General features: G+C 40.6%; 1 long non-coding RNA gene across 1 annotated transcript; it reads left to right on the top strand.

Annotated features, from left to right (window-relative positions):
• Positions 1-27,859: 27,859 nt before the first annotated feature.
• On the top strand, positions 27,860-50,460 carry LOC120370833. The gene is made up of 4 exons (XR_005583980.1): positions 27,860-27,895; positions 47,042-47,106; positions 47,670-47,823; positions 49,096-50,460. It is a non-coding gene; the product is annotated as an uncharacterized LOC120370833 (long non-coding RNA).
• The last annotated feature ends 21,629 nt before the right edge of the window (positions 50,461-72,089 follow it).

Here is a 72,089-nt window from a genome sequence, read left to right as displayed (position 1 = left end):
GGATGAGTCAGGGTGAAAACTCAGGACCCTCTTTACTCCCAAATGAAAAGGATCTGGGGGTTATAGTGGTTCACAAATTGAATTTGAGTCAACAATCTGATGCAGTTGCAAAAAAGCTATCATCATTCTGGGTTGTAATAACAGGAATATCATATGTAAGACTTGAGATAATTGTCCCACTTGACACTGGTGAGTACTCAGCTGAACTACTTTGTCCAGTTCTGCATGCCACGTTTTAGGAAAGATTTGCAGAAATTGGAGAGAATCCAGAAGAGAGCAACAACAAGATAATAGGTTTAGAAAACCTGATCTATGAAAAATGGTTACAAAACTGGGCATATTTAGTCTTGAGGGAAAAAAACAAACAACAGCTAAAAGGTAGACCTAAAGATTTCCAGATATGTTAAGGGCTGTTATAAAGTTGACAGTGATCAATTGTTCTCCATGTCCACCGAAGGTAGGACAAGAAGTATTTGGCTTACTCTGCAGCATGGCAGATTTAGGTTAGATATTAGGGAACACTTTCTAACTATAAGCATAGTTAACATGGGAACAGACTTCCAAGGAGGTTGTGGAATCCCCATCACTGGCGGTTTTTAAGGACAGGTAGGACAAACACCCTGCCAGATATGGTCTACGTTTACTTGGTCCTGTCTCAGTGCAGGAGGTTGGACCGGATGACCTCTCAAGGTCCCTTCCAGACTTACATTTCTATGGGGTAGATATGGACATTCACACACACAGCTTTTGATCTCTCTCTTTTTCATCTTAGTTGGCAATCAACAATTTCAAATCACTTTTTAGTTCATATCCCGTCAGGTTACATATAATGCAGATTCTCTTCTATATTCCTTGTTGCTTGTGTTACTTATTGGATCACTTTTTTCCTTGACTGAGAGTCCTGGTTTTCCTTTTCAGTAAGGACTTAGGGAAGTAAAAAGGTTAAACTGGATTTCACTAATTGAGTCTCACCACCTTTTTTTCCTCCCTCACTCACTGTTCTTTTGGTCTTTGACAGTTCACTTTGTTCAGTCTGTATTTATACCTCCAACTCTTAGTTCTACAGGTTTAGAATTAAAATATGTTCATTTCTGTGTATATTTATGAAGCTATTTGCAATGTAATTATTGATCAGTATGGATCAGCTTTAATATGCATTTCCCATTAATCTTACTAGGTTTAAATTACATAATTTCATGTTTGGGGAAATATTTTAGCTGCCAAAAAGTTGCCTTACTTATTCCATTAATGACCTTTCCTTGAGGGGACTAATGGCAAACAAGGAAGAAAAGGGAACTGCCTAGTTCGGCTGGCAGACAAGAGAGGTTCAGAACTCAGAGGGGGAGATGATTAAGCAGGTATTTACTTGTAAAATTAAATAGTGGTTCAAGGTGGAGAGAGATTGGACCAGAACAAATGAAGAGTGAATGTGACCTAGTACCTCCACTGGAGTATTAGCTTAAAGAGTTCTCTCATGGAAGAGAGCAGAAAGCTGGATCTGAGAGTACAACCACCACACCTGCTCTGAGTCACTCCTCAAAATCCAGCAGATGCTTTTGTTGACTCATGTGAACTGACTGAATTGCAGTTACATTTGTTTGTTGAGTAGGATAGGAAATAGTCTTGGAAGCGGGTGGAGGAGTAAAGCTGGCTGGTGGTGGGCTATTTGATTAGCTCCAGTGATTCTGCATGAGGAAAGGAACAGCAGGAAGACGACTGCCAATAAAAAGAGCCTGGGGTAGCCCTATCATTATTGTGCTGTTTGGCCATCCTCCACAGCTCAGCCTGCCTTCCCTGCACCACTGGCCTTGGCTGTTCCAGCTTGGTAGTCATTGAGCACTACAGCTGGTCTTAGTGGTTAATTATTTAACAGATTTTCATCTCTAACACTTCCATCATGCCATTTAAAGCAGTAGCCACAGCCACATTCTTGTAGCTGTCAGAGGAGTCTGTCTCGGCACAAACATCAGCTAGCAAAACAGGAGAAAACAAATCTGCTGGTGTCTTTAGCCATTTACCTACTTCTATTGAGTCCCCTTTCATCCCTAAGGTGCAAGAGACCAGAGAGAATCAAATGAATTGTGACAAAGCTTTGGAGTCAACTTTTAACCTCAACTGCATTTGCTCAGCAGCATCCCCTTTGTCCATTCTGCATGATCAACAATGCAGTAGCTAGAAAGTAACTGGCTTGTTAATGAAGACTTTCTGCAAGGCAGGTGAAGTGGAAGATAAGATAGTCAAGAAAGGAGAACTAAGATGTGCAAACTAAGTCTGTCTGTTGTAAGCTGACATGTAGACAATCAGATACTATTGTGAGGTACCTGGTATAAATGTCTAGACAGAGATAGATGTGCAGTACAGTGTGTGTAAGAGGGAAATACAGTAGGATAGCTGTTTCTTCCTTTTCATACAGTCCCAGACAAAGTCTGAGAATTTTATGTTTAAAAAGTCTACAGTATAGATTCCTATTTCTTTCTTATCTCCTGTTAATTGTTTATGTTCCATCCTATGGAAAAGTTACTGATATACCTGTAAGAAACACCCAAAAAGACAATCTGTTGTATTTTTTTGTAATTTTTGTCCTATGGAAATTTTTTTAGTTTCTTTCTTCCACTTGTGGCATAACCTTAATTTCATACCATACATTTATTTAGGTAGGTAGCTTACGTTTTCTTGCAAAAATCGCTACATCACTGTATACAAATTATTCTATTGCTAATGTAACTATAGACAAATTGAGTATCTCAAGATTGGCCAATATCTGACCTAACAGTTACTTTTGTCTGTACCTGCTCTATGTCAAACCTGTTCTGCCAGTCTCTAGCTATCACTATTGAGTGAGAAAACTGGTGAAGTTCGCTATAAAAATAACGACAGCAGTACTCTGACCTATGCTCAAATTGTTCTTACTCCATGGATTCAGTCAGTGAACTGGAACAGTTTGAGAGCTGGAAGTCCTGATTCTTCTGACAAGCTTTTCAGCTTGATATTCCGAAGACTCAGTATTTACCAAGTTTATCATTTTATAGATGACTGCCCTGCTGGACAAAAAATATTTAACTCTTCTAATAAAAGTGTGCAACTTTTACAAGTAGTAAATGGTACATCTGAGTGAAATTTACAATAGGACAGACAAGTAAATTGTTCATTCATGAATACTTTATTTCATTTTGAAGTCAGATTAATAAAATCCCTGTATTCTTCTTAGTTTAAAGTCCTGGAGCAATATAGTCACATTAAAGTTAAAAAATAATCAAGAATTGTCAAATGGCATTTAACTTGTATTCATGAGGGATATTTCCAATCATAATATAACCAGTTTCCTCTCTTTGATACATTTTCAGGTCTACCATAAGGTTTTTATATGCAAAAATATGTACTATTAGAAACATTGCAGAAAATGCATAGGCTTAATGAAGATTCTAGCAGTTCGCCCCCTGCAGCAAGCAGTGGTGACAAGCTATTGCCTGAATTATTCCATTGCAGAGTGAGAATGTTTTTTGTTAGAATTCAGTAAGCCTCAGCATAGTATGTAGTTCATTAAGGCTGGTCATTGACTGTGTGGTGTTTTGTTTCAACTATTAACATATGTCCATTTTCATATACTGTAGTTCCCAGAAAGAATGGGAATTATTTACACAATAAGATGTTGTACAGCCATTTATCCCAGTCAAAGGGAAAAACACAAGTAAACTTAGAGTTAATATAAACCTGATATTACTGCCTGCATGAGTTAGCAGGGTATGAACCTGGGACCTTCAGCATCACACCTCTGATCTCTACTGTTTTAACTAATGGAGTAACTCTGTTAGCTGGTGCAGTAGAAGACTAATCTATTGGAACCTGATGTGGCTCACCCTCGATTTTGAGGAAAACATTGACAATCCTTTTGTACTAGTGGGTCTTTGTGTGATTCCATAGATCAATTTGATAAGAATGTTTAACACGCTGGCCACAGAGCCATTTGCCTACTTGTGTCGATTGAGCTGCACATTTTTTTTCCCATGGCTGAAACTGTGGTTCCAGCTGCTCCACACAATTCTTCTCAAAGTTGTGGACACCGACCCTATAAAGTGTGGCATGCAATACAATCAATTGCCAGTTGCTCAAAGGTTTCATCAAATATTCGTTTTGCACAGATTTTGTTTCAGAGTGTCTTTGAAGCATCTCACGTGCTTTCCACACTTAATTTGATGGATCTTAATTCAAAATATAAAGCTTGCTTTGATAGATGGATCTCAGGCATTCAAATTACATGGCCAGAAAAAAATAAAACATACACTTTACTGAGAGTTTCATCTTAGAACTGGATCATTTGCATGATCTTTGGTATTTCAACAGCAGCCACAAATACAACATAGTTAGCTTGGAAACAATTGGCTACCTACAGCATCAACAGAATAAAGCTATCATCTGAAACCGCATCACATGACCCTGTGACTTAAAATATAGAAGTCTCAAAGCAATGTTAAAATCTATTCCAAAAGTAAATTAAATCCAGAATCTTATCATCATAGCAGACAGCATACTCAAAGACATCACACTAAAACAGATCTAAAAAGTAAATCACTTTGCAGTGGTTATTAAGACGATGGAACCTAAAGTAATCTTTAATTGCAGTAAGTGCAAGGAAGATGATCAAAATAAGTCACCTTAATGGTTCTGGATTACATTTATTAAAATGAACTTGTCTGAGGTTCATTTTATCCTTATGACTACATCTGCCATAGGAAAAAAAAATTGTATTTCTTTGTAAACACATGGAGCATATCCTGCCAACAAGAGTTTGTCTGAGTAAATATTTGTCCTATTTCAAGTAGAATGTTCACCTTGAGGGAGATTTTCAAAGGCATAAACAGTTGTTAGGCGACTAAGTCATCAACAATTCCCAGAATAGAATTAAATTAGGAACCACTGTAGTGTATTTCTTTATACTTCTGTGAATTAACTGACTTCTTTGCTCGCTTGCTGCTGGAGGATCCAGATTTAATTGCCTTAGCCAAATATTTCAAACTTAGTGCCAGAAGTTAAGCTCCCAAATCCACACAGACAGGGCTGATTTCAAGATCATCCATACTCCCATTTGTTGCTCTCTTTCCTTATATACAAGAGTAGAAACTGAGCTCAGGTGGGTACTTCACTGAACAGTCCCTAGATTGAACTCAAGAGCAATGGCAGTAGGGTGGGATTCTGAATGGTGGGATTCCGGTTATGGTACTTACCCTCACTGCTGATCCAGTAAAACACATTATGTATTGACCTTCAGAGTCAAGCGTAAGACTCACTTACAAAGATTTGTTCTTTCAAGAGGGTAACAATGTTTTGTTTGGTGGCTGTTTGAACTAATATTAGTCAATACATTTAGTGGATGTTTCTTCACTCTGCCCAGAAATGTAATTGGGGTAATTTTAAAAAGGCTTTAAAAATAATCAGTTTGAAAAGAGATGATTTATGAAGAGAACCATAGCAAAATGTAAATTATAATAAATTTATGCTTACATATATGTAGTTTATGTACACACAGGTAAGTGTGTTTTACTTATTTTTATGCAGCTGAAGGTCCACTGTGCTTCAGTTGCAACAGTGGGGACTATAGATTACAAACTGCTGCATGTTGGGAGAACTTCCTGGTGTCTGCCAAGTAGTATCCTCTACCCTCCTAGCAGAGAGCATGGACAGCATGAGGCAAGCAGAAAAGAGGCTGCTGGACTGTAACCTTGCTATGTGTTTCCTTACAGAATACATCTTTGTTCCTGGTGTCTTGTCTGACTGGGTCTGGTGTGAGGTGACCACACTGAGGAACCTCAGTCCCAGTCCCCAAAGTTGAGTAAAAAGCCACAAGACAGACTTACCCTATCTTGAATAAACCTCATATGGGCATAAACAGGGAATGGGTGGTGGCGGTGGTGGGTAAATTTAGAAAAATCTTTTTCAACTGTTCCATAAATATACAATTAAATGTATAGAAAAGTAGTGTCTAAAAATCAATACTCCTCTGTACTGCAGCATTTCTATGCCATGTCTATGATATTATCAATACACTAATGCCATTGGGTGTATATAGGCTTTGATACATTCTCATTCAAGTGCAATATCCACTCAGCTGTGAACTTTACCTTACAACAACTAGTCCTATGCTATAAGGTAGCACATCACATTACTGTCCACGTGGTAGGATTTCAGAGACAACCCTGAGATCCTTTGGACAGGGCTGGGTGGAACCTGGCCATTTTGTGGTTGCCTGCTATGGAAAATGATGTGTGGAATTTTTGTGATACATATTTAAAGTAAAGACCAGTTTCCTCTCTAGTACTTTTGAGTACTACATGCTGAGTTCAATCACAGCTCTCTCATGTGATTGCACCCTAACCCACACTTTTCAGGCAACCGCGGTCATGAGCTTTTGCACTACACAAAGCAGTAGTCACACTGCTTTTCAGTCAAGAAAAAAAAAAGTACTTTGCAATGGAGGATGAATGTCAGAGTTCAATTTCATTTTGCAAAATCTTAATCTTCCCCACATGATTAGTATTTGCTATCACAATGAAGAGACATTGCAAAGGAGAGGTTACAGAAGCCTCATACAAGCACTAACCTAAACAAAGTCATCTTCAAAATTCCCTAAAATTATATTTTATTACATTTCTGTATTCCTGATACGTGTAAGGAGGACATCAGGTAAAGTTGGAAGAATGGGAGGGGGAATTATATTTTAAAAAAGCAAAAAGAAAAAATGCTCCAAGGTTCCAAAGGTTTCATTCCCTCTTTGTTCCCATCAGAGGAGAAACAGCTTTGTAGCAGATTCTCTCCACTCTCAAAATACATTGTATTCATTCATCTCCTAACATGGAGGATTTAACAACCTTATTTTTGTTGAGAACCGCCTCTTACCCATCAATCTGTGGGCAAAACTCCAATTGAGGAGAATGTTAGCGAGGCTCAGAGATCCATGGCTAGATATTGTACTATAAATCATCAAAGAAACAAACAAAAATGTAAAAGTGCAACATCACAGTGCATTCTCTCACTCCTCAAACTCCTCCCATTGTGGGAGCGTAAGTAAGTATGATTAGCCTTCAACCACCAAGCTCCGACCCTTTTGGTATGATGTGATTTTTTATTGTTTTCTCTGTGTACAAAGTAGTGCTATTGGTGAAAACAGCTGTTACAATATGGAAATTACTGATATAAAGCAAAGCTACTCCTTCAGCTACTACTTTGTGTGGGAAACTTTTCACTAAACTTTTGCATGGTATGTTAGGCTCCTCTAATATGAATGTTATGTTTGTATGTGGATTTGCTTTTTATTTATTTACTTGAGGAGTTGGGGAGACAGCCAAAGAAGGGCAATTAGTTGTGTGACTTTGGTGGAGTGAAGGGCAAAAGTTACCTCATGGTTCAAGGAAGCTCAGAAGACCCTCCTCTATTGATTAGCAATACAAAACTTTGGGGATGTAGTTGGGGATTGAGATGTAGTGCCATTTACAACCCGAGGTTCTGGAACAATTTCGATAGTGGGGATGATGAAGGTGGAAACCATGTATTTGAGTTATTACTACTTCAAGCCAGAAGGTGCTTTGGCGCCCCCAGTTCCAGCACCTATGTTTATAACTGAGACACAGATCCACATTAGTGGACGTTTGCCCTGTGTGCATCCTTAATGACTTTAGTTGAATTCCTTGCAATCTGACTGCGCACCAAGACCCAAATGAGTAATTAATGTCTCCATTAGTCAAGTATGGACCTGAAATATTGTCATGGGGAGAAAAAAGTTTGTAGAAGAACTGGCAACCTATCTGGGAGTTATATAGGACATACTGATAGAAAAGTAGAAATCTTGGTTTAGCTGCATTTATAGTATGCAGTTTCAAGTATATTTCTACCCTTAGAATCTTCATAACGTTTCATATTTCCTTAAGAAAATCTCCTTTAATATTTGAGAGAGAGAAAAAAAATCACTCTATAGTAATGCAGTAGGATTTTATAGAACATTACTTCAGACCACCCTTACTGAAAGGTTCTACAGAACACCATAGAAAATGGAAACTTATTTACAGGTTTTCTGAACCATATTTTAAATATAGAATGGTTCAAAAAACCTGTAGATAACATCTCTTTCTATAATTTTAGAGTAATCTTGCTGTGACTGTGTTCTTAAAAAAATGAAGTCAACTGGGAGATATCATAGGAGTGCTCTCCAGAGCTGTGCCAAAAATTTCAGGTACAATCCTGAACCCATTCAAAGGTAGGGTAAGTTTGAAATCTAGTCAAATTCACAAACATCAGCCCAGGTTCATGACGTTTCAGAAAACCTGGGTTTATTCTAATCATATTTCTCACCTAATCACATGTGCCACTATTTTGTACTAGGCTCTGCGCATCTCTGGCTTATCATTACTGCCTTCTGGCAGACCCTATAGGTTTACCATTCCAGCTATCTGCCAGGTCCCAATTTCTGTTTTATATTTACAGAAGCTTAAACATTATCTTTAATAAAACAAGATACTTTTAATACAAAGCTAACAAGTGGTAGAAACTCTTTCTTACACAATACCCCAGAGAGTGAAGTGTGAAAGATTAATAATGAGAATTTCTAACAGTAGATATTTACTCAATTATTTTAGTTCCCTTATGTGGATACAAAGAAAGTTGTTTAGACACCTGAAGGAAGTTAATAAAGTAGCATTTGACTTGCAAAGAGACCTAGAATTTGACAGTAACAGGAGAGTGTACGCAATTTTTGAGCAATGTAATGACAACTCCAAGCCTACATTCACCTTCATCAGGATTTCTATGAGAAAGTGAGAAACAAGTATTCTTTGTAGGTAATTCTTCACTTATGAGCTTACAGTAGAGTACACCCTATTTTCCTGGAACCAGAGTAGTGTCATTATTGCACACCCCTGAGCTATTTTGCTTGGAAATAACAAAAAAGAAAGATCTGCTCTTTCTCTGTGGTTCATAAGATTTGGAAACAATTGACTGAAGCCCACATTTTCTGTATTCTTTATGCTTAGTGAATTACCTCAAAACAATACTTAGCCTGTAAATGTGGGCTGGCATTTTCAAAGCACTGGACAATTGTTAAATCAATTCTTACAATTACAAATGGGAAATAGACAGATGTTTAAGTTCTTTGCCAAAAGTCACACAATAAATCAGTGGTAGATGCCCACATTTTCAGAAGTGGCCACCAAATTTTGGTGCCTACTTGAGACATCTAGGAATTTATTTTCAGAAATATCAAGCAGCCATATCTCCAATTCGAGGTCGTAAGAGTTTTGAGCAGAGCTGCCTGGGAAAAAAGATTTTTCTCCTGCAGACAGACAATGGTGAATTTTTAGGTGAAATATCAAAAATTAAAGTATTTTGGCCAAAGCCCAAAATATTTAGATTCAAAATAGCACCACTGTGCCTCATGAGAGGTATAGTTCAGGTGCCTGATACACGTATTCTCTATGGGCTAAGCTCTCTGTCTTGGCTATATTTCCCCTGATGCACCACTTTCCCTCATCATGGTGAGATGAATGGTGAATCACAGGAGTCCCTGACCATGCATCATGGGAGATGTTGCCTGGCAACATAGACAAAGAATAAGAGCATGAGATATTTGAACTACAACTCCTCCCATGAGGCACAGTGGTACCATTTTGAATTGAAATATTTTGCTCTGGCCAAAATCATTGAGTGATTTTTCAGTTAAATATTGACATTTTCTACAGAAAGACACTTCTCAAAGTGTTGTTTTGTTGAAAACCCATATTTCTGTCAAACACCAGTTTTGACCCGTCCTAGTTACAATTGCTCAGCACCTTTGAAAATCAACCTTCACACTCCCCGATACTGAGCCGGCCTTGCACCTGCCAAGCTGGTCCTTGTATGTTAGTTTACAGTATCTTTCAGGCTCACCTATGTCAGCTGCCAGTAACTCCATTGCATTCTTATGGCAGTGGGTGATTACTAGGACACAGGAAAGCCTTGATCAGCTTCTGTTTCCCATGCCCCCTACATGAGCTGCAAGGAGGGTGCTGGAACAGGAACTGTTACATTAGTTCTATGTCACTAAAGGATGTTGCTACACTAACTCTCTTGTGACTGGCTATGCTGGGTTCAGGGCCTCATTGCATTGGCTAAGTAATGGAAATCAGCCCAAATGCAGGAGAATATACTGGCCATTATGAGGGGCAGGACAAAGCAAAGTTTTCAGAATGCATGCTCATTTCATTTCTGATTGTCAGGCAGTTTAACATTAATTTATCTTTTCTTCATGTGTGTGTTTAATACATTAAAAAAAAAAACCTCTACTTGGTCTGACTGCTCATAGTATTATAGTCTACATCAATTTGCAGAACACTGACATCCTAAAATTAACTGTCTAATATTGTGAAAATAAAAAGATGCCCCATAACACCTTTAAAATCCTATGTTAATTTATATAACAATTTAGTTCTCCCCATTTGCTCACATCTATGTTTAAATAACAATTTATAACACATGTATTTTTTAAAATGTGACAGCAATGTTATGACAGGAACTGTGCTAGGGAGAAAATTTCATTTAATTTTGTAAAAATGCCCAAACTGTCCAACACAAACTCGGAAGATGAATCTCTAGCTGGGCTAATTTTGTAGTTGGGTTTCCAACAGCCTTTTGGGTGGAATTGGAAAGCATTCAAACCAAACCCTACTGATTCTGGAAATTCACATACTCTCTTGCAATAGTAGATACCATTGACTGCAGTGTTAATTATTGGTGAACTAAGGCTGATAGTAACTAGTTCATTTGCTTAACATAACCAACACACCCTTTGAGATTCCAGTTAATGTTTCTATTTCTTCGCCAAATGATCAATTCATCGTTGATCTTTCCTTTCATTTCCAGCAGCTCAGGTGTCTTAATCTGGGGTGAGGCCAAAGGAATTGAACTAAAACCGGCAACAACTTTAATGAAGAGGTTCTGTTCTGCCAATAACATTGGTTTAAATGCTGTGTGCAATATCATACCTTCATATCAATTGAATTTTAGGATCAAACATCCATACTTCATACTTATGTACCTCTGTTTGCTTAAAAAGTTAATGAGCACTCAGACTCTAATAAGATTTAAATAAAGAGATTAAAAAATACACTACCTAACTGAAATATCAAGTTGTTACTAGCCATCCTATTTTTCAAGTATATTCTTTAGTAGCAGAAGCCTTAGGACTACATTTGATAGTATACATTGAAGGAAAAAGGAAAAGAAGCTATACATCTGGCAACAATTGCAGTCTCTTTTGGAACGTATATACATTAAGACAATGAGTAAAATAATCTTGAGAGTGGTTGTGTTTAGGTTTCAGTCTTAGCAGCCTGTTTCTAAACTGAAGACTTCTAATTTCCCTTTCACATTTTCTGGAATAACCATTTTATCTTGCTTGCTCTCTCCCCTTTTTAGTTATTGTGAAGAACACACAATGGATTCCCAGCAATCCCAGGTAATTTGTGGTTAATAAAGGTTATTTATACAGAAAATAAGGGAAAGAGTATGTTTCATTTCATTCTTCCCATTACACAATACATCTCAAAAAGGGCAAATTAAGAATTAAAAGACAATACATAGGATGCTTACTTCAGTGAAATCATTCAAAGAAATGATGCAAATAACTTTCTGTTATCCTAATTCCTAGCAGATATCTGTTGATAAGGAATCTCCACAGGAGAAGTTTGAACTTTCTTCACCATAAATATTGAGGTAACATCATAATCCCAACATAACCCACGTATGAGTTTTCTGGGATCAATGTGATTGGCTGCTTCAAACAAGGTGAATCATGGGATTTCCCATTTTCTGCAGTTAGAATAGTCAACTGTGCAGTGTGTATACATCAAAGAGTCTCAGCCTTTTCAGTCTGAACCACTTTGAAACATTATTTTATTTCCAATCCTAGCATCCTTCACACAGTTCTCAAAATATTTCCTTTTTTGGACCCCTAAAGAGAACTTCATGGACCACAGATTAATAATTACTGAGGCCTTGTCTACACTACAGGACTATTTCGAATCTACTTAAGTCGAATTTGTGTATCCATACTAAATACACAAATTCGAACTTCTGAGTCCACATTCACGGGGCCAGCGTCGACTTTGGAAGCGGTGCACTGTGGGAAGCTATCCCACAGTTCCCGCACTCCCCGCTGCCCATTGGAATTCTGGGATTTCCCCCCAATGCATGCTGGGGGGAAAAATGTGTCGAGGGTGGTTTTGGGTTAGTGTCGTCATTGAACCGTCAATCACGCCCTCCCTCTCTTCCTTGAAAGCGCCGGCGGGAAATCTGTTCGCGCCCTTGTCTGGTCGGTTACAGCGCGGACGCCACAGCACTGCGAGCATGGAGCCCGCTGCGATCATCGCTGCACTTATGGCCGTTGTCAACTCCTCGCACCTTATCGTCCACCTCTTCCACAGTCAGCTGCTGAGAAACTGGGCGAGGAGGCTCCGGCAGCGCGGTGAGGAGAGTGGCACAGACCTCTCAGAAACCAGGGTACGCTGGGCAGTGGAGATCATGGTGGCAATGGGTCACGTTCATGGTGTGGAACGGCGATTCTGGGCCCGGGAAACAAGCACAGACTGGTGGGACCACATAGTGCTGCAGGTCTGGGATGACACAGAGTGGCTGCGAAACTTCAGGATGTGTAAGGGCACTTTCCTTGAACTGTGTGACTTGCTGTCCCCTGCCCTGAAGCGCCAGGACACAAGGATGCGAGCAGCCCTGAGTGTGCAGAAGCGAGTGGCCATAGCCCTCTGGAAACTTGCCACGCCAGACAGCTACCGGTCAGTAGCGAACCACTTTGGCGTGGGCAAATCTACCGTGGGGATTGCTGTCATTCAAGTAGCCCAAGCAATCGTTGAGCAACTGCTCTCAAAGGTAGTGACTCTCGGAAATGTCCAGGTCATCATAGATGGCTTCGCCGCGATGGGATTCCCAAACTGCGGTGAGGCTATAGATGGGACTCACATCCCTATCCTGGCACCAGCCCACCAGGCCAGCGAGTACATTAACCGAAAGGGCTACTTTTCAATGGTGCTGCAAGCTGTGGTGGACCATAGGGGACGTTTTACCAACATCAACGTCGGGTGGGCGGGCAAGGTTCATGACGCACGTGTGTTCAGGAACTCTGGTCTGTTTAGACGCCTCCAGGCAGGTACTTTCTTCCCGGACCACAAAATAACGGTTGGGGATGTGCAGATGCCTACAGTGATCCTCGGGGACCCGGCCTACCCGCTAATGCCCTGGCTCATGAAGCCCTATACAGGCGCCTTGGACAGTGAGAAGGAACTCTTTAACTACCGGCTGAGCAAGTGCAGAATGGTGGTGGAGTGTGCTTTCGGACGTCTCAAGGGAGATGGCAGAGCTTACTGACTCGCTCGGACATCAGCGAAAGAATATCCCGTAGTTATTGCTGCTTGCTGTGTGCTCCACAATCTCTGTGAGAGCAAGGGCGAGACCTTTTTGGTCGCTTGGGAGGTTGAGGCAAATCGCCTGGCTGCTGTTTACGATCAGCCAGACACCCGTGCTGAGAGAATATCCCAGCGGGAAGCGATGTGCATCAGGGAGGCTTTGAAAGCGAGTTTCCTCGCAGAGCAGGGTAACCTGTGACTGTCCACTTGATTTTAAGAGAGCCTGATCACAAACCAAGTTTCCCCCACTTCCAAAGGACGTTTTAAAACTAAGGACATGTTTCAGTAATTAATAATAAATCTTTCGTTGACTTTGCATTTCTGTTTCTTGGTTGAAACATGGAATCATTCTGTGCTGGGTAAGGTGTGCACTGATGTACAGACCGCTTGTCCAAAAGAGGACGGACAGCCTCCTGCTCCTACATAGGTCTGTGGGGTGGGGGACGGTTTACGGTGGTTGTCCATGTAGGGGGAGGGTTGCAGGAATGGGTGGGTTTGCAGGAAGGGGCGAGGGGTGCCGTCTTTGGATAGGGGTTAACATGACGGCTGTGGGTTTGGGCGTTGGAAGGGGTGAGGGGTGTGGGGGAAGGGTGAGTATCTGCCCCTGGATGAGGGCTCTTTTTGGGGCTCAGGGCACCGGGGAGGATCGTGGCTATGGTCCAAGTGCATGTGAAGGGAAGCCTGCCTTTACATTCGGGGATGGCAGGCACCAGGACCCTGGACAAGCATACACATCAAGGAAAGACCCGGGGCAGCATACACCACACAGACTGTCCCTGGTGCCTAGTGTCTGCAGTCTGTGTGTGCCCTGCAGTTGACCCTGCACCCAAGTCTGTACCATGGCACTGTGGGCTATGCACTGAAATTACAATTCCCCCCCCCACACACACACACCCACAGAAAGTCTTCTGACACCAGAAACGTGACGGAAACAGTGAGTAACACCAAACCGCTTTTAATAATGTAGTACACAGTGGGGGGTTTAAACTTGGAGTTGGGACTGATTGATGCTGTAAGGAAAGAGCTTGTACAAATTTACAGCGCGAGAGTTGTCTCGAACATTATCGGTCTGCTGCGGTGCTGGGACAGTTCTCACGGCCCCTACCGCCCCTCCTTCTTGTAACTTTGGGTGAGGGGGGGACAGGACTTCTTGGCGTTGGAGGGCGGTTGCAGATGCACTGCAGGGGGGCTCTCTCCTCCTGCCTGCGGTCTTGCAGAACATCTACAAGGCGCCGGAGCGTGTCCGTTTGCTCCCTCATTAGACCAAGCAGCGTTTGAGTCGCCTGCTGGTCTTCCTGCCGCCACCTATCCTCCCGTTCCATGTGTGTGCGATGCTGCTGACACAGGGTCTCCCTCCACTGTCTCTGCTCTGCCGCCTCCGCTCTGGAGCAGGCCATCAGTTCCTGGAACATGTCGTCCCTAGTCTTTTTCTTTCGGCGTCTAATCTGAGCCAGCCTCTGCGAGGGGGATGCCGGGGCAGTCCAGGAAGGAGCCGAAGCTGTGTGATGCGAAGAAGTAGGTGATTTCCTTGAACACATACATGTTTGCCAACAGTAAACACAGTCTAGTCAGTTTCAGTTAACAAGACCAAAGAGGGAACCAAGTCTCAGGAGATCTCAGAACTAGTCCGAGATTTCGGAATACACTCTCATTGGCGGCGCCATTGCACTGGATAGCGCACAAGCGAGGAGAGACAGCTGCATCCCTCTTGCACAAAGTCCTGGTAAGCCTTACAGTACATACTGCTTATCAGTTAGTGGTTAGCTGTGCTCTCCTGCTAAAGGCAATGTGCAAAGCAGAAAAGATGAGCCTTTTGCAGCCCCTCCCGCCAGTGCACGGGAAAGATCACTGTATGCTTTTCCTCTGTGGCCTCCAACACGTGGCTGTTAAGCGAGGGTCATTCTTATGCAAAGTAAAAGTCTGTTAAGCGAGGGTCATTCTTATGCAAAGTAAAAGTCTACCATTCACAATAGTAACAGTACACTAATTCCCCTAATTAGATGCAGCACTTCCAGAACGACATTACCCTGAGGCGTGTCAGTCGGACTCAGAGAGAGCGGATGCTAACAGAAGCCCTGCACAGACCAGGACCATACGCTGCCATGCTTGTCGAGGCGATGCTTCCCCTTTACCTTAGGATGGCCTGGCGCGGAAGAGTGTGCTTCCACGGAGCACCCAATAAGGCACCTCTCCCAAGGAACCTCCTGCTGAGGCTTTTCCAGCTGCTCTCTGAGAGCTTTTTTGAACTGTCCCCAGAGGATTATTGCTCGATTCCTATATGTGTAGACCTACTTTTTGTATAGTTTGATATTTAAAAATTTTTATCTAGTATTTCTATTTTTTATATACCTGTTTCTTAAAAAATAAATGTTTCCCTGTTTGTAGCACTTACCGCCTGATCCTTCCCCTGATTCTGAGTCCGGGTTAACGGGCGGGGACGGTTGGTAGGGGATCTCTGTGAGGGTGATGAAGAGATCCTGGCTGTCAGGGAAAGCGGGAGTGGGTTCGCTGTCGCCTGCGCCGTCCTCAAAAGACCCTTCCTCATCTTCCCCATTGGCGAACATCGAGGAGGAACTGTCCCGGTACACTATTCCGTCCTCGGAGTCCACCGTCACTGGTGGGGCAGTGGTGGCAGACCCACCTAGAATGGCATGCAGTGCCTCGTAGAAGCGGCATGTCTGGAGCTGGGCTCCGGAGCGTCCGTTTGCCGCTCTGACTTTTTGATACCCTTGTCTTAGGTCCTTCACTTTCACGCGGCACTGCATCGCATCCCGGCTGTATCCTTTCTCTTTCATGGCTTTCGAGACCTTCTCGAAGGTCTTCGCGTTCCGCTTGCTGGAGCGCAGCTCCGAGAGCACAGACTCCTCGCCCCACACAGCGATCAGATCCATGACTTCCCTGTCAGTCCATGCTGGGGACCTCTTTCTATTCTGGGATTGCCCGGACTCCTCTGCTGGAGAGCTCTGCATCGTTGCAGGTGCTGCGGAGCTCGCCCCGATGTGCAACCAGACCGTCAGATTCAAACCGCCCAGACAGGAAAATGAATTCAAATTTTCGCGGGTCATTTCCTGTGTGGCTGGCCAGAGAATCCAAGCTCGGACTGCTGTCCAGAGTGTCAACAGAGTGGTGCAGTGTGGGATTGCTCCCGGAGCTACTAAGTTCGATTAGCATCCACACCAAGCCTAATTCGAGCTAGCCATGTCGAATTTAGCGTTACTCCACCTGCCGGGGTGGAGTACCAAATTCGAACTAAAGAGCCCTCTAGTTCGAATTAAATGGCTTCCTGGTGTGGGCGGTTGAGCGGTTAGTTCGAATTAACGCTGATAAATTCGAATTAAAGTCCTAGTGTAGACCAGGAGACAAAAGACTGGACAATGAAAGTCAGGGTGCTCTAGTGGAGTAGTCATGGAAGACAGTGAGTTCTCACATCTAATCCACTTTGACTCACGGTATGGCCTTTGACAAATCTCAAATTCTGATTTCATTTTCCCATATGTAAAATGGTACTCATACATACTTCATGTAAACTTCTAGCAACACTCAAACTCCAAACTTTTTATGTTTAAAAATATTTAACTTTTAAGTGCTAAAACAAAACACCAAGCCACAAAACAGAATATTTCACACCTCTCTGCACTTCTTGTTTTAGCAGAGACCAGAAGAGAAAACACCAAAATGGCTCACCAGGCTAATTTTACAATATTTCTGGTTTGGTCAATCCAGCAAGTATTTATTATTTACTTAATATTGTTACGGTGCTGATCATCTTAGTATTGAAGACCCTAGAATGGAAAACTCAATAGAATGCCCTACATAATGAAATTAAATTACCCAGTTGATTTCCACAGAAAGGCTTTTGGTATCATCTGAACACATGGATTATTGTCCAAACCAAATCACTTGAAGTCCAGAGGTTACCCCATTATGTATGTCTATTATGTCATTGTAATATAGAGGTGGGTGAAGTTTTTCAGATGAGATTATTTTTGCCAAAAAGAAAATGCAGATTCAGGTTGATCAAAACATTTGAGAGAATGTGTGTTCAATCTGCCAATTTATTTTGGTCTGAAAAACAAAATCTGGAAAAAAATCCCCAAAGTGTTTTGTTTTGACAATTTCAGCAGGAAGACTTGTGATTTTTTTTTCTTTTATTCTAAAGAACTTCTCTTTTTTAATTTTACTTCTATTTTATTTTTAAAAAGTGGTTTTAGTATTAGACAAAACCTTGCATTTCAGGTTAAATTAAGTGTTTTGTTTGATCTGAATTGAAATATTTTTCACTTGTTCAGTTCACTGAAAAATTTTCATTCCAAGTTGACCTGAGATGCTTTTTTATTGTTTGATTCAGTTAGTGAACCAAAAAAAAAAGTTTTTCAGTTCTAATAATATTCTCTTTAAAAAAATAATGATGTTTGTAGAAGCCACTGAATACGTATGTTACAGTGACTGAAGATTGCTTGCAGCAAAACATTCCCCAGTCACCCTAGATTGGCTCCCTGGTGCTGGGAGACACCATCTAAGTACAGTCTGCTCACATCTCAGTTCCTTCTCTCAAAGTCTGTTGTAAATTCAGTGACACTGTTTTCATGTTGGCCAAGGGAGGGCAGTATATCATTAAAAATTAATGGTCCAGTTGTTGTCTTCCATTATATCTCCAGGGTAGCTCCATTCACGTGTTGACAATTCTTCATACTACATTTATGCCAACCTAGACATGTCTATGTGACTCACATCCAGACACATTACTGCTTATTCCATCCAAGTAAAAAAAATTAATCCCTTCATATCTAGTGGGTTACAAGGAAAAGTGAGTGGGGAAACTGAATCACACATACTTTTCATAAAAATCTAGAGCAATTTCCTCATCCTCCACAAAGACCTTTATTACTTTAACAGTTCAATAGTGGAACTACCATGACCGGAGATGTCAAGACTGGACTTGACACCCATCTATACGGACGTTCTAAGGATAATGAAATCATTCCTGTCATGATGAAGGCGGCCAGACTGGAATATCTACCCTGTATCCTCTCCAGTAAAAGGACTATAAATTCCTAAAACTTTCCAACACGCATCTTCTCAGTGAAGAGCTGTGCATTCCTTCTTCCTTTTAAACTGATATTGTTATGGTATTTTACATCTGTCCCTGAGTTACACAGTACTGTAGGCCCTCTCCCTTTTACGTGCTTGTCAATATATGTGGGACTGAGTATGTTTAAAGTTTTTATAAACTACTTATATGTAACCCTATTAAAAAAAATTGGAAAATAATTTAAAATGGGTGGTTAATAAAATGCAAGAAAAAGTGAAAAGCACAGAGTGAAATCTTTGTTAGAAGAACAATTAGGGTAAAGGAAATGGAAGTAAATAATTGAAATCAGAGTAAAAATCAAAATAAAATTAGGGGAAAAGTAAATAATTCATTGTATTAAAAGCAAATAAAATAAAACCAGATATAAGTGAAAGTAAAAACGAGGGTGTTTTTTTTTTTTTTTGGTAAGTTGTACTTATGAGGACAAATCAGAAGACCCGGTCAATCTGTATAATGTACTAAAAATGTACATCTATACCAATTTATATTTCTAACAAGCACAAATTCCGCACATTAAAAAAAAGTGTTCTAAGATGTATGGTATAACATTTTGCACATATTCTTAAACTTATAAATTTTACAGTAGCATTTCAAACCTGAAAGACTTCCCTTCCTGTATTCTGTGTCATCCATTGCTTAAATTCCATACAGCACTGTGTAACATACATTGATGTTAATTGTTCATTTTTTATTATAAACATTATTTTTTCATATGACACAATGTACACCCAATGGACAAGATTTTCCATTGCCCTGCACCTTGTATAGTTATTTACTCCAGGGCAAACTGAGTATAATTAGAATGGTAATGTTTTACAGCCACTTTGTACTGAAGTAAACTATTACACAAGACAATGCAGAATCAGGCCCAGTGCTAGGTTTCATTATTTTTATTTGCTTTAGCAGAATGTCATGTATCTGCAGCTAGCTAATGGCTGGTAGAAATACATACTGAAGCAGGACATCCTTGCAATTTGAAACAAGAATAAACTATAAATAAGAAAGGCTTTTAAAAAAACCAAGGGGTGAAAGACTCCCACTGATTTCACTAGAGCAAGGATTTCACCCAAGAAATGTAAAACCTCATGCTGTGTCACTGAAGCCTGTCACAAATTACCCATTGACTTCAATGGTGCAAGGATCAGGGCCTTAATGAGACAAATTCCCATTTTTGTAAAGGTACTGGAGTACTCTAGCAGATGTATAAACTCTGGGCAGTGACTGGCAGAGTAAATTAGCATTCCTTCTATGGAGGTAAGGAAGTTAACTTTTTACCTTCGTACGACATTGCTCTCTCCCAAGAATGGAGGTAAGTTATTCCTAGGGAGAAAGTAGATTGATTTGAGGAGAGCCAAGGCTAATCAGGGCCCAAATTTAGCAACATTTGGGCCCTCTCACCAAGGCTTTTTGTTTTGGTATTTGGCAAGTTTAAAATCCTAAACTTTTACATACAGAGATGGCAAAGTTTTGCCTTCCCTTGATGGAGGGCTCCTCAGCTGCTCACACAACCATTATTTTGATTACAAAGTACTCAGATTAGATGCTATAGTATAATGGCATCAGATTTGCAACATGTTGTTAACAACAAATACCAGCTTCTTTCATTTTTTGTTTAAAATGGTGAAGCAGCACATACCAAAGGCACAAGAAATACAAAAAGTGAATGTTACTCCAGTTATCTGAATGCCACTGAGCAGATCTAACAGTTTGGTTGCCCCTTTTCGATCTAATTGGGAAGATTGAAAAAAATAATAAGTAATCTTTAAGACAGTTACCAGAATATAGCAGGTTACTTGTTATAAGTATATAATAATTCTGAACTTAATTTTAATCACAGTTGTATCATGCTGATTATGAACAAACCTTTGGATCTTGTAAAAATATTGTATGTCATTTCAAAGAAAAAACATGATCTACATTCTTGTAGTGCAGTCAACTGTTCCCTTCAACTCCAAGCTCTGACAAGAGGTCTAATTCTGCCATTTGCTGCATAAGGACACTAGCCTAAAGTAGACATGGAAATATGAATTTTTGCAGCAGCTAGATGCACTGGGCCCTGAGCAAGGAGCAGAAACAAGGGCTTGGATTCTTAAGGCTGCATAGGGCAGTGGTTCTCAAGCTTTTGTACTGGTGACTCCTTTCACATTGTAAGCCCCTGAGTGCAACCCACCTTATAAATTAAAAACACTTAAAACACTTTTTAAATATATATTTAACACCATTATAAATGCTAGAGGCAGTGAGGTTTGGGGTGGAGGCTGACAGCTCAAGACCTCCCATGTAATAACCTCAGTGACCCACTGAGGGGTCCTGACCCCCAGTTTGGGAACACCTGGCATAGGGGATTTCAGTGGGAAATGGGTGTTTAGATCTGATAGACCTCTTTGAAAGTTTCAGCCTAATCTCTTCTGAGGGTACTTCTGCAGCCAAGTCCCTCCATTTTCCTCCAAGAGGGCTCATTTTACCTCCCACACCTTGGGGCTTTTCTTCTTTCCCTTCTCTGTTCCCCACTTTTGTTTCTGCCCTTACTGACTATTTGACTTCCCTCATTTGCTCCCCCCACCTCTGCACATTTCTCACTTTTTCTTTCATGAACCTCTTCTCAGTTCCTTCCCAGATGTGTCTGTACTGCACTTAAGAGTTCTTTGTGCTAGTGAAGGCTCTGTGTAATGAATTCATATTGCAATGTCTCCTGGCTGCCCTCAGGAGAAAAGCACAGGCCTGAGCTACTTTCTGAAAGGAGAGATTTTGCCTCTTATTCATAGCAACACAGCACAGACCCAGAATCTGAGAGAACTACCTATGCTGTCTCCCAGACAGCCCTGTTTTGGACAGGTGATAAATGCAAAGTTTTGCTCCTGTGGAATCACATAATGTTGTCAAAATGAAGCATCTGCTGCTGAATGCGATCCTGCATCATAACATTATCTTGAACATGTTTCTAAGGGAGGAAACAGATAAGATAAAGAATATTGACAGAGAGAATAGAACAGAGAAGAGAAGCAAAGATTTTTGTGAGAAGTAAACTGCTATTTTTAGATGCTCTCTCCTCTGACTAAATCTCTCTGGCATACATGTATGAAGCTCCCAATGAAGTCAATGAAAGCACTGTATATGTATTACAAGACTAAATTTGTCCAGAATATGTAAAAGAAAATTAAGAGTTGATGGATATAAAGAGTACATGGATTTGATTTAAGACCCCAAAGAAAGCACCATTTCCCCTCCTCCAAATGAGGTGGCACGTGCCAAGGAAAAAAGAGAAAGAGAAAATAATGAAATAATGATTTTCTTTGCATTAAATGATCAATACAAAAATCAAGATCTGATTGAATATGAGAATAACTGTTCACTCATACAAATTTGAATTTAAAAATGAATGTTCACATTCCTTTTTTGGGTCACTGTTTTGGAACGTTAGTGAGCCAGATTAATCAGGGATATTTGCAAATAATGAATTGTAAAATAAGTTTAAATTTTATCAGGGAATATTACTCAAAAGTATTAACTTTGATTATCAGCTCTTTGGGGCCAGAACCATCTTTTTTGTCTGTGTTTTTACAGTGCCTAGCACAGTGGGCTCCTGGTCCACTACAGGTGCTCCTACAGACTACCATTTTGCACATGTTTATGAATTTCAAATCCACCCATTTCCACTTTAGAACCCCAATTCTGAAAGTCACATTCACCTCCCAGGACAAAAATGTAACAAATGACCAATGCTTCCAATAGAAATATTGCAAATTTTGAATGAACAGTAGCAAATACTTACTGTAAACTTATCCAAACCAAGTTGCAAGTAAAAAACAAAACAAAACAAAAAAACCTTTTGCACCATCCACTAAAGCAGTTGGCATTCACCACTGGCAGACATGATACCAAACTAGATGAACCACTGATCAATGCTGATATGACAATTATAATATATTTATAAATTACTGCTTTGTCCACTGAAAGGTATCACTTCATTAGTCTCATCTACATATTTAATTTTATAGTTTAGACAATTTTACATAAGAATTAACTTCATCAACATCTAATGATTATTTCCACTCTTTTCCTCAGTTCCATATTAGATCACACTGATCTGAATTGTTTTTTTTCAGTTGTAATAATACCATTCAATGAAGTTCCCATGAACATAATAAGCACTAACTTTCCGAAGATGAGTTCCATGGAGGGTGAACACCTCAAAGGTCATTCCATTTGTCACAATATAGAGAGAGTGCTCATCCTGGCTACAACATTAGCTTTCTGGTGCTATCATTCACCAGAACTAAGAACAGGAAGAAATAGAGCAAATGTGAAAAAGAGTATTAGGGTTACTCTGAAAAGAGTCTCAGTTAAGCCACTGTGACTCTTTAATCCACATGAAAGATTAGGTTGCTGTAACTGCTGGAATACAAAACATAATGTGCAGTGTGTCTTTTCATGGGGTCTAAAGGGAAAAAATATTAAAACTCCACAGGTAGCAAAGAGGTGAGACATATGGAGTCCCGGAGCTTTGAAATAAATCTTTTCAGAGGTTCAATTATTACTTTTGGAAGGACCTAAATCAGAGGTATTATCCAAGTCAATAATGGAAGACATACAAGACTAAGGTTTTGCCAAGCTGATGAGTTGAGAGACCGACTTATTTTTCAGCTTTATTACTGTTATCTTGCATGGAGTACAGAGCCCATAGTCAGTCAGTAATTAACCTCAGGGATCTGGCAGGCTTAGAGTAGAGAGTGAAGTCTGCCCTGTGCCACCTTTAAGCCTTCAGATATAATCATCAAATTCCAGAAGTGTTAACTCTTAAAAGTAACTTAGCTTCAACTGTCTGGATTCTAAGTCAGGTACATTGAAACATATGGGAGCATCTATGTGAATCTCACCCTCAGTCATTACATTGGGAAGAGTCCATTTTACATCCTGAGAAAGATTAAGATTTAAAAGAAAATATAGGAATTGATGCATACCCCGATGGCAGATGTGGAAAATTTCCACAGGGCTCTTATATGGAGGCATAAATTGGCCTGAGGAGAAGTCACTTTCTGTTTTGTTTTCATTTGTTATATTTTATTAGTTAAAACTCCTCTTTAAATTTGCAATGTGCAAGATGATGTTGCTAAATGGTATCAGATACTTGGGACTACATCTTCAGCTAGTATAAATCAGAATATCTCCACTGAAATCAATGGAGCTATGTTGATTTTATACCAGCTGATGATCTTTTCCTTGGGATGAGTTTTTCCTCTACTTTTTTTAGCATTTTAACAATATAAAACATAAGTGATTCTGGTAATCTATATTTCCATTAAATACATAGATATTTCAATATAAACACACTACTATGATGTGTGTTTAATACAAGTTTTTTAATCATAATACAGACCTGTATTGCTAACTATGGTAGGAAAACCTGCAGATGACGACTCTGGAGAAGGAAGGAAGTCTCTAAATAGAGAAGCATTTGCTTCTCACAGCCCTTGCCCTCTGAGGACTGGTCTTCACCAGAAAATGTAACCATTTTTTAAACAACTGAGTTAAGTGGTACAATGTTGACCACAACAGTCAGCGTAGATGAGGAGAAGTCACATTCAGCATTATGTCAGTTCTCCAGGGGTAAACACCAGGTTTACACATGACTGGCTGACATGATACTGTACACTGGTCCTTATCTATATGGCCAGTCACCTCTGTGTTAGCCAACTTGACCATTAAAGGAGAGTTTAAAATCACAATAAAATTTCCTAGTGAAGATAAGGCCAGAAAGTGAAATTTAAAATACCAGTGATAGTTCAAGAAGACAGGTAAGTAAGTTATAAATTAAAAGGTTCTAATGTAAGAGATGTATGGAATTGTTAGCCAGTATTGTTTAAGTATAAATATTTATTATATATTGATAGGTATTTAGTTTTGCCTTAGAATTAAAGAGGAATAGAGTGTACCTAAAAGATGGGAGAAGTTTACTGTAGGAGCTTCACTGTTTGAGGCTGTTCCCTTTTGTTAGATTAAGAATACAATAAAGATTGTGTACGCAGCACATTCTTACAGGAATTGCTGCTAGCATCATAATTGCAGTCTAATAAAAAGGAGAGAAGAGTACAACATTAAACCTAATGACTATTTGTATCGCCACATTTGTTTGGTACTTGAACTAAATATTGTAGAACATTTTACTATAAAGGAAATTTACCTTTCCTGAATGATAATTTGCAGGCATATTCTTCAACCCTGACACTTCCATCCCACAGGGCAAAAATATCTTGAAACTTTCTGTACTTTCATCTTCCTGGTATTTATTTTAAGATGCAACTTTTCTATCCCGTACAGCATTAACACTCGGTCACCACAGTAGGGGCATGCCTAAATACATTCACAAGTAAAAAGGCCACACATACTAACCCACTAAGGCCAAAATTTTCAAAAGTGGCCTTAGATTTTGGCTGTCTATCTTGAATCCTGTTGGGGCTGATTTTCAAGAAGTTTGAGAATCAACAGATCTAATTGGTAGTCAGCAAGTTTAAAAATCAGGCCCCTTTAAAGGGTTTCATTTTGGGGACCCAAAATGCATGCCACTTTTGCAAAATTTGGCCAAAAATTGTTGCCTCATCTACCACTTGTTCAACTATTGTTGCCATACAACAGTTTAAATGTGTCAATTTAGCAGAATATGAAAAGCAATTTACCAAAACTCCCAGGATTTAAAAAACCCATCAACATTTCAAGACTGTCCTTCCTACAGTAGTTGAAGTTGCAGATAAGTTATTTCCTTAAAAATTATATGCTTGGTTATACAAAGTTCTTTTGGAGAGGGGAAGGGAAAATGGTAAAAAAATAAGCAACCTTAAAGATGAAACTTGGAACATTATAACATTTGCCTTTGAAGTTTCAGTCTTGTTCTGTGGTTACTGTGTAAATGAAGATAAACTCAGTTTAGGAAAGAAAAGAAACAAATTGAGCCATTTAATCTTCTTATACTGATAATTGCAAGCTGTGATAATTCTTTACACTTTGTGCTTTTAGTACTTTCACATGACAAGGCTTAGGCAGCTCTTAGTATTTAGTTTAAATAACTTGTTATATTTAGCGCTTGCTTTTCGACTCACACTGCTTTTTGAAGTTTACTTCCCATACAATTTTTGTATTTTTATCATAGATCATCATGCAGGTATTTTTCTTCAGTATAAACTTTAAATTCAGGGTCTCAGCAGAGAGGGATCTGAAATTGCCTCTTATTTAACTCTCACTTCCTAAACTTATTGCTTCTGTTTTGTCACATTCACAATACATTTTTATCCCCAATTGAACAGTAAAGGTTGTTGCAATTGAAGATTTTGTATCCAATGTTTATCCAAACACTAATCTAAAGCCTACTGAAGACAATGGAAAGTCTCCTCAGTGGGCTTTGTATCAGTCCTCTAATGAGAGGATCAAAATGTAATGTTACCAATTTGTAAGTAAACAAAAGATTTTTTTTTAATTTTAATTTAAAAACTTTGCTTTCCGAGAAATAATTGTAGATCTTGACTTTAAATGAAGTATCTAACAAACGTAGAAAGGGCCAGCATCCTGATTAAACAGAAATTTATGTCTGCGGAGCTTGCCCTGTGTTCTAAAAGTAGTTTGTCATGCACTGCTGCAGGAGTTGTAGGAATAATATGGGTAATTTACCAAGAAGGGTTGCTATTACAAAAGAATACTTTATCCAAGGCTGGTTCATGCACTGAGATCTGCCTGCAGGCAGTCCAACTGCATATGGGCATTTCCCTTCCTGAATTAACATATGGGAACAAGGCTGTCACAGGGGATGGGTACACTACATGTAGTTCAAATCTACCATCCCCATAGGGAATCCACTTAAAAGTTAATATAACTGAAGTTGCACTAGTCCCTTTATGCTGTAGAACTTGCATTCAATGGGATTCCAGGGCAATGATGGGTGAAAGAGCCCTTAGATGTAAAGCTTAATTAGGAGGTGGAAGGGATTTAGTACAGAGGACATTCAGCAGATCATGGGATTTGTGGGGTATGGGCCCTGCTCACACTTGCCAAGGTGTTCATGTCCATGATTTTTATAATGGGAGAAGGGAGTAGAAGCTCAGATGATTAAATGCTGCTTCCTCTACTGCTATTATACTAGATGTATTCTATTGTGGGAATTCAACATACCTCAGTTGAAGATATCACTTTTACGCTAATCTTTAAAGACAGCAGCAAATGTCTCAATGAAAACAGCATTCTACTCTTTGTATGCTCTAAACTTTAAACCTTATTCCTATGGAGCACCCTTTCAAATGAAAGGAACATCAAGACATAAAAGATACACCCAGACTCACTACATAACCATATACAATACATGTGTCTTTCATGATTGCAGTGGAAAATATTAACTCTTAAGTGATAATAATTAGGCTTACATTTAAAAGCCCACTAAGATGCATGGAAAAGTTCCACCTATTTTAGTGGTGCTGTTTCATTATCTTGGCAGAATCAGAACTTGGATGCAGGTCATATTCTGAATGCTTAGTCTGAAGTTTGAATATACTATATGGTGACTGCACTTCAGATTGTGAGGAATCCCACTTTGCATCAAATGATAAATATTTTGTAGCAATATAAAGACACCATATTTTAAAGTCATAAGCACAAGGTGCAAGGATTAAAAATTGCTCAAATTTGATAGAAGTATTATAGTATCCACCAATAGGAAAGATTTTTAATAAAGAATTCAGAAGTCTTGAATTCATTAAACTCTCAAATTGAAGAACTCTGGTAGGGGGAAAAAAAGGAGATAAAAGTATCAGTTATAGACTCACTATCCCGGAGGCACATCCTCCTGGCAAGACCAGCATTACAATGACTCCACTTCATCTCCTTCTTACAGCTTCGGTGGTCTAGTCTGGCAACTTGGCCCTCCTGCCAGTTCACATACAGTTCTGTACCTCCGTACCCCCATTCCAAGATAACTAACATCCAAACCAAATAACATTTCACAAATCAAAAAGAAATAAACACAAGCTCTTCCACCCCACCTGGCTCATCTTCAGTTCCACTCTCCAAAGTCTAAAGTGGATGTAACAGGACATGACTATCAGCCTTCTTGGGCTCATTTTTCTATAGTTTTTTAGCCTCCCTTCCAGGCAGGGGTGGCTCTAGGCACCAGCAAAGCAAGCACCTGCTTGGGGCAGCCCATTTGCAGGGATCCAGCATGGGAGCTGAGAACCAACAGGGGGCTCTGGGAGCTGTAGTTCCTTGGTTAGCTCCCTGCCTATAGAGCCAGCCCTGGAGCAGGGAAAGAACTACATTTCCCAGCATTCTCTTGGCCACTACCAACTGGAAAGGAAGAAGGGGGACCTCATGCGGCAGCGTGCTGTGAATGGTAGGGAGACCATATTTTAACATTCAAAAAACAGGACACTCCACGGGGAGGGAAGCCCCACACTGCCATCATCCACTCCCTCCAACTGCCCCCCACAGAAACCCCAACTCATCCAACCCCCCCGCTCCCTGTCCCCTGATCACCCCCTCCCAGGATCCCTGCCCCTAACTGCCCCCCAGGACCCCACCCCCTATCTAAGCGCCGCTGGTCCTTGTCCCCAGATTGCCCCCTCCCGGGACCCCTGCCCCTTGGGACCCCACCCCTATCTAAACCTTCCTTCTCCTTGTCCCCAACTGCCCCCTCCTGAGACCCCACCCAACTTCCCCCCAGGACCCCACCCCCTACCTGTTGCCTGATAAACCCCTGGGACTCCCATGCCTATCCAACCGCTGCCTGTCCCCTGACTGCCCCCCCGAACCTCCGCCCCATCCAATCCCCCTGCTCCCTGCCCCTTGACTGCCCCCCGGAATCCCCTACCCCTTCTCTAACCCCCAGACCCTTACTGTGCCACTCAGACCAGCGTGTCTGGCTCCATGCAGCTCCAGACACGCTGCTGCATACATGCTGCCGTGCTCCCCCGCGGAGCCCACAGCCCCCCCCACATATACACCCAGCACCTGCCTTCCAGATTTGAACACCTCAAAATTCAGGAGTGCTCAAGCTCAGTTTGGGCAGCTGTTACTTCATTTCTCCCAAATCAAATATACTGATCCACTGTAACTTGCTGTAGAAAAAGTAGGATAAAATTGAGCAAGAAATGCTTCCCAGTGGTTATTAGGACTGGAATTGCTATTTTCAACAGCCATTGCCTTTTTTTTGTTTGTTGTTTGAAAGGAAGACAGTGATATTGCATTGGCAAATTCCCCATCGAAAGAAAGAGTGGAACAAAAGAATAATAAAGGCACCTCAACTTTCCCTCATTTATGGAGGACAGTCTTATAATATGCATCCAGATATCCTCCAATCACACAAGCTGAAAATTGTTCCACTTTACTGCAGCTCTGTAACCATATGGGAACCAATCCTGTCTGTGTTTTGTGCACATCCAAAATTCCTGCTGAATGACCCGCCCTGGGAGCGAGTTACCAGTGACCCAGGGCTGCAGCGGAAGGAGGGTGCAGGTGGGGGGGGCGTGAGAAGAGCCCAGGGCTGGGGCGGCAGGAGGTGTGTGTGGGGGGCACTGGTGGGGGAGAAGGGGAGAGCCCAGAGCTGGGGCGGCAGCAGGGTGGGGGGGGGAACAGGGGGAAGTCCAGCGCTGGGGCGGTAGGGGAGTATAGGGGGGATCCCAGAGCTGGATGGGGGGCAACCAACATTTTTTTTGCTTGGGACGGCAAAAAACCTAGAGCAGGCCCTGCTTCCAGGCTCTGAATTGTTCTTCTCCATTCTTTTTACAGAGCACTATTTCCAAGGAATTTCTCCCTGGACACCCATATCCCCTGAGCTGCTAATCACTAGGGCCCTCATCCCTGAATTCCTTCCCCTTGGCTGCCTCTTCCCAGGCTAGGTCCTTACCCCCACCTCTCTGACTGGGGATTGGCCATTTCCAGGCTTTGCTCCTCTCCATTTGCTCTCTTCCTTCAGAGAGAGCCACAAAAGGTACCCTCCCTCTGACAGCTGCCCTGTCAACTGCCCTGCAGCTCTCCCTCAGCTGAGTTCTCTTCAGTCTTTTAGTATCAGAGGGGTAGCCGTGTTAGTCTGGTTCTGTAGAAGCAGCAAAATCTGTGGGCACCTATAGACTAAAGACAGATTTTTGCATGAGCTTGCTTGGTCGTGGTGACTTCTTTCTTCTTCAAGCAGTGGGCAGGTTCAAGGGCCAGGGGCAGTATATAATATAGCCAGCAGCAAGCAGGAGAGGCTAGAGATAACGAGAATCAGGAGGGGAGGAGATGGGGCCCTCCAGCAAGCTGAGAGAAAAAAGGAGGGGGGAGAAACTGGTTCTGTAATTGGCAAACCATTTCACAGTTTGTTTAGTCCTAAAACTGATGGTGGTATTAAATTTGCAAAATGGAGGAGCAGCAGTCTCTCTCTCTCTGGTCTGGTCTTTTTTTTTGCTGGAGGATGGCCACCTTAAAATCTTTGTATGTATGGTTGGAGGTTGAAGTGTTCTCCTTGGTTTTTTGTATGTGCCCATTCTAATGTGTGAGTTTGTGTCCATTTATCCTTTCATTAGAGACTGTCCAGTTTGGCCAGATGTACAGCAGCAGGGCATTGCTGGCATATGATGGCATATATTACATTGGTGAATGGTGTGGGTGAATGGTGTGTGGTGGATGGTGTATGGTCCTGCTGATCTGTTTGGGTGTGGTGGTGGGTGTGATTATGTGTGGCAGGTTGGGTTTGTTTGTTGGTTTGGTTCCTGAGGTAGAGAGGTTGAGGTGCAGTTGTGCTTGTGTTGGCAGTTGAATATGCTGCTTCAGGTTTGCTGGTTGGTGGGTGGCGGGGACTGACCCCCCACCCAGTGCCTGTGATGTGTGGTCATTGTCCAGATGATGGGGATGGGATCCCTGATGATGATGTGGTTTGAGCTGGGGACTGTATGTGATGTCCAGGGCCAGTGTGTGTTTTGTTGGTTTCTTTCTTGCTTTTGGTTTGTGCTTCTGGCTTCTGCTCTTCTGATCTGTTCTGGCTCTCTGTTGTTCCTTTTCCTTTCTTGTGTAGTTGTGGTTTTTGAGAATGCTTGGTGGGATTTGAGATTTGGTTGGTCTGTGTCTACTGTTCTAGCAGGTGCTTGTGTTACCTCAGTGCTTCTTGTGGACAATGGATCTTGTGGGGTGTGTGGGTGGAAAGGGGAGGCAAGCTGGTGAAGGTAGTGGTAGGCATGGTTGTCTGTATGTTTTGTGGTGTTGTGTTGTGGTGCACTTACTTCCCAAGTTTGGTGTCCAGGCGTCCCGTGTAGATGGGTGGATATGAGGGAGGGTAGGTGAGTGGAGGGAGCTGTTGAAATCATGGTGGAATCATTCTAGAGTCTCCCATGGATGGGTCTGTATGGATGAGCAGAAGATGTCATATGTAGAGGAAGGAGGGAGAAGGCAGGAGCTGGGGCCAGGTCGGAGCCAAAAATATTGCCATATTGTTATTGGTGCCTTGCCAAGCCATGCGAGATCTGGCGATCTATTGTCATTAAATTTGAAATAGTTGTGTGAGATAGAGGATAATCAGAGTGAGATTGTAGTTGTCAGCCTCAGCAACCAGTTGTGGCTCAGCAGTGATAGGTGGCCTGACATCAGTGTGGTGTGTATTCAGAGTGTGTGTGGGATGTTGGTGTGATGTATGTTCTGTGAAGGAGACCTATGATGGTGTTCTCTGGATGGTCACCAATGCATTATGGTTTCAAATCAGTGGTGTTGGTACAATATACATAGAGATAATGCTGGTAACAATATAGTGGAGTCTACATAAGATACATATAAGACAGTCTGGATATGTGAACACCCTCTCTATACCCCATATGTGCTCTAGCTCCTACTCCACAACAGCACAACCAACCCAAGCAACAACCAGCTCAACAACCACTCCAATGCACACCACCTCAACAGAACTCTGCCCACATATCTACCACAGCCACTACATCACCATCACAACACACCATCACCAGATCAGTCACCATCACCCTCACCTGTTCACCAATGTCATATGCCATCAATGCCTCCATTGCCTCTCTGCTATGCTAATGCCTCTCTGGAAAACACATCAGCCAAACTGGACAGTCTCTAAGAGAAAGGAACAAAATGACCCAAATCAGAACAAATAAATGGCCATATACAAAAACTCCTCCTGAATATACTATAGCCATCTAAAAGCAGATCAGCCAGGAAAAAAAAGAATTACATCACAGAAAACTAGAGGAAAACATCTCAGAGAGAAATTTTGCAAATTTACACCAGACTGTTTTATTACTGCCAATTACAGGAGCAAATAAAACAGCTGCAATTTCACACCTCTCCTGCCCTCACAGGCTCCCAGCTGCTGGAACCTGGCCCCTCCCTCCTGCTTCTGGAAACCTTGCCTGCTTCCTGCTACTTGCCTGCCTATATGCTCCCACCTTGTGATGACACCTGCCCAAGTGAAATTCACAAAAAGCTCATATCAGCCTCAAGCTCATACAGATAATCTGACTCTAGCTGCAAAACATCTGTTAGTTCATAAGGTGCAACAGAGATAGAATAGAATTCAAATTCAAATTCTGAATCACCAGATCCTCTGACCAGAATCTAGTCTGACCTGACCCTGATGCATGCCACCCAAAAGATCACCAAGCTCATGCCCCCCCCTGCCCCCAGCAAGCTTCCCAGGAAAAATCTCCCTGGAGGAAAAGAGACCCCCACCCCATTTCAGGCCCACCTCTGAACCCCGAAAATGCGGGCTTCTCATACAACCCAGCATGCGGGCAAGACTCTCCATCCCCAACCTCTCATAAAATACTATGACTAAGCCCGTTATCTACCTATCATTCTAAGCCATAAATCCATCCATACTCTCCCTCCCCTAATATGCCTTTCCTCCTTCTTTTAAATCCCTCCCTTCCTCTCCCCAGTATTGCACTCCCCTGATGGTTCCAGTACTCTCCTCCTTTCTGGGACTAATTCGTTCTTGACAGTTTATATCCATCACAGTTGATAATTCCAACATAATTTCAGTTTTGATGTTCACTTACTGAGCCCTATTTATTATTCTCTCCCTTCCTATTTATCTATCCTTCTCCTATATTTAATCCTTCTCCTATATATCTCTTCTTTAATTTCATCTCCTCATATCTCCTTTCATCCTCTCCTTCAATCATTCTAGTGGCCCTTTCCTTCTCTTCCTTCATTCATTCTTCCTTCTCTTCCATTCTTCTCTTCTAGAATGAATCCCTCTTTCTACCTCATGGGAAAAACTGCACACATTACTCACATAACCAAAAAAACTGCACACAATACTGTCCTACTGCACTAGCACCTCCTTGTCCCTACTAGACCTTGCTAACTCACACTCACCGCGCCTCGCAGTAGTCTCTACATCAAATTGGACTCTCCTCCCACATCTCCTCCTCTCCTCACATAGTCTCTGGGTCCTTCTCATCCTCCCCCCCCCTTTTCCCGAAATGAACCAGCTTCTTCCCATCTGAGCCTACTGATTGCCCCAAATCATCTAATCCCCAGCTGATCAGGATCTCCTGGCGGGAGAGGGAAGTAGCTAATCCATCACCAGCACAGCTCATCTTGACTATCTTAAAGGGCTAGCCAGCCTATGACAATCATAGTTAGTAAAATAAAATAAAATAAATAAACAAACAAACCACAAGAAATAAATAATAAATGCAAGCTAAACAGAAAAATAATAGTTTAGAAAAAGAAAAAAAAAATCCAGGGTTGGATTTAGGAAAGGGATTAGGGAAGAAACAAGCATTTTCTAAATACTACAAATTGGCCACCCAACAGTAGACAAGCATTAATTAATAGACTAAAATAAACACAAATATGAGAAAACCAAACAAAAAAGGAAAAAAATGTATTACTATTTTTTTTCAAAACCATTTGTAACCTGTTTCACCTCCCCACCAAGACCCTACTCGGCTACTCCGAAACATGGTGACTAGTATCTTAGGCCTTGTCTACACTAGCAAATTAGGTCAGAATAATATTGTGACTTGGAGGTATGTGAGAAAAATCCACGCCCCCAAGTGACATAGTTAAGCCAACCTAAGTACCAGTTTAGACAGTGCTAGACTGACAGAAGAATTCTTTCATTGACCTAGCTACCGCTTCTCGGAAAGGTGGATTACCTATACAGGGGCGGGGGGGGGAGAACACCTCCCATCGGCATGCGTAGTGCCCACACTGAAGCTCTTCCATGGGGCCGCTGCAGTGTTTCAAATGTAGAAAAGACCCTCCTCCTCTGGTAGCACCTTTGAAAACAGGGGGACTAATCATGGAATAAGTTACTAGTCAACACTAGTAAATGTGGCAAAAACAACACCACTGACCTTTAGTCTGTTTGTTATCCACATAAGGCTTGATTATGTCATTTAGGCACAGCCAGAGGTATACTCGGGGGAGGGGGGGGAAACGGGGAGGGTAGACTTGGAGTGGAAGCTAGAATAACCCACTCTTGAAGAAAGCTCTCTTTGCTTAGTATATAAAAGTGGGTTGTTCACTTTACAGCTTCAGTAGATTGAACTAGTTGCACACACACTAGGAGTTCCTTGAATCTCTCCGTTCTCACCCACAAGCTTGCTGAGTACCACTCTCCTCTCCCCTTCTATTTCAGGGACTCTCTGCAATCCCCCACACTGCCCTCTTCCACCATGCCAGGGGCTGTGTGCTCCCATTTCCCTTCCCCCATGTCAGTGTACCTCATTCCCCCAAGCCAGGGACCTTGTGTGTACTCTCATTCCCTCCTTCCCCTGTGCTAGGGTTTTCATTTCCCCCCTCCAAACCAGGGGCTCTGTGTGACTCCTGCCTTCCCATGCCAGATTTCCCCCCACACTCCTACTAGGGGCTTTGTGTGCCTCCCTTCTCTATAATTCCTCCATCCCCCACCATTATTATCTTCTTTCTGTTGGTGAGATAAGTCATTCAGATTGTCAATATATTCTACACTACTGGGAGGATGCGAGAGAGACAAGGTGGGTGAGGTAATATCTTTTATTGGACCTACTTCTGTTGGTGAAAGAGACAAGCTTTTGAGCTACACTGAGCTCTTCCTCAGAAGAGAATCTTTGGAGGATGGGGAGAGATGAGATCAGGTATTATTATGTCAAGATGTTCAAGAACTACCGTATTTTCCGGCGTATAAGGCGACTGGGCGTATAAGACGACCCCTTAATTTTACAGTTAAAACATAGGTTTTGGCCTATACTCGCCGTATAAGACTACCCCCCCTTCCGAGGGGGGGAGCCCAGAGCCTTTTAAATCCCAGCCGCAGCGGGGAGTCAGAGGGCTCTGGGCTGCCTGAAACTGCGGGGAACCCAGAGCCCTTTAAATCCCAGCCGCGGCGGGGAGTCAGAGGGCTCTGGGCTGCCCGCTGCGGTGGGGAGCACAGAGCCTTTTAAATCCCAGCCGCGGCCGGGAATCAGAGGGCTCTGGGCTGCCCGCTGCGGCGGGGAGCCCAGAGCCTTTTAAATCCCAGCCGCGGCTGGGAATCAGAGGGCTCTGGGCTGCCCGCTGTTTATACCCGGCGTATAAGACGACCCCCGATTTTTGGGGGTTGTTTTTTAGTATAAAAAGTCGTCTTATACGCCGGAAAATACGGTAGCTGATGGCACCAGTTAATTTATAGACAATTGCAGAGGTGCTTAAAATGGTGGCTTTACAATACAAATGGCAGGGGCTCAATGTTTCCCCATTTCTCCTCTTCTGGTTTTCTGATTTTTCTCCAAATCAATAGGGTTCTATCCAATGTCTACAACATTCCCTGAAATTTTGAAACTGATCAGATGCAGCATTCAAAAGAATCTCATTTCATTCACAGATATGGTGGGCAAGGTAATATCTTTTATTGGACCAACTTTTGTTGGTGAAAGAGACAAGCATTTAAGGTATGCTGAGCTATTCTCCAGGTCTGGGAAAGGTACAATCTGTTCCACCTTTTATTTAGCTGTGATACTGAGCATCTTTCCCAAACCTGAAGAAGAGCTACGTGCTTCTCAAAAGTTTCTCTTTCACCTACAGAAGCTGGTCTAATAAAAGATATTGCCTCACCTACCTTGTCGCTCTAATATCCTGGGACCGATCTGGCTTCAACCACACAGCAAAAGACATTATATTTAAACAGAGAAATAAATAATATCAAATTGAGCATAAGGCCTGCTGTACAGATCATGGGAACCATTCACTACACCAAAAGCTGGTCCGTGTGCATGGCCTCCAAAAAAACAGGATAGGTGCAGAAAAACTATGTAGGAAACTGAATGGTCAGAATATCCACCACAGAGACAGGATGCATAGCATCTTTTCCATAATTGTGACTGAATACCACAATAGCCCCCATAGTCTGCAATGAAAAGCCTATATACATAGTAAGTCCAGTGGATCTTCAAACACAGATCTATTAGGCTGTCCTTATCCATCTTTTGCTCACTCATTCATTTCCAAAACTTCTCTCTCAGGACCTAATGCAGAGGTAACCACAGAACTGTGCCCTCCAGTACACAAGGGATGAGGCGGTCACTGGACTGGCCTCTTGGCATTCGGTCCTTCCCTCGGAGGGCCATGGACTATAAATGCACTAGTTTCCCTTGCATTCAGGGCTTTTCCAGACCCTTCTTGGGTTTCAAATTTTTACATTTTATTGTAACCAATACCCTATTTCAAGTCCTTCTACCATTCTCCAGCACTCCTCTGGATTTCCATAGTACATTATTAATGCATCTATCATAAGCTCATAAATTAAATGACAAAACTGTAGTCTACAGTTCATATAGGGATCAGCTATCTTAAACTACTGTTTTGAGATTTTAACAATATTTTGCAACCATCTCTCTTTTTCCTATTTGCTGAACTTGTTAAACACACTTCTTGGTGAATGGTAGCGATGGGCAGCTTGACATGCAAATAATTGAATGAATAGCACTGAGAAGTGGATTCTATTTATTATGCATGGATGATTACTTCCAGCAGATATTAGTTTACTACCTCGACATGTTTAAATAAGACTTTAATATAAGATATCAAAATATCATAGTTAAAGAGGTTAGCTGGTGTCTTTTAGGAAAATAGATGAAGACAGTAAAGAAAAATATTAGTTGATATGATGCAAAAAAAAAGTTGTCAAGAGGTTGAGCTATTTTCTTTCCAGATGCTGTTAAAAGATAAAATGTTAGTAGAAATTACACTGAATACCCAACTTTCTAAACAGGCTTTTCATTAATTTCAGTTTCTTTCAAGGTTTTGTGATGGCTCATTAGGGCATCATGCAAATTAAGATTTACAGCATGAAAGGTAGTGGTTCAGGAACAAATTACATTTTGTCAGGTTTGTTGTTTCTCAAGTGTCCGCATGTATGGATGTTTTATTTATAAGGGTGTTGTAGACTATGTGTCGCTTCCCTCAGACATCAACTGAGCTGAATATCCTGCACCTTTTGAGGCTCACAATTTCCAAATCAAATAATAATTTGCCTTGGAATTATCTGGCTTAAACATCTTGGAAATTAATTGTACTTTTGGCATTTTATGACTGTATTCAATAATTTGCAAGCTCTCTGAAAAATAAGTAGGCTTATACCAAAAAAAGTGAGATACGAGCTATCAAGTAAAGCTTCAAAAAGTGCTTTATATTTTACAGAAACATGCATAATATTTTCTAGTGGTTTAGGAAGATTTTTTTTTTGAAGGCTAAAAAAGTTAACAGAAGTATCACTGAATTTTTTTTTCATTTATTTTTTAATAAAGGAAGTCTGAAACAGCAAAATGTCCTGTTCAACAACATCTATGAGATAAGTCAGTGCCACCACTATGTTTTTAGGCATTAGATCAGAGACAGTTGGGGAATATGTAATAGAAAAATGAAACTAACATTATTTAATGTATATTACAGGTTGGCCATGAACTATTAGCTTGAAGGGATAAATTAAGCACAGATGTGATTTTTGCAGCTCAGAATCCTCTCTAGTTTGATCTATACATAAACATATGCTTGTATATGTGGTTATATACATATATGCACACAGTGTGTATACACACACACACAAATATATAAAATGTGTCACACACTGACCTAGTATGCCTTTGTTCCTCATCTAGTAGATGGGTCACAGAGGTTTGGGAGTCTGCCATTGCTTTTGGTACTTTAACCTCAAATAGAAGAGGCTTGTGTGCTTTTAAATCCAGAGGTCTAAGGTTCATTCAGTCTTCCTAGCCAGGATTGTCGATTCACATATACATGCTGTATAGCATAGGGCAATATTCTCCTCTATATTGGTGGTTTTCACACAGGGGAAGAAACCTAAGGGAGTTGGAATTCATAGAGCTTCTTGCTCATTGTTCAGCTGGGACATCAGGGTTTGTCCCTCTCACAGAACAGGTGGGATACATCTTAGTGCAGCAAATGTCCTTCAGTCTATGCAGTACTCTGGATACCTATAGAAATCTTGTGCCTCCACTAGAGCTGGTCAGAACATTTCACATTTTGAAATGTTCCAGTGAAAACCAGGAAACATTTATTGTGATTTATTTATTTTTGCCAAAAAGTTTCAATTTTTCAACCAGTTCTAGCCTCGCTACTAAGAGCCCTGCTGGCATCTCTTCCCTTTCTCAGCACAGTGCTTTCCACAAAGAAATTGATGGTCTCCCCCTACAGCTACACAGTAGCACTTGGTGGAAGTTAATACTGTCTGCAGCATTATTATTTGTGAGTGTATTTCGAGTTACAAATCTTTGGGGTCAGTAGAGGTTCATGCCACAGAGTGTGGCCGCTCCCCTATCCAACCCCACAGAAACCAGAGGCTTGATGCAAATGAGCTCCAGCAGAGAGCAACTGTTTAAACAACTAACAATCATCCAAAGCCCAAGATTTGGTGGTGATGGGGGACTTCAACTATCCAGATATATGTTGGGAAAATAACACTGTGGGGCACAGACTATCCAATAAGTTCTTGGACTGAATTGCAGACAACTTTTTATTTCAGAATGTTGAAAAAGCTACTGGGGGGAAGCTGTTCTAGACTTGATTTTAACAAATAGGGAGGAACTCATTGAGAATTTGAAAGTCGAAGGCAGCTTGGGTGAAAGTGATCACGAAATCATAGCGTTCACAATTCTAAGGAAGGGTAGAAGGGAGTACAGCAAAATAGAGACCATGGATTTCAGGAAGGTGGATTTTGGTAAGCTCAGAGAGCTGATAGGTAAGGTCCCATGGGAATCAAGACTGAGGGGAAAAACAACTGAGGAGAGTTGGCAGTTTTTCAAAGGGACACTATTAAGGGCCCAAAAGCAAGCTATTCCGCTGGGTAGGAAAGATAGAAAATGTAGCAAAAGACCACCTTGGCTTAACCACGAGATCTTGCATGATCTAAAAAATAAAAAGGAGTCTCATAAAAAATGGAAACTAGGGTCAGATTACAAAGGATGAATTTAGGCAAACAACACAGGAATGCAGGGGCAAGATGAGCTCAAACTAGCTATGGGAATAAAGGGAAACAAGAAGACTTTTTATCAATACATTAGAAGCAAGAGGAAGACCAAGGACAGGGTAGGCCCACTGCTCCGTGAGGAGGGAGAAACAGTAACAGGAAACTTGGAAATGGCAGAGATGCTTAATGACTTCGTTTCAGTCTTCACTGAGAAGTCTGAAGGAATGCCTAACATAGTGAATGTTTATGGGAAGGGGATAGGTTTAGAAGATAAAATAAAAAAAGAACAAGTTAAAAATCACTTAGAAAAGTTAGATGCCTGCAAGTCACCAGGGCCTGATGAAATGCACCCTAGAATACTCAAGGAACTAATAGAGGAGGTATCTGAGCCTCTAGCTATTATCTTTGGAAAATCATGGGAGATGGGAGAGATTCCAGAAGACTGGAAAAGGGCAAATATAGTGCCCATCTATAAAAAGGGAAATAAAAACAACCCAGGAAACTACAGACCAGTTAGTTTAACTTCTGTGCCAGGGAAGATAATGGAGCAAGTAATTAAGGAAATCATCTGCAGACACTTGGAAGGTGGTAAGGTGATAGGGAATAGCCAGCATGGATTTGTAAAGAACAAATCATGTCAAACCAATCTGATAGCTTTCTTTGATAGGATAACAAGTCTTGTGGATAAAGGAGAAGCGATGGATGTGGTATACCTAGACTTTAGTAAGCCATTTGATACGATCTTGCATGATATTCTTATCGATAAACTAGGCAAATACAATTTAGATGGGGCTACTATAAGGTGGGTGCATAACTGGCTGGATAACCATACTCAGAGAGTAGTTATTAATGGTTCCCAATCCTGCTGGAAAGGTATAACAAGTGGGGTTCCGCAGGGGTCTGTTTTCAGACCGGCTCTGTTCAATATCTTCATCAACCACTTAGATATTGGCATAGAAAGTACGCTTATTAAGTTTGCAGATGATACCAAACTGGGAGGGACTGCAACTGCTTTGGAGGACAGGGTCATAATTCAAAATGATCTGGACAAATTGGAGAAATGGTCTGAGGTAAACCAGATGAAGTTTAATAAAGATAAATGCAAAGTGCTTCACTTAGGAAGGAACAATCAGTTTCACACATACAGAATGAGAAGAGACTGTTTAGGAAGGAGTACGGCAGAAAGGGATCTAGGGGTTATAGTGGACCACAAGCTAAATATGAGTCAACAGTGTGATGCTGTTGCAAAAAAAGCAAACGTGATTCTGGGATGCATTAACAGATGTGTTGTGAGCAAGACACGAGAAGTCATTCTTCCGCTCTACTCTGCGCTGGTTAGGCCTCAACTGGAGTATTGTGTCCAGTTCTGGGCACTGCATTTCAAGAAAGATGTGGAGAAATTGGAGAGGGCCCAGAGAAGAGCAACAAGAATAATTAAAGGTCTTGAGAACATGATGAAGGAAGGCTGAAAGAATTGGGTTTGTTTAGTTTGGAAAAGAGAAGACTGAGAGGGGACATGATAGCAGTTTTCAGGTATCTAAAAGGGTGTCATCAGGAGGAGGGAGAAAACTTGTTCACCTTAGCCTCTAATGATAGAACAAGAAGCAATGGGCTTAAAGTGCAGCAAGGGAGATTTAGGCTGGTGTAGGGATTTTAAAGAAGGTTTATATTAAACATGGTTTATATGAGAAATGATTTATTGATTTATTGTTAATTGATACTTTATAACTTAAGGTTTATGTTAGAAGTAAATTTGTGATTCCCAACATTTAGCCTCTAACCTGCAAGCCACCAGCTGTGTCTGTGTAAAGCCTGCTCAAAGAGATACTTGGTATAAAACTTGTTAAGCTCAAAGAAATACTTTGTATAAAACTTGCTAAACATTAATTAACTCTTAAGTAAGCCAAAACAGTAGCTGTTATAGTGTATAGACAGAGACCCCCACCCTCTGTAAGTTTTCATCTCACTTTATCTTTGCTTGTTAAAAGACAGGGAGTCTCACATAAATTGGTAACACCCCAAAAAGTAAAGGGACAGTGAAATAGATGTGATTAAGATAGAGAATGTATGTGAATGAATGGTTAGGGAGTCACCAGCCTGAAGAATTCAGTGTCAGCTGAAGAAGGTGTCAAGTGGGATCAACCAGATGACTCCCGGAGGGCAAACTGGAATCCACCCACCACACCTCAAAGGAAGGAAAAACAAAGCATCTGACAACATGGAGCCAGCCACCTGATGATTGATTTAGCAACAGCAAAATGAAGCAACTCTCATGAACTGACATAGGAATAAATTCCTATAAAACTGGACTCTAAAGACTGAGGACTTTGAGTCTATGGTTCTGCTGCCAGCCTCCAGGAGCATCAGATACATCTGACACAGACTCGGCTCCATCCTCATGACCAAGATGACCTGGCCAGTAACTTGGCATGAGCAACATCTAGGCTGGTAACTATAACATCTATACAGAACCTGAATGAATGATTGTGTGAATGAATGTGTGTGTGTGTGTGTGTGTGTGTGTGTGTGTGTATGTGTATGTATAAGGAATATGTAGTAATAGAAACAAGTAGAAAAACATTGTTTTTTGTTTTGTTATGGTATTTACAATAAATGTGGCATCTTTGCCTTATCCCTCTTAATAAGATCCTGCTGGTTTTTATTATATTGGTACAACATTGGACATTAGGAAAAAGTTCCTAACTGTCAGGGTAGTTAAACACTGGAATAAATTGCCTAGGGAGGTTGTGGAATCTCCATCTCTGGAGATATTTAAGAGTAGGTTAGATAAATGTCTATCAGGGATGGTCCAGGGGACTGGACTCGATGACCTCTCGAGGTCCCTTCCAGTCCTCAAGTCTATGAATCCCTTTGCCACATTCCAACTCTTCTCGCTCCTCTCCTCAATGAAGCAAAGGGAAGGATCTGACCGCTAGATTATACACCATTTCTGGTAGGGAAAATGTCACACCTGATATTTGTATAGTGCTATGTAGGTGATTTTACTATGATACATATTCAGACTCAGACATACACCAGGACCAATCCTGTAGCCTTTTCTAACTCCCGTTAAAGTCAATGGGAGATTGAATGAAATGGCTATGCAATAAGCCAGGAAACTTAAAAACTTAATTATGTCTCAACAATCCTCCATGCTTACACATCCTTCCCTGCCCCATTTTCAAATTCCTGGGGAAAAAAAACATGAGCTTTGCAACATGCCCTGAAGGTCACCGGTTTCAGGCTATACTTGAAGCAAAGTGGAGAAGATCATTCCAAAGCTGGGGCCTTCAAACAGTCCACCCTCTCAGAAGCTCCTTCTCATTTATACTAACTTGGCTACAACTCAAGCAGCTCTGCTACTTTCACTTGCTATGCATTCAATTGTCATATATTCCACATTATAATGCTAAGTATTAGCACTTGATGGGATAAAATATGCATGGTATGATAAACATTTCTCTTCTGTATTTGGGGGTGGGGGAGATCATGTATTCATATTTATGATATGATGGTGATGATGAAAAAATACTTTTCACTCCAACAGTAACTAAGGATAATGTTAAATAACAGCTATTCAAGTTAGACATATAATTTGCATCCAAGAGCTTTAAAAGAGCTGGCCAATATCATCTCTGAATCATTAAATGTTGATAATCAGTAAGACTCTGAACACCAGGGAAGTTCCAGAGGACTGTCAGCCTGACATTGATCCCAAGAAAAAAAAACTGAATGGCTGATACAGGATTCAATAAAGAATTAAAGAGGGTAGTATCATTAATACCAGTCAACACAAATTTATAAAAAATAAGTCTCAGCAAGCTAATCAATTGCCTTTTTGATGAGATTACAAATTTGGTTGATAAAGATAATAGCATTGATATCATTTCCTTAGATTTCTGCAAGGCATTTGACTTGGTACTGCACAATATCTTGATTAATAAACTTTAATGATATAAAATCAATATGGCACACATTAAATGGATTAAAAACTGGTTAAGTGAAAGGTCTCAAAATTTAATTATAGATGGGCAATGACTGAGTGACTGTTTCTAGTGTGATCCCACAGGGTCTGTTCTTGGTCCCATAGTATTTACCATTTTTTATCAAGAACTTGGGGTAAAAAAAGAGAATAAATGAATAATGAGGAGGACTGGTCAGTGATAGAGTGATCTGAATTGCTTGGTAAGTTGAGCACAGGCAAACAATATGCATTTCAACACAGCCAAATTTAAGGTCATATATCTAGGAACAAAGAATGCAAGCCAAACTTACAGGATGGAGAGGGGGCTCTATCCTGGGAACTAATACCTCAGATTAAAGACTTGGGTTTCATGGTGGATAATCAGCTGAACACGAGCACCATTGCAATGGTGTGGCCAAAAGGGCTAATGAGATCCTTATATATATTGTGGCAGAGCTCCAACCTTATCCCTGTGGGTATCGCGCTTCTAGGCAGTTTATGCTAGCCTCAGTGGCTCACTGCGACCCTCCACGTAGCCCTTCTCTCTCTAGGGCCAGGGTTACAGTCTACTGAGCCCTTTTCATCATAAGCCAGCAAAGAGGTTGGTGAGAAAACTCCCACAGTCTCTGTTGTCCCTAGGGCTTATTTCAGAACAGTTTAGCCTCCTGTCCTGACAGGGGCCTGACTTCCCCTCCCAGGAGATGTTTCTGTAGTGGTGGGTTGGGGGGAACCCGGGCCCGCCCTCTACTCTGGGTTCCGGCCCAGGGACCCTAATGGTAGCAGCCGTTGGCAGCCAACCTTTCACTGCCAGAGTTGCTGCATTTCCCTGGGCCACTTGCCCACAGCTCTGCTGCTTCTCCCTTCTTCACCCTTATCTTAGGTCTCCCTTACCGATGGCTTGAGGGTGTCTTCATTAACCAGCCCTTCAGATGCACTTCCTCTCCTCTGGCTCCCCTTCTCTTCTCAGCCTGACTGGAGTGAGCTCTTTTATAGTATCAAAAGGGCCTTAATTAGAGTCAGGTGGTCACATTACCTTAATGGACTCACCTGAGTCTTTAATTGGAGTCAGGTGTTCTCATTAGTCTGGAGCAGCCCCTGCTCTGGTCAGTCAGGGAACAGAAAACTGCTAATCCAGTGGCCGATATATCTGCCTTCTGCTACTCTGTTGTACCCAACTGGCCTGGGTCTATCACAATATATAAACAGGGGAATACTGAGTAGAAGTAGGGAGGTTATATTCCTCTTATATGGCATTGGTGGTACTGAGATACTGTGCCGAGTTCTGGTGTCCTCATTTCAGGAAGGGTTTTGAAAACAATTGGAGAGAGTTCAGGGATGAGCTATCAGAATGATTAAAGGATTAGAAAACTTGCCGTATAGTGAAAGCCTTGTTAAGGAGCTATGACAATCAGGATCCAGACACACTCTGGAGAGAACAGAAGGTTTAACCCCTCAAAATGAGCAGTTAACCAACTAATTGCATACTGTAATGATTGCGCTAGAAAAGTATATTAAGTAAGGTCTTTTATGAAAGCTTATAATATTCTGAACTTGATGGTCATAATGAGATATGTATACAGACTAGGATTATGAATTTATGTATTTGTACATATAGAAAACTAATCATAATCTGTACTACAATTCCAACTACACCTCACAGACATGCAGTGAGCAGTAAAAAAAAAAAAAAAAAAGAATCCTTAAAAGCCAGGAGTTAAAACCAGACTTAAGTAAAGATCCATTGTCCAGCCCAGGAAAAAAAAAATGATGGACAATAAGAGTTAATGGAAAGACATTGAGACATTCCAGCTATCAAGTCAAGAGGAAATCTCCCTATCCTGAATAAACATAAATCACCACCTGCTGACAAAAGGGAGTGGGGACGGGGAGAGAGAAGGGAAAAAGCCTGATATAAAGAGACTTAGGACTGAGGGGTTTTATCCAGACTTTGAGGGAGAGTCTTGTGGCAGGAGGCTGTCTGTGTTTATTTTTTACCCAGCCAGGTCTCTGATGAGCGGAGTGTGCACACCAAAGTCAGTTGGTATCAGCAGGGTTAGTTTCATGCCTTCGGGGGTGACTAACCAGAGAGGAACAGTCTGAGTGACTGGTACTGAAGAACTAGAGGAGGGTGGATTTGAAGAGACTCTGCATTGTAAGGGCTGTTGGTGTCACCTTACAAGGGATAACTAGCTGGTGAGACCCAGAGTGGGACCTTGTGTTTGCAAGCAAGGTACTGGTGTCAGGGAACTGAACCACAACTGCATATCATAAAGCTCTTCAAGGTTACAGGGCAGGCAGTGACAGAACCTCTTACCAGTCTAGGTGATTCCCAAAATGTCACAGGAGTTCAATCTATATATCAAAGAAAAGATTAAGGGGTGACTTGATACACTATACTCTCTATATACACAATACCTACATGGAGAACAGATATTTAATGATAATATTAAGAGAATCTTTAGCTAACGAAGAAACAAGAACTAATGGCTGAAAGCTGACGCTAGACAAATTCAGTCTAAAAATAAGGAGGACATTTTTAACAGTGAGGGTAACCAATCACTGGAACTACTTAACAAGAGTTGTGGTGGATTCTCCATCATTGGAAAATTTTTAATCGAGATCAAATAATTGTCTAAAAGCTATGCTCTAGTTCAAGCACAGCTACTGAATCTGTAGCAGGAAACTAATACAGGGAAATCCAGTGGCCTGTGTTAGGCAGGAGGTTAATTTAGAAGATTACAAGGTTCCCTTTTGACTTTAAATGCTTTTCATTCTACATTACTATAATGAAAAAAACAAAAACTATAAATACAATATCAGAAAATAATTCAAAAGTGCAAATGGCTAATCTTCTAATTATAGAACAGCGGGTTATAGAAAATAACAAACAACAACAACAAACTGCCAAATTATTCTAAAAGAATAGTGAGAATGTGTATTTTCTCTTTACACTGAGGGACAATTAAATGTCATATTACTGGTAAAACAAGGACTATGTGCTTCTTAATCAGAAAAAGGCTTGATTGATTCTCTATGATTTTTCATTAAAATGTTCCTAGAAAACCATTATCATTACAGTATGCGCTGGATTACACACACTTCTCTACAAAGCTCTTAAATGAGTTATCTGGGAATTCACACAACTTGTTACGTGGTTTTCATGCAATTACAATAAATCTGATGTTTTATGGATTTATCCATAACACCCTCTCTCCTTGTGCTCTAACCTGACAGTCAAGATCAGCTGAGGCACTGGAGAACCCCTCCAGAGATTTGCACATTTTGGCACTGATGAGAGAGCATTTTCAGGGAAAAGCCTGTAAATGTGGAGCTTGCTTCTCATGTTGATGTGGTAGCGCCACAGTTAGGTGACTTTCAAGGCGTGCTGCAAGCCCTATTTAATTGTACAGGCTTTTCTCTGAGGAAGTATTTTGGAGACAGAGACACAGAGACTCTGTGTGTGTAGCTGTCTGTCAAAGGAGGGTATTGGGATTTTATCAACACCTACATTTTCAAAAGGTGATTGCATGTACCTCAATCTCTGGGTTGCCCAAATATGGGACATATTAATGATGAGCACCTGCCCACTGAAAATTAAACCCCTTTAAAGCAAAGTTGGGTATCCAAAAACATAGGACTGAGCTTTTTAACTAATATTGGATCAGTTTGTTAATAGTTCATTTCTTATTTAGAGTGCTTAATTTTTGCACACATTCAGCACATCTAAAAAAGCTACATATATGTATAAGTGCTGATTATATCTGATTTGCAATATGTTCCACATTGATTTAGAATTCTTTTAAAAAAATTAATTCCTCCTAAAATTAATTCCGCCTGAAGAACACAAATGTGATATGGGGGTGGGAGATGGGTTGGCTGACTAGCAAGAGGTTACCATCTTGGCTGTTCACCAATGAATGACTAAACCCAAATGGAAACATGTTACATAAAACTTGTGCTGAAAAATAACTAGACTGAGTGGCAGATCAGGATAGATGAATGTATTTATTTATTAAAAAGAAGAAAACCTCACAAATATTTTCTATCCGTCAAGTTATGTACATATTCCATCTGCTGTAAACTATGTAGCCATGTGATTTTAGTACTGTTATCCTTCTCCTCTCCACTAGATACTGCATCCTTCATTCCTAACAAGTAGTACTTAAAGAAGTGAGGAGTGCCGTGGAAGGTCTGAGTAAGTATTTCTCAAATTGAGAGAATCTGACGCAAATTGCAGAATCTGACCCATCAAAATCAATGGCAAAACTACAAGGATCTTCAATGGGAGCAGGATTGAGCCCATTGTCATAGTGTAGTACTATTGACTTTGGTAAGCAGGATCGGGCCTATCGTAGTGTCATGGTATAATAGACTGGACTTATTTAAAGACATTAATTAAATTCGATTTTTGTTTTAAAAACCTATTTCCTCTTCATAGTTACTATCTTTGATTACAAACGTCTCATGATAGTCTACATAGTTGGTAATATTTTGTCTTACATACCACATTAGGCACCCAGGCATAATGGGCACACACCACATTGTACATGCAAATATCTTACTAGCAGTATTTTAGTAACTTAGTTACTGATCCTGTCATTGCCTGCATGCAGCAGACACGTGTGGGGAGCCATTTGCAGGATTGTGACCTGATATGGTGTCTTTTCATCAATTCCAGATCTGTCCCTTGTGGTCTAATTGTCATCCTCCATTTTCCTCATGGGATTTATACTCAATGCTCCATTTTGCTCCCTGCAGAACAGACCACAGATCAGCCCATAAAACCTGCAGATCCTGTGGAGCAGCAGGAGACAGCACCATCTCTTTACCCCTACCCCCATGAGTCCTGGCCATCCAGTGGACCCATCTGATCTCCACCATGTAAGGAGAAGCAGAGGAAAATGAATATAGGGTGAGGCTGTATTAATTTTCCATGGGGAAATCTGCTGGACATTGGGAAGGAAAAAATATGCATCTTCTTGGCCCTACTTGCAGATCCATTTCCACAGAAATCCCTTGGTAGGGAAAGGGCAGAGGTGGGGGAAGATATGCTGCCACATTAGCTGTGTGTTCCACCCATCTCTTTCTACATAGGAAGGATATGAACTGTCTACAGATCAGAGACATGATCAGGAGCTTAATTTTCAAATGTACAGATAGCATGCGGGGAGGAAAAATCTACCCAATGTCATATAGATCTCAATATATAGCCAAATCCTCAGCTACTGTGAATGGGCATATCTTCACTTAAATCAACAGAGCCATGATCATTTACAACAGCTGAGGATGTGGCTCAATATTTTCTAGTTGTTAGAATTAAATATTTGCATTTGAGTAGACTGCAAAGTAGATTATGCTGAAGGTTTACTGTCAATAGTACAGTATATTCTTTTTGTCCAGTGAGAAGAGGTTCAGTTTTATACTCAAGGTTATCAACTAGGTGATCTATAATAATGTTTTCTTGTTTAACTTAGAGGCTCAGAAACAGTAAACAGGTGGAATGTGTACAAGCAATATAGTGGCTGGGGAGAACAGCAGCAACCTGACTGAGAAATATTGTTTACAGACTTGATTATTTAATGTGACTTGAGAATCATTTTAAGACCATCAACAGTTTGTTCCTATTGCAGATAAATCCCCATGAATGCACTAGCATTTTATGCAGAAATATATATAGAGAATTTTGGTATCTTGCTGATCCCTTATCCAATTCAACCATTTGCTTCATTATCATTACTTCAATTAACTTAGTGCTCAGAGAAAACTGAAGAACTGAATTATCAGGAAGCTGTTAAGATTAATTTTCAGGCAAATGAGGTACTAAATGGGGTTCTTAAGTGAGTAAAAGTGAGTAAAAATACACTCTGTCTCCAGCAGTAAAACAACATTCACAGAAAAGGAGGTATTTTGATCATTTCAGCCATAACTGCCTCTTTATTCGCATTAAAAGGGATTTGAACATTTTATAGTGGAAGTCTTCCTCCACCATTAAAATACAGTAGAGTGAGAAGGCTGCAGGAGAAAATATCCTATCCTCAGAAAAAGCTATTTTCAAATGGGATGCTATACTTTTTGTGGAAATGGAAAATATATTGGATTGTCAAATTGCTGGTCTGTGTCTGAAAAATGTAAAATATTGATCCAAATACTGGTGGTGAATGATTATTATTTTCTTTTCTTCGAGACACTCAAAGTTTCACAAAGCTGTGAAATAAACCATCTGAGAAATGAAAGCAGCATGAAGACTGTCTCGACACCATCTTCCTTACCAGTGCTAGAAAATCAGAGTGCACTGTAGCAGTACTGAACACTCAAAATATATATAATACTGTGCACTTATATAATGCCTTTCATGTGAAGCTCTCAAAGCATTCTAGAAATGACTTTCATCATACACCTGAATGGTGAAATTCCCATTTGAGCTGGTTGTGTGACAAACCAGGGACCTATAGCACTAAAAACATAAGCTGCTACACCTTGAATTAAAAGAGCCAAGGCTCCTTAGTGGGGGCTGTAACAACTCATCCCCTCTATTGATGGGTATAGAGAGGGACCTGTATCACCCAGAAACAAGTGGCTTACAGTTGCATAATACATAAAGTGGTTGCTCAACTATTATTTTCTTGTTGAGCACCATGGAGTGATATTGAAGGAGCCACGTCACACAGGCAATGCCTTCATAATGTTCCAAGGGGTACTCCAGACAAGACCACGAGGCTAAAGAGTTCTTCTGGCTGTCATCTCCAAAACAACTGAGCTTGGACAAGGCCACCAGGTGATGAAGGAAGAGGTACATAGAGCATCTACACAACCCTCATAATCCTCTTAATGCAACATTACTGCCCCAGTTTAGACCAAAAAGTGTTGTCACAGTTGGGGACAGAGGCAAGACCTAGAATCAGGATTCACTTAGGGCTGCTCAGGAGGGCAGGAAGTGCTTTCCATGAACAGTCCTGTGGCTCCTGCCTTTTGAGAATGTATAGAACCCTTTCAAGCTCATGCATTTCCCCACCCCGTCCCAGCCCAAAATATGCGCACACTCCTTGCTCACTGGGTGGATTATTCTTAGATTTAGTAAACCAACATTTTATGCAACATATGGGGCTACTGCACCCCTTTTTACATCATTGATTAGGATTTTACCTTAAGTAACCTGCTCAAGGTTACAAAGGAAATTGATAGCAGAAGCCAAAATAAAATCTTCATTCCTAGTCTTGTGTTCTTCTCTTTAGAAAACACTCCCTCTATAACACTTGCAACCTTTTAATTCCAAACTGAAGTACTTATTAATCACATGTCATGTAATAATCCATTGCCCTGTACACACACACACACACACGGGCTATCAGTGGGGACAGAACCTGGAATTGAAAACACAGCTCACCTCCACTGAGCTAAAAATAGAACTCTTTTAGCTGAGAAAGAGCAGAAGGGTTGAGTCACTAGGTGACCACCTTTAGTAGTCATTTCATACACTAGAACTTGTGTAATATGTGTAACTGTAATGCTGTGAAGAGGATTCTGAAGGTATGTTGGCCTTCAGAAACTTAGGGAGGGGACTTGGCTTCAGAGAGCAAGCTGCATCTTCGAAGTGCTGTCTAAAACAGCTGTTTTTAGACCACTCGCATGAGCCTCGCTAGCCCAAGTCTGTTGACTCGGGCTGGAAGGCTCACTCCAAAATGCTGCATAGACTCACTCTATGGGTTTGTCTACACTCTGTTGAAACCCTAGGTTTGTAGAAGCTGTGTTTGTGGACTTGGTGTTCCCAAGCCTGTGCTTGAGTGTCAGGTTTACAGTTACCAGATCAATGTCTCACAAAACATGCTAGTGCCTCCATATAGCACCACACAGATCTTCTGACTTGGGTCTGCAGCTTGTGCTGCTTCCACACTGCAAAATGATAGGGCTTGGACCCAAGTCTCAGAAGGATTAGGGCTCATACCTGCCCCACAGGTGGGTCCTAAGTCCTGAGTTCTTGCTGATCCAAGGCCAGGCAGCTGTGTGTGTGGACAGTAGGTGGGTTTGGGCTGAAACCTGAGTCCAAGCCTGGGTTTACAATGCCATGTAGACATACCCTGAGAGGTGCCCCAGGCTCTGCTACAAAAGTGTTCCTCTTCACTCACCTAGCTTTGCTTGGATTTAGCCACTAAAGACCCATAGTTTTGGCAGATCTAAGCTATATTCAAAACTAAACTTCAGCTTGAGTTACTTATGTGAAGTCTATGCACTTAGTCAATCCATATTTATCAAAGCAATTTCAGGCAACAGATATTAGGATGCCTTTTGATAGATAGGCAGTTCAGGCAGTAATAGGAAAACACATTAAATACATAGGATAGGCATCACTGACACCTGATATGTCACAAGCCTTGGCCTGCTTACATTGTTAGCCAAATGAATGCAACTGGAGGATGTGTATCAACATATACTATAGCTATTGGGTTTATTGCCTGGCAAGTCTGTATACTAACATTAGAATCTTATAGAAAAGAGAACAAACTAAACAACATTCAGAGAAGTAAAAATATGTTGATTATACCGCTCAGTTATTTTACCATTTGTGCATCTATTCTAATATTTGCACACTATCATTCATCCCTGTGTTGTCTATGTGGATTGTAACCTTTTGAGAGTAATGACTTGAAGTTTTACTTGTCTATAAAGTGCCAAACACAATGCTGGTGCTATATAAATAATACATTAGTACTATTAGGAATGGGAAGAATTATGAAAAGCACAAGAAATTAAAGATATTCAGGTAAGGTAAATAGTACTATGGAGATTATTGATGTACAGTAATGTGCTGAAGGCATTATTTGCTATTTTCTTTTTCCCCTGTGACTTTTTCCACCGTTGGCTTCTAACCACTCTCTCTTTTCTCGGTTTCCTTCATCTACTTAAAAACACATTGTTATACATTTTCCATTCAAACTATTAAATAGAAAGTGAAGATTCTGAAACTGCAGTTGTGTAGCAGAGCTTGTGAATGCCAAGTTTTGGTGTTTGTTCTTTTAAAACCACAATAGATTGCCTTAGTGTTATACCTGATGCCCCCAGTAGATGAACTCAAACTTTCTCAGCTACTTTCTCAGCTCTTTAAACTGGGAGAAATTTAAATGCTGCTTAGTTGCTGCTTCATATAGCTGTTCTGAGCATGTTCTATTTCCCTTCCATCAAGTTCTCAATTCCACATATTCTTCTTAAACCTAACTTTGGTTATTTATTTCTATTTCTCTTTTGTTTCTTTTCACCTTCCTCCTTGCTTGACTTGTGACTACATGAGAGCGCATCGCCAGCACCATTGTTATGCCCTAGCATGCCTGTAATATACCACATATCCACAAAAGTGCTTCCAACAGAAGCATTCGCATTGTTGTTGTGAATGCAGTTTCTCTGAGCAAGGCTAATAGATATACCACTGTGTCACTCTGCATCACTGAAGTGCCAGCATAGACATATCACCTGCATCCATTCATCTGGTCCTTCCAGCACTTTCTCACACTGCACCAGTCAGGGGCGGCTCCAGGCACCAGCACGCCAAGCGCGTGCTTGGGGCGGCAAGCCATGGGGGGCGCTCTGCCGGTCGCCGCAAGGGCGGCAGGCAGGTTGCCTTCGGCGGCATGCCTGCAAGGGTCCGCTGGTCCTGTGGGAGGTCCGCCGAAGCCGCGGGACCAGCGGACCCTCCACAGGCAAGCCGCCGAAGGCAGCCTGCCTGCCGTGCTTGGGGCAGCAAAATGCCTAGAGCCGCCCCGGCACCAGTTACCTCTTCAGTGACCTCTGGCTGAGTTTATGTACTCTAATGCCCTGGGATCAAATCATCCAAGTGTCTTACCCCGGGGAAAAAAGGGCAGCATGCACCTCAGGCCTCATTTATGCACATTTTCACCAGCATCCACTTTTGTAGATCCACGTTATTGTGTTGTAGTAAAAGCTTTGCAACTTGATTTAAGATCAAAGTCATATCTGGCAAACTACAAGGAATTTGTGCATATCTGGGGTGAAGATGAGATCCGAGTTCAGTTGCATTCAATCATTTTGGAACACTCTTGCTTATGATGGATGTCTGAGCAGCTGCCCCAGATGGATGTAAAGTGCACTAGGAAAAAATGTACACTGTTTGAATCTGTCAGTATGTCTCTTTCCTGTGGCCAGAGAAAGAGACTAGTTTAGGGGAATCAATTTTTTCATTCTGTCATTGTGCATGGCAAATGAAAGCAGGTGATGCTAATGCTAGTAACCTACTTTGCTTTATTTATCCATTTGGATCCTCCCCAGTACTATGTGCACAGGACCCAGAAGTGGTGCTCCATCACAGCTCAGAAAAGGGAGCACGTATCTGACAACTCATGGGTGAGGTTGCCTGACAAATTTCAGGGCCAAAAGACAGAGAAACAAACATGACACATTTGTGGCAGAAAAAAAATGAGAAGAGTATGTCCAGTCAGATGAGAAGGAGCAAAAGAGAAAAGTTGGAAGAGGCAGAAAAAAGAATACTTGTATGGACCATCAGACCAGATATAGAGATGAAGAACTCAAAGCCATGAGAGAAAACACTTACTATAAACACAGAGAAATAAATCAGCAGGAGTTCTATAAGAAGCCATGTGAGAACATATGCAGATAATAGGTCATCCCCAAGTACCTCTGCATGGTCCCTATAGCTGTACAGCAGATACACATATCTCATGAGAGCAGAATAGAACAAGACAGTAACAATGCACAAGAATGCTCTTAGTTTCTCCTGTTCCCATCCAGTCCTATCAGAGCTGCAACCAGGCCAGAGACAATATAAGCCCAAATGAACCTCATTTCTACTTCTTGCATTATTTCCCTATGGATTAGGTTATGTCTTGTGCTTTATATTCATTTTGGAATGCTGCTTATGCTGCAGTTGAGCTACCTGTTTCTTGTTAAATTTTCCAGCATGTATGTCCATCAATGATATCTAAATAAAAGGATGTTATTGACTATTTAAATCGAATTCCTGAAGGGCCAGATGGAAACCTAACAGTCCTCAAAAAAGAATTCACTATTCCAAAATTGACATCAGCATCTATTGCTCTTTCACACAGAGTTTAGTGATGACAGTGCTCCAGAATTCATATATTTTGCCTAAAGTCACAATACATGTAGCTATACATTGCAATTCACAAATGTAATATTCACTACCAGCAAACACTCCAAGCACAAAGGAACGCAGAAAAGTGAACAGTGAATGGCATTTGATTCAGTCTTTGCCTTTCACTGGCTCAGCATCACATGCTTCTTTGTCTGCAAATTTCTTACAGCATCTCTCATAAGTAGGGCGACCAGATGTCCCATTTTTTTGGGACTTTTTCTTATATAGGCGCCTATCATTCCCCACCCCATCCCTTTTTTTCCCCACAGTTGCTAATCTGGTAGCCCTACCCATAAGAGTAAAAATGCCTCATAGTAGCAATGTTTACAATATCATGTTCCAAAAGATCTCTGTCTGTATATAATTAAGCAGCAAGGCCTGTGATCTTTTCAGTTGTCAGCACTTCACCTTTCACAAAAATGCTGTCTAGAACACATCAGGTACATGCACTGGGGAATGATGGATTTTCAAATGTACTGAGGTAACTCAGGAACACAAGTGTCATTGAAAGCCAGAAATAATCCCATTAGTTAGAGTGGAGTAAAGCTGAAGTAAGCAAACAAAGCATCAGGACAAATATCGCAAAGGTGGTTGGTATATGTCAGCATTCTGCTCAGAGACATGTTCTTCACTTTGCCAGCTTGATGCAAGTGAATTTCCATCTTTATGTCTAAATGGAAAACTGGCAATTAACTTACTGGCCAATATAAGTTTAATTCTACAAATATATTCTACAACTTCGCTGAGGTTTCTGGTTTGTCTGTTATCCTTGGCCTTATTTATGCTGGCATTTGAAAGTAGAAGAACAGATATTTGCTACTGGGGATAATTTCCGCAGATTGGAAATTTGAAGTAATGGACTATTGTTCTTATAGAAGATTGTATGAGCTCATAGCAGACCTCTTGATACAGTAACATGAGTACTGAACCAATTGTAAAAAAACAGAATTATGTTCACCTTACTCAGCAATGGAGTTTGTTTTTTGAAAGTTTGAAAAGTCTCTGGGACTCAGATTAATATTTTATCTATTGAGACAGTGTTTGTCAATTTAGAACATTACCAGTGGATTTTTTTAATATAAATTACTCCTGTTATTCTCCACAGGTGCATGAAGCAAAAGCATGGGCAGGTTTTCCTTTTCCAAATGAAATAGAAACAATCATTAGAAAATAGAATTGGTAGTGACACCCAACATGTTGCACATTGAGAAGGGTCCAGATTCACATCAGGAGGAAAGTGAATTCTTATCTTCATACTCACCCAATACAAAGTTAAAATAAACATGGGAACACTGCACAGCAGATTCAATAAATCAGAGCATTTCTGGTGTGTATATGGGGGGTAGAAGCTCTCTCAATGCGGGGACGGGGGAGGGAGGTGCTGCATTGCTGCCTAGCCCTGCACTTGAAAATGTCAACAGAATCAACTTTATTCTGTGAAGGATTATTTACATAGTTACAATCAGGTGTAATCAGCCAAGATTGGGAATACCAATAAATTGTTACCTGTATAAACCATCTTGAAGAGGGGAAGGGATAACAGACTAAGCCAAAACTACTAATTAGTGACATCTGCTTATTCAGAATATATTTTTCTCTTCTTTAGAAGTTCCAGATCTTCATTAGCTAACACATCATAATCATTGCCAAATCGCTCTTCAAAAACCTTTACCAGTGGCCTGTAATTAGGCTTGGAAGGGTTCAATTTTTATTGGTAAGTGTGAGTATATGTCAATTTCATCACTCACGCACAAACAGATAAATAAAATATTTCCATTTATAACAAAAAATTACATATCGGCAAAGAGCGAAAAATGCTGTTTGAAAACGCAGTTTTATTTAAGGATATTTACTTTGTATATTTGACATATGATATTGAAAATTTGTTTTAATAGTTATAGAGCTTTAGCTTTTTGAATCTCACTGCGTACTGTCATTAACTAAATTACTGTCTGACCTACTGTCTGACCCCATGCCGCAATTGTGAAAATTTAAATAGTTTTTAAAAAGCTTAAAATAAACATTGATATTATCCATCAAAAGGATAAGAAAATAAAAATCAAATTCTGCCCAGCCTATCTATAGTCTTGAATTTATTTAGCAGATACTATAAGTACACTTGTCCTTCCAAACCTCAAACCACTATATTTATGGCTCAGAACTAATCTCTCTATTGATTAAATTACCAATTAAATACAATCTCAGAAGCCCCCGAATACTACCTAAACATTTTGTCACTATAAGGAGCATTTCTGTAACTAATTACAGCTAAAGCTTCTGCAAGGAGACCTGATCCAATATTTGGACTTACCATGCCATATTTTTAACAAGCTCTTTCACATAATAGTATTGAACCTATAGAAGTAAAAGGATAGTATGCCCAAGAATTTGGCCCTAAATCCATTTTGTGCCACTCCAGTGGCACAAAGCAGATTTAAAACTGTCTTCTAAATGAGCAGCTGAACTGTCTCCCACCAGGAGGGAATCCTTGGCTGGGGCAGACTCCTAGAAAGGAAAAGATCCCCCACCCCCTTCTTTTTGTCCTCAGGCGCACCAAGCTCTGCTCCAACACACCTCAAGATTCAAGGAATAGCATGAGATTCAAGTTAATAACATGTTATTTTTCTTTCTGAAGTAAATTTACATTGAGCACATCACATTGTCAACAAATAATTCTGAAATTGCGTTTTCAAAACTAATTATAATGAATGTGGGCAGTCTCTGTAGTGCAATTAAGTAAAATTAGAGATTCTGCTTGCTCACTGGAATAATCTAGCATGTAGCCTATTGGAAATGAAAGTGAGGGCAACCATATATATATATATATATATGTATAAATAAAATACAAGGCCTTCATCTTCGGTTTTGATTGTTTTTGTGCCTTAAATAAATCCTTGTTTATAGGACAGACCAGATGCTTCTTGTGTTCAGTGTTGCTTGAATAACTTTCTCAAAGATTTCAGCAATGTTCACAATTTGGTGAGGCATTTTCAATGAGTAAAACAAAAAGAAAAAGGGTTCCTCACCTTTGGTAACTCTTTCACTGCAGTCAAGTTCTCTATAGTGTTTTACTTTTATGAAGCAGAACTACAAGAATGGATGATATTGTGAGTCTTTTTTGCATACCATCACTCTGCTTGTAAAAGTAAGCACAGAATTACACATCTATACAGGCTGTAATAATTTCATATACATATTAATTTGCAATATATATTGAGGGACAAAGTGGGTGATGTAATATCTTTTGGTCCACCCACTTTGTCTCTCTAATATACTGGGACCAACATGGCTACAATGACCCTGCATAATATATATTGGGGAATTTCAGATGATGAAAATGAGGATTTCCTGAATCTCTCTTGCTTTAAATGAGTATATGCTTGTGGACTATATTAAGTCTGTTCTACACACCACAATGGGTACATCAGATTCATGTGAATCTGTTGTTGCTGCTATAGTTATCAAATAGTGGTTAATCCACCCTTTGGCTCAACTTCAATCATAAAATGAAAAAGCAAGATAACCTTCCTATGTTTGACATTACACTATTGTTTTAAGGGGACTCTTCTGGTGTATGCAGCTAAATAACATATGGTCTTGTTTTCTGTGCAGTGAATTTATTCACACAAATTCCCATTAAAATGGGATTTGGATATTTATAACCCCATCCTGTGGAGGAGATATGGCTGCCATTTTGTAAAGCATAGTATTGAAGCCCATTGTAAAGAAGACAGCACTGTGTGCTTGATTCACTGAGACTTTACATGTTTGTATTGTTTTAATTATAGACACATTGTGCAGTGAAATTTATAGTTAAGGTTGGACAAGCATTTTCATTCTGAAGAGTTATTTACAAATGCTGCTCAAACTTCAAACTTTTGAAGCACTTGGAGGAGAGGAAGGTGATCAGAAACAGCAAACATGGATTCACCAAGGGCAAGTCATGCAAAAGCTTTTGATATGATCTCCCACAGTATTCTTGCCAGCAAGTTAAAAAAGTATGGATTGGATGAATGGACTATAAGGTGAATAGAAAGCTGGCTAGATTATCGGGCTCAATGGGTAGTGATCAATGGCTCAATGTCTAGTTGGCAGCCAGTATCAAGCAGAGTGCCCCAGGGGTTGGTCTTGGGGCCGGTTTTGTTCAACATCTTTATTAATGACCTGGATAATGGGATTAATTGCACCTTCAGCAAGTTCGCAGATGACACTAAGATGGGGGAGAGTCAGATACATTGGAGGGTAGGGATAGGGTCCAGAGTGTCACATGCCTGGGGCATGCCTCCCACAGGAGGAGCCCTTGAGGGAGGGGGCCATTGGAATGTGACAAGAGTGACCTAGACAAATTGGAGGATTAGACCAAAAGAAATCTGATGAGGTTCAACAAGGACAAGTGCAGAGTCCTGCACTTAGGAAGGAAGAATCCCATGCACCGCTACAGGCTGGGGAGTGACTGGCTAAGCAGCAGTTCTGCAGAAAAGGACCCGGGGGTTACAGTGGATGAGAAGCTGGATATGAATCAGCAGTGTGCCCTCATTGCCAAGAAGGCCAAGGGCTGTATTAGTAGGAACATTGCCAGCAGATCAAGGGAAGTGATTATTCCCCTCTATTCAGCACTGGTGAGGTCACACCTGGAGTATTGTGTCCAGTTTTGGTCCCCCCACTACAGAAGGGATGTGGACAAATTGGAGATAGTCTGACAGAGGGCAATGAAAATGATCAGCGGCTGGGGCACATGACTTACAAGGAGAGGCTGAGAGAGCTGGGCTTATTTAGTCTGGAGAAGAGAAGAGTGAGGGGGGATTTGATAGCAGCCTTCAGCTACGTGAAGGTGGGTTCCAAAGACGATGGAGCTAGGCTGTTCTTCTCAGTGGTGGCAGATAACAGAACAAGAAGCAGTGGTCTCAAGTTGCAGTGTGGGAGGTTTAGGTTGGATATTATTTCACTAGGAGGGTAGTGAAGCACTGGAATGGGTTACCTAGGGAGGTGGTGGAATCTCCATCCTTATAGGATTTTAAGGCCAGGCTTGACAAAGCCTTGGCTGGGACGATTTAGTTGGGGTTGGTCCTGTTTTGAGCAGGGGATTGGACTAGATGATCTCCTGAGGTCTCTTCCAACTGTAATATTCTATGGTCTTACAATTTGTGATGAAACTGGCACATCTGTTCATTGTCCAGAATTGATTTAAAGTTGAGTACAAGTGTTTTAGCTATTTCAAGGAAGAAAATGGCAGATTAGTTTTGCAGTTTAAAAATTTAATTAAACCTTTTGAACAATTCCAGTGTCAGCACTGAATTACTCAGTAGTGCTGCAGAAAGGATAAATATGAGATCAAAATGCATATGCATAAGTGGACAGAGTTCAAGTCACAACAAAACAAAAAAATAAATCAATTTTGGGATTTCCCTATTTTTCCATACTTCTATTTTGCATTCTTACCATTCTTTTAACATAGTTTTTGTTGTTGTTGTTGCTGTTGTTGTTTTAAAACATGGACCAAAAAAGGCCATTCTGAATGAAAACTTTGCTTTGGTCTTTACCACATTATGCTTTTCATACACAAAGATGTCATGTCAAAGGCCTTAGCTTCTTAATGACCATTTTCCCATACAATTTTGCTTTGGATTTGATAAATCATTACCAAAATGTATTTGTCTGCATTATTTCAGAGTTGCAAGGCGGGTGAGATAATATCTTTTATTAGGCCAACTGCTGTTGGTGAGAGAGACAAGCTTTCAAGCTTAAACAGAGCTTTTTGTCAGGTCAGTGGGAAAATGGTTTAACTCATTAAGAAGCCAAGGCCTGTGAGATGACATCTCTTTATCCCATTATGCTTTTCATACACAAAATCCAACACAAAGTTTTATAGATCTGAGAAGAGCTTTGTGTTGCTTGAAAGCTTGTCTCTCTCACTAACAGTTGGTCCAGTAAAAGATATACCTCACCCACATTGTCTCTCTAATATCCTGGGGTCAAGGCAGATACAACACTTGTTTCAGAGATGTGTAATAACAATGTTCATTCATCAAAAGTTTTTATTTAAAACACAAAACCAAACAAAATAAAAATTCTACCAAACTTATTCAATCAAGATAGATTTCCACTCACCTCTCACTGACACCATCACATAGCTTCATCCCAGGAGCGGCGCGTGAGAGCTTCCGGTTCCGCTCCCATCGCGCCGCCGAAGAAGGACCCTCCACCGAAATGCTGCAGGCGACAGCAGCAGTCGTTGAGCTGCTCAATTGCCTGCCGCTATTTTCCGCGGCACGTCGGCAGAAGGTCCTTCTTTGGCGGCATGACGGGAGCGGAACCAGAAGCTCCCGTGTGCCCCGTGGGGAGCGCACAAAATGCCGCCCCCCGAATCCTGGCGCCCTAGGCAACCGCCTAGCGTCGCCTAATGGAAGCGCTGGCCCTGCTGCATCCCTATAAGTTTTCTCACTTTGCTGAGCATCGACACCAAGAGCAGAAGTACAGTGAATTTGGAAAACCAGGATAGAAATGGGTACTTCATGAGAATGAGGCTCTAGCAATGTAAGATGAGGTTGTCCAGGCCAAGTACAGTTCCTACCTATTATTAGGCATCAGTCAAAGACAGAGCTCAAACACATTCCAAAGGGAATGATAGTATGAATAACTAGGGCACTAAGGAGGGAATCCATAGATTGATAGATTCCAAGGCCAGAACGGACCACTGGGAGCATGAGCTCCTGTATAATGCAAATAATATAATTTCCCCAAATCAATTCCTAGAACTCAACTTTTAGAAAAAAAAATCCAATCTAGATTTAAAATCATAGTCTACCACAACCCTTAGTAAACTGCTCCAAAAATTAATTAGCCTGTCAAAATTTAAACCTTGTTTCAAGTCTGACTTTGTCTAGCTTCAACTTCCAGTCACTGGATTATGTTATAAACCTTCTCTGTTAGATTGAAGATCCCAGTTTTAAATATTTGTTCTCTATATAGATATTTATAAATTGTAATCAAGTCACTCCTTTGTTAAATTAAATAGATTGAGTTTTTTGAGTCTGCATGACAAATCATATTTCTAATCCTTTAATCATTCTCATCGCTCTTCTCTGAATCCTCCCCAAGTTATCAACTTCCAACTCATTACCCCCAAATCTTTCTCAGTTTAACTGCTTCCCAGAATAGAGTTCCCCATCCTGTAAGAATGTCCTACATGATTTGTTCCTAAATTATACATTTGGCTCTCTCAAAATGGATACTGTTTGCTTGTGCCCAGGTTACCAAACAATCCACATCACAATGAATAATTGACCTGACCTTTTCATTATTTACCACTTCCGCAATTTTTGTGTCATCTGCAAACTTTATCAAATATGATTTTTTGTTTTCTTCCAAGACATTGATAAAAATGTTCAATAGCATAGGGACAAGAAGTGATCCCCCACTGCAAACACAACTGCTCAAGGTGGTTTCCCATTTACAATTACATTTTGAAATATATCATTTAGCCAGGTATTAATCCATTTAATCCATGTTCATTTTATATTGTTCTAGGATTTTTAAATCAAAATGTCATGAAGTACGAAGTCAAACAAATTAGAGAAGTCTAAGAATAGGTTATATGTTCTCACTTATTTATCTGTTTAGTCCCTTTAATAATTGCTACACTGCCTGACCTCCATGGGTTGAGTTTTGACTCTCCTCCCCACCACACCCACACCCACCCACACCCACACACAGGTTTTTCAAATAATGAAAATTGAATTTTATTATTTATATGCTATTTCCATTTTGTGCACCCATTAATGTTTTGTTTCATTGTGTGTTTATATAAAAACAATAAAAATAAAGTTAAAAAGCAAACACCTTAGATAAAGTCTATGTATATTACATCAACAGTATGACCTTTATCAACCAAACTTGTAATCTCTTCAAAAGGAGGTATCAAGTTAGTTTGACAGGATCTATTTTCCATAACCCCATGTTAATTTAGATTAGTTATATTATCCTCCTTTCACTCTTGACTAGTCAAGTTCCATATCAGGCTCCATTATCTCACCAGAGATCAATATCAGGCTTAAAGACCTATAATTATCTGGGTCATCCCACTTATCCTTTTCAAAAATTGGCACATTAGCTTTTTCCAGTCTTCTGGAACTTCCCCAGTGCTCCAAGATTTATTGAAAATCACCAGTAACTGTCCAGAAAGGTCCTCAGGCAGTTCTTTTAAAAGTCTTGAATGAAAGTTAACTGGACCTATGATTTAAAAAGGTATAACATGTAGCTTCTTTTTGTCATCCTCCAGAGGTACCAGTGGAATGGAAAGAGCATTTTCACCATATGATTAGACTATATCATCTGTTTTTCCCCAAATACAGAACAGAAATATTTATTTAACTTTTGCCTTTTCTGCATCATTAATTCTACCATTTCCATCCAGTAATGGAGCAACACCATTGTCAGGATTTATTATATACATGTCATTACTTCTCCTCTAAATCAGACCATTTTTTAAAACCAGCACAGCTTTCTTCCTCAGTTATGGGATTACAGATTTGGGGGCATCTAGTAAGGCGTTCTTAAATGTTTCGCAGTTATCATTCACATTTTTCTGAAGTGTGACATATTCCAGAGGCAAATCTGACCTCTATTCCTTAAAGAGTGTTTTTGTTGGGGTGCCATGGTTTCCAGATTCATGGAGCTGGAGAAAGCAGGATAGCGAGAGGAGACATGGTAGAGAAAAATGGATAGCCATCTGGAATGCTCCAGATTCTCCCCCACCAAAAATCAACTCGAAAAACAGTTAAGTTAGTACAGCTTCAGAGCATATGGTGTCCCTATTACACTGTGGAGATAGGGTGGGCAGATTGGGATTGGGGAGTACTTCAGGAGAGGTACAGAAGCCAGAAGCAGATTGATCCAGAAGGAGAAATGGAAGCTCAAAAGCCTCTTGCTTCCTGAAAAAGCTCAGAGATCTGCAGGTCAAAGGGGCTAACCTGTAGATTCTTCTGAGTGTGAGAGTGTGTTTTGCCAGAAACTAGGAATGGGCGCAGGGGATGGATTGCTTGATGATTTCCTGGTCTGTTCATTCCCTCTGGGGTACCTGGTGTTGGCCAGTGTCAGAAGACAGGTTACTGGGCTAGATGGACCTTTGGTCTGACCCAGTCTGGCTATTTTTATGTTCTTGTGTGTGTGTGTGTGTGTGTGTGTGTGTCGGGGGGGGAGGGGAAAATTGGAAGCAAAAGCACTTCCAATACAACAATGATCAACTTGAGAAATATCTTCTATCCTTAGTTCCATGCAGGGCAGAATGGAATCCACTTTTTCATAAGAAATGTATATATTCAAAATATTTGATCAAGGATAGGAGTACAGGGAGGTTGCAACCTTTACTGTTTGAGGACACGGAAAAAATGGCAATTTACTGTAGCTTTATGAGGATATTATTAGAGGTGAAATTCCATACATGGAAATGAGGAAGACTAGAAAAAAGAGATTTCTCAGTTTTTCAAGATGTCACTTAAGACTCAGTCTCACTTTAGTGATGGCTTCTAAAGATCCTACTTCAGCAAAGAATCAGAATAGAAGCCATAGTTTTGAAGTAGTATCAGAGCAAAGATTAGACAAAGTGGATGAGAAATAGCCATGACTCCCCCCAGGTATTAATTACTTGCTCTGGGTTAATAAGTAAAAAGTGATTTTATTAAATATACAAAGTAGGATTTAAATGGTTCCAAGTAATAACAGACAGAACAAAGTAAATTATCAAGGAAAATAAAACAAAAACATGCAAGTCTAAGCCTAATACAGTAGGAAACTAAATATAGGTAAATCTCACCCTCAGAGATGTTCCAATAAACTTCTTTCACAGACTAGACTCCTTCCTAGTCTGGATCCAGCAGTCACTCACATCCCCATAATTACTGTCTTTTGTTCCAGTTTCTTTCAGGCATCTCTTTGGGGTGGAGAGGCTATCTTCTAAGCCAACTCAGGATAAAATGGAGGAGTTTTCAGGGCTTTTTATATTCTTTCTCTGGTGGGCGGAAACCCCTTAGTTCTCCTGTGCAAGATCACAGCAACAATCTGTAGCCACCTGGGCAAGTCACATGTCTATGGATGATTCATCTTTTTGCAGGCCAACACCATTGTTCACATGTTAGTTTGAATGTTCCCAGGAAAGCTCAGATGTGGATTGCCATCACCCAAAGTCCATTGTTAGTTGTGAAGGGGTTATTCAAGTAATTGGGAGTACTTAGTTAAGTACTCCCAATTACTTGAATAACCCCTTCACACTATGTTAACCAAATCTGCCTAAAGTGTTTGCTGTAGGAAGCACATAAAATACAAGCATAGAGCCAAAGCTCATAACTTCAAATATAAACATGATACATGCATACAAATAGGATGAATATATTCAGTAGATCATAACCTTTGCAAAGATATATTACATAGCATATTTATCATAAAACATATTCCAGTTATGTCATATTACACTCATAAGCATATTTCTATAAAGCATTATGGGGTGCAATGTCACAGATCCCACATAACCCCATCTTCCTGTACTCCACCCTGACTCTTCACTTTTAAGAATAAGGGAGCAGGCATGACAGGGGTTTGCTCCCATGTATAGGTTCCAAACACACACATGCTAGAGTTAACCACCATGCAGTGTCACCAGGGCTTGCAGGATCAAGCCTAAGGGGCAGCAAAAGAATGTTATGGAGGAACAAAATGATTGGTAATGCTAGAGATGAGTTCAGATCTGACAATACAATTAAACTAGATTTGAAGTGATGGGATCAAGTCAAACTTTTGGTATAGTATAGGATACGGTCAACATAGCTAAAATGAACGTTCTGGTATAGATATTTATGTGTGGCTTTTTAGCTATAAGTATTATGCACTCAGGTTTTTTGTTTTGTTTTAAATAAAATGTTTGTTTAAAAATATTTATGTCAGGACTATGGATATCACTGTATGGGTAGCTCCTAACTGCTGAGAACTCCTGGATATGGTGATGTCACCAGCGACATGAACATTGCAGGAACAGTAAAGTAGGACCAGTTTGGTTCAGATATCGGAGATTTTTAATGGCTAGTGGGGCTCTGGAGAAAAATACTGGTGTTATTTTTTATCTTTTGGGATTTGGCATTGTCATGATATTATGGTACTTAGGAAGCACAGAAAATTGGGAGACCTGAAATTAGGAATTTAAAATAACTTCTGCAGCATAAAAATATTTTCACCTTGATTTTAGTAGCCTATTTTCAGTTCATCATTAAATGCTTAGGTTCAAATATAAGCTTCTAATACTGAAAAATAGTTCTGCCCATATTACATAGAGAAACAGGCTCTCTTTTTTTTGTCCACCTTTTGCTTTTATATAAGGAGAAACAGGGAGGCTGGGGTGATTGGGTACTTGGGAAGATTGGATTAGAAAAATAGGTTGATTATATTTAAATTATTCTTTTCTATTGATAGACTGAAGTACAAATATGATTCATGCCAAGCATCTCCAAACCACCGTCAGCATTGATTCATAGTATTTGCATGGCATTCCTAAAATATCCCTTCTCCCCCTCACCTCTTTTCTGTCTTTGCTTAACAGATGTCGCAAATGGCACAACTATTTAAGTTTCATGGGGGAAAAGCTGGTACATGGTTTTTATTTTCTTGAAGTAGAAGAGGTACAAGTACATATAAAATCTTTTCTTAGCAAGGGCTGTATCTTCTATATTAGATATCTTGTACATATGAATTATACCTCATCCCTGAATTTTATTTTATTACTAGCTTTTACTTGTTACTTTTTTTTACTAGTTCAGAATGTCATATTTTATGAGTCATTTCACAATGTATTGTTCCAATGGAAAGCATCCCCATCCATGAGATGTGTTACCTTTCATGTTATTTCCAGTCATGATATTTATAAAGTACATATTGATGTTAATGCCTATATCTCCTCCTCCGCCAAAGTCAATATTTACATTTCTACTGTATTCATCACCTAAAACATCTGACATACTTCAGACACTGAAAAATAAGGTATAGGCATTAACTTTGCCAGTAATTGGAAGAGGTGGGGAGTAATGATGTTTAAAAAAATAATAAAGGAATAACTGCTAACATGCATTAAATACAGTATATAATACTAATAAAAATACCTAGCTCTTATATAGAGCTTTTCTTCAGTAGATTTCAAGGCACTTTAGAAAGCAGGTCACTATCATTATTCTCAATTCACACAATAGAAAACTGAGGCACAGAGCAGTGAAGCAACTTGCCCGTGATAGGTGCAAACCACGATTTGAGGACTTCAATAATTCAGACATAGATTAGGGGTTTGTTACAGGAGTGGGTGGGTGAGATTCTGTGGCCTGCATTGTGCAGGAGGTCAGACTAGATGATCATAATGGTCCCTTCTGACCTTAAAGTCTGAGTCTGTGGTCACCGAGCAGGCCAGTGGCAGAGATGGAAACAGAAGCCAGGTTTCCTGAGTCCCAGTCTAGTGCTTTATCAAGCTGGCCACACTGCTTCCCATGAGTAAATAAGAAATTTAAAAGATTAGAAAAATATTGAACTCAGAATTCAAAGTTGAATTGTGACCATTACAAACATCATATTACAGTTTGTCTGTTAAGCCCAAATTCCCTTTTGCTTTGCTGAAGTGGCTATGTGGGTAGATGCTAAAGAACACTACACTATCTGGGAAAAAACACCTCGATAATTGTGACAAGTATCAGAGGGGTAGCCGTGTTAGTCTGGTTCTGCAGAAGCAGCAAAGAATCCTGTGGCACCTTATAGACTAACAGACATTTTGCAGCATGAGCTTTCGTGGGTGAATACCCACCTACTTGCATCCGAAGAAGTGGGTATTCACCCACGAAAGCTCATGCTGCAAAACGTCTGTTAGTCTATAAGGTGCCACAGGATTCTTTGCTGCTTCTCGATAATTGTGGGCTCTTGGCCAACTTTCCCTTTCTCAGTGCAAGTAGTTGTAATGTCTCAGGCTGTAAGAAAGCTATTTCTGAATGCATAATGGCTGCTCCATTTGCTGATACCATCGTTGCACTCATCATACCTAATCAATTACTTTGCAATGCACTTTGAGAATGAGATGCCTTGACTATGAAAATCTATAAACCCTCTTCTATTCTAATTAGTTCTGTGAACATTAAAGCATTCACTTAATCTGAGAGTTGGCAGATATTCCACTGTTTGAAAGAACCAAGTTCTCTCTTAAATTAGTGAGAAATACTTTAAGTCATACTATAACAAAGTTTGATCCAAATGGTGCTAATGCTAAATGTTGACATAAAGGTGACAGTTTACCAAAAAAAACCACTGAAGGAGCTAGATGGCAGAAGATTGGTTCTTCAAGTTTTGGCTAACAATCAGATGATTGAAACGGACTTCTAGTGATGAAATAAAGTTATTCCCTTGTCAACAAAATTTTAGTGTGATCTTAGGCCATTGTGGCTTATCTTGAGAAAAGAGTCCATCATTTGTACATTAACTACTAAGTAAGTTGCTTACAATATGAAACAGGATATTGAGTATTTTTTAATTTTACAAAGAACTGCAACAGGCCGATTTTGCAGCATAGTAAAACCCTAATTGTATTGGGAAGGATATTAAAGTGTTTTTTATCAGAGGACAGTTTGTTACTCATATGGGTGAATACAAAAGAAAATTCTGTGAGCCACCTTGGCAAAGAAATATGGGGACCCTTACAGCTCAATAGACAGAAGATAAAGGCAAATCAGGGTCTCTAGCTGTTGTGTGAAGGGAAAAGAGAAAATGGATAAGGTTCTGACATGAATGGATGAGATCATTTCTAGTTTGGAATAAAACCTCCCTGTCCCTTGGCCTGTTCTGTCTTCATCTTTCTATCCACTTAATTTCCCTTTCTCCCTTCATTTTGCTGTTGAACCAAGAATCCCACAGGTCTCCTACCCTTCTCAACAGGCCAAGAACAAGTGATGATATAACGCTGACAGACCCCGGTCGTCGGCGGGATTGAACCTGGGACCTCTAAAGCTTAGTGCATGAGCCTCTACCGCATAAACTAAAAGCCAACTTGCTGTTAGATAAGGCTGTAGAGCAGACTTAATCTCTCTCTCTCTAAGTGGTCTCAGTGCCACTAGATGAGACAGAACACCACACCCAGAAGGTGTGTGGGTTACAATGAGATGGAGGAATAGTAAAGCAAAGGGAGTTGAAATAAGTGGTTACAGATGACAATATTTGGATTAGATGGTTCAAGGCAAAAATATATCAAGAGTTTGTTGAATAGTGAGACCGTATACTTCTGTCTTGGATCCCTTATGAGATCCTTATCTCCTGATAAACATCATATAAAAATGAATCATTCTTGCTTTGTATCAAAATACAGTGATCTGGGGTTTAAAATTGAATGTGTGAGAGAGGTGGACCTCTGTTTTCAAGACATGGGGTGTCTCATCAATTTACATTTTAAAAGCTCCAAAGGGATAGTCATAATTGAGTAAGCTTTTTGACACTGTATGGTGGAAGTCATTAGCATAAGGAAATCCTACAGTTAAACATAAGGAAGCCACCCCCTAGTGGGAGGGAAGAGTGGCACAGAGCAAAAGGTGAAGCATGATATAGATATTTAGGAAACCTTCAACAAAAACAAAAAAAACCCAAGGTAAATAAAATATTTTACCTCCTTAGTACCAGAGTATGCTGTATTAAGTAAGTAAAATAATTTAATTTACTCCCTGATTAAGTATTCTGATCTGTTCCACACTCCCTAGCCCTCCATCTTTTCCCCTCTTTCATCCCCGAAACACGTATACTCCCCTCCCACTTCTTCCTGCCCCCTCAAAGGTGAGTCTAAGCCTCTGAGCCATGAGGACTGAGCCACAGTATCCATTTCACTGTATCTGCAGAACACCCGTCAGCTCTGAAATGGTATTCCCATTAGTAATTCATATGTTACCTGACACATGGTTCATGGGTATTTTCATTTTCAGAATGCTAGCCATGTGCTGGAGATAGGTAATAATTGGAGATATACCAATCTCCTAGAACTGGAAGGGACCTTGAAAGGTCATTGAGTCCAGCCCCCTGCCTTCACTAGCAGGACCATTTTTTTTGCCCCAGATCCCTAAGTGCCCCCCTGAAGGATTGAACTCACAACCCTGGGTTTAGCAGGCCAATGCTCAAACCACTGAGCCGGCTTTATGAAGTGCAGGGCCCAATTTGAATACCCGGTGGCAGTCTGGGTCTTCAGCGGTGGGTCCTTCACCTGCTCCAGGTTTCCGTGGCACTGAAGTGTGAGTGAAGAACCCATCACCAAAATGCCGCCGAAGACCCAGACCGCCACCGGGTGAGTAAAAATTAAAAAGGTGCCTAAGTTAGATGCTCTTCTTTATGGCGCAGGGCCCTCTTAGGCGAGGGGCCTGATTTGGGGGAATCGGGGAAATCGGCCTAAAGCCAGCCCTGCTGGAGATAGCTTGTGGGAACCCTTTCTTCATATTCTGCCACCAAAATGAGAAAGCAACTTAGGTGATTTCTCACCCTTCGATGAAGTTTGTTATTTCTCAAGATACAGCTGTATCACTAATCATCCCTGATGGAGAAAATGTTATGCCTGAGGTTCATAAAATCTAACAAAGAACAAAATGTTTGCTTTTGGAATGCATTTCATTGCACTGAGATCCATGTATTTTCAAAAATATTTAACCAGCAGGGTAACTCCTCAATTCCAAAACAACCATCCTTTAATTATTTCTCACTATTAAGATGCAATACTGTGCTGCACAGCCTACACTCATGCAGGTTATTTTTCAGGGAAAGAAAACAACTATAAACATTTTCAAAGTGGCTCCTTGTATTAATTGGTTTGCCAAGTGGTATTGCCTCTCCTATGAATTTTAATGGGAATTTCTTAATATGTTTCCTTGAGTCCTTCACCTTTCTCTTCTCTTGGAATGCATACACCTGGAATACACAGGCATTATTGCAGGCTAAAGGGAGAACTTATTGTGCGATCAGCTTGTTAAAATATTACTGCAAAAATCATCAATATACTAAAATGAAGAATCATACCCATAACATATCTGACTCACTTGGAAACAGCCCATCCATTACATTGCTCTTGACACCAACCCCACATCTTGAGAGATACAAAGTCCAATAAATGCATATCATCAGTATCACAGTCTGGTAACAAATTAATCTCAATTTACTACAGTCAATCCTGTAACTACCCAGAGTCTCCACAGTGAGTCATAACTCCATGCAAACACTGATATTTTTGTGAGCCCATGCAGAGAGTGGAAGAGGTATAAATTAAAAGCCAACTTAGACAGTATTAACCAGCTCCCTTCATCATGCTGCTTTTGCAGGAAAGCACACATGGATTTGATCTTGACCACATCTCCCTTAGGGAAAAGGGACTATTTTTTTCTAAAAATAGCACAAAAAATAAGAAAGCCATTAATACCACATCATGTCTCACCCACATCTGCTCCTGATGGGGACAGAAGGTAGCTTTTGTTTATTTAGTGTGTAACTAATAAAGGCTGAGTGTGACTTGAACCCTATTTCTCAAATATACACTTTGTACCTGAAGGGATCCCTAATATATAGAAATACTGAAAGAAGGAACGGGAAACCAGGTACAGAGGGGCAACAGACAAACTCAAAACTCATACATAGTGCTCAACAGAAATCGTATAGCAGTGTATATCTGTATTGCAGCTCCAGCTCTGAGATGGTTTACAGTACTTATGCATTTCAGCCTTGATCTAACTCCCACCTGAAGACAATGAATCGACTATTTGGATTAGGTCCTTCGTTATTCTGCAGACTGCAACTTGCCATTTTTTCCTTTTCTTAGGCTAAAGGGTATGTGAAAAACATGGCAGATCATGAGTTTTTAATGCTTTGTTTCTTGCACTTATGGAGTAATTCTCATTTCCCCTTTTCATCTCTCATATCCCTTTTGTGCTGAAAGAGTCCCCTTCCAGCAAGGCTAGTATAAATTTCAAGTGTTCTGAACATTGTGTTTGAATGTAAATGATTTGAGTCAACTGCAAACTGAGTTTTGAGATAGGGGTTTTCAGTATAATTTTCCCTCTTGCATTAGGAAAGTGCCTTTTATAATATCTTATTTATACCCTTTGTGACTGTATGAATTATATCCCTCTAATCTCCACAAGTCAGTTATTTCCATTGTCATAGCGACACTTGGATAGGATCAGCAGCAAACTTTTCTATTTGCGGAACCCTTCAATTAATGACCAGCTAATGACAACAATAGACATTGTCTTTCCCACTAGCCTCCCAGGTACAAGAATACCTCCATACCTTATCAGAAATGACAGGGTCCTAAAACAAGGAGGGAGCAGTGGTCAAAAACATTTATCTCTTGAGCCAGCATGGCAGCCTTAGAACTATCCTGTAGCATGTCCATTGCATGTGAGCAATCTGCAACTCCAGTTCTGAACCAGAACACCACAGTACCCGAAAAGGGCCCAAATCAGAACGTCAATGTTTAGAGAGGAACATAGAGCGTCAAGGTAAACAACACTCTAAGCATTCCCGACCAAGAGCTCAACTGTTGTCCTTGACCTGGAGTGCACATGATAGAAAACACTACAAAAGGTTTTCTTTAATGTAGACCAGGGCAGAGTAATATGTCTCTAAAGTAATTTCAAAGTGAAAAAGAAGAAAGCAATAAGCACAGTGGTTGGTAGATTAGAGACTGTGGGAATAAGTGTGCTCAGAGCAAAGCCTTCTTATCCAAATGAAGAGAAATGAGGAAAAAACAGTAAGGACAGAAGTGCCATAGTGTAGCCAGATCTATTTTGACTCAGCTTATTTTCCCCATCACTGAGAAGGGGCAGCTATGCCATCAATCACAGTCAGATAATTTTTTCCCTGTTAAATAGATAACTTGTCAGGCAGGTAACTAAATGTATGTTATGCTTCAACAATGCCACTTAGGAAAAGAATCGACACACTGAGTGTGACTTTCACAATACAACAATTCATTACTAAAAGATTGTTGTGGCTGCAAATAAAGCTCTGAGGGCAATTTCCCAACAGCC

Source organism: Mauremys reevesii, linkage group 8 (assembly GCF_016161935.1).
Source record: "Mauremys reevesii isolate NIE-2019 linkage group 8, ASM1616193v1, whole genome shotgun sequence".
In the NCBI taxonomy this organism is placed as follows: Eukaryota; Metazoa; Chordata; order Testudines; family Geoemydidae; genus Mauremys; species Mauremys reevesii.
This window is presented reverse-complemented; position numbering and strand designations above follow the sequence as displayed.